The sequence below is a fragment of the Sorghum bicolor genome, chromosome 8, assembly GCF_000003195.3.
Source record: "Sorghum bicolor cultivar BTx623 chromosome 8, Sorghum_bicolor_NCBIv3, whole genome shotgun sequence".
NCBI lineage: Eukaryota > Viridiplantae > Streptophyta > Magnoliopsida > Poales > Poaceae > Sorghum > Sorghum bicolor.
Genome location: NC_012877.2, coordinates 59858934 through 59926351, shown reverse-complemented (window position 1 = coordinate 59926351; position 67418 = coordinate 59858934). Strand labels below are relative to the sequence as shown.

General features: G+C 42.3%; 2 protein-coding genes and 2 pseudogenes across 2 annotated transcripts; 3 read left to right on the top strand and 1 right to left on the bottom strand.

Annotated features, from left to right (window-relative positions):
- LOC8076686 lies at nt 26606-28660 on the top strand. The gene is made up of 2 exons (XM_002443490.2): nt 26606-27385; nt 27544-28660. The coding sequence occupies exons 1-2, from the start codon at nt 27154-27156 to the stop codon at nt 28374-28376; spliced, it is 1065 nt and encodes a 354-aa protein (XP_002443535.1). The 5' UTR covers nt 26606-27153; the 3' UTR covers nt 28377-28660.
- On the top strand, nt 30469-34164 carry LOC8070146 (annotated as a pseudogene).
- LOC8076683 (protein Rf1, mitochondrial) lies at nt 43613-55337 on the bottom strand. The gene is made up of 2 exons (XM_002442468.2): nt 55041-55337; nt 43613-43774 (listed from the first exon to the last, which is right to left on the bottom strand). The coding sequence occupies exons 1-2, from the start codon at nt 55335-55337 to the stop codon at nt 43613-43615; spliced, it is 459 nt and encodes a 152-aa protein (XP_002442513.2).
- On the top strand, nt 61704-65650 carry LOC8076681 (annotated as a pseudogene).

The following is a 67418-nucleotide window of genomic DNA, read 5'->3' as shown; positions in this document are numbered from 1 at the left end:
TATCATCAACTTCGAAAGTTGAGATTGAAGACTTTCTTTTTGATGATTTGCTGATTGCATTATGAAAACGAGTACAAGCTAAGGTTGGTGTGCCTCGCTAATGTAAGGATTTGAGCATGAAATTGCTAATTATGTGTATTACGCATCATTATCCCAACATATGGAGCATTTATTGCATTGTTACAATCTATTATGATCTCTAAAGGCTAAAAAAGAGCAAATCAAGACCCTAAATGGTGTGAGGTCATGCTAGATGAGTTAAGAGCCCTTAAAATATAAAAAACATGGGGAAAAGTTATTAGTTGCAAGTGTGTTTTCATTGTAAAGCAAAATCTAGACAAAAAGGTTCAAAGGTATAAAGCGGATTGGTTGCTAGAGGATACAATCAAACATATGGGATTCATTACGATGAGACATTTGCACCAATAGCAAAAATGAGTATAGTAAGAATATTGACTTCACATGCTACAAACTTTGGTTGGTCCTTGCACCAATTGGATGTAAAGAATGCTTGTTTACATGGTGATCTTCAAGAGGAAGTATATATGGAGATTCCATCTATTTTTCTCACTTTGAGACAATCGAAAAGGTTTGTAGATTGTAGAAATCTAAATATGGTCTCAAACAGTCTTCCACAAGCATGGTTTGATAGATTTAGACGTGCATGTGTGATTTTTTTAGATAATGGATATTAAAATCCGACTTCATCTATCGAAATGTGATATGGAGTACAGACAGTGAAATGGGGATCACATTATTTTCTATCGATACTCTAGATGACAGACACGTCCTGGCTATATATGTGGATGATATCATCCTTACAGTATGCATGTATAATAGAAGGAGAATCTTAACAACTCTCAAAATCTTAGTCATTATCTTCTGATATTATGTTTGCACCCACTCATGGATTACCCCTTTCATTTCACTAGTTGCGTGGCAAGAGAATAACCATGTTTTTAACTTTTGACTCCATAAGCAGTATTTCCCTCATTGCATCACTAGCAGTCTTCAATGCAACAAAGTTTCTGTTGGTGCAAAAGTGGATCTGCAAACACAAAGGGCTAATACCCGATTCAAACGTTAAGGCGTGCCAGCCGATTTGACCTTACTATCGGCAAAGGTGATAACTCGAATACTTTGGTCCCGACAACAGCGATGCGCCCGAATGTCACGGCCAAGAGGTATTCACGCGGAACTCGAGAATACGCCGAGCTTAAGTCGATGAATTCCTAAGAACTCGTAGTAAAAAGGAAAATATGACGAAGTCGTCGAAAAAGTAGATGCTAGAATATGAGTAAACTTGTGTTTGATTGATTGATAGATATTCATTACAAGGCCCTAGGGTCTACATTTATACCCTGCTCAAAGAGCTACAATCAGACACGACTAGGACTCGAATTCCAAATTAAACAGAATCCGTATACCAAACGAATTTAAATAACTAAGGAAAACATAAAACTACCCCCTTGTAACCGACCGGGACACCGCCACAGATCGATCGGCAATCTCCGCGCTTTCCTTTAGAGTCATCGGCAGCCTTCCTGTTATGGCCATCGGCAAACACCGATATTGATCATCGGTAAGAACACGTCACCACCCCTGGACTTAGTCATATTCAATCGTCTCTTCATCGGCAACTCTTCTGCAGACTAGTTACCGTTGCTCCACCTGCCGATCTATACTCTACTGGTCCCTGGGTACGTGTCCAAAAACGGTGTCAACACATGCCCCCCAATTTCGGAGTATAAAATCATTAATGCTCCAAAATTCTCTGCAGTAATGATGCCTTTCCGCAATTAATCCTCCCAATTTGGTAACCGACCGTTTAAATCTGAACAACCTTGGCCCGATTCTCCTGCAGATTCCTCGAATTCCTCAACCTTCCGAACCGGATCTCTCCCCTTTATGCGCCCATCGGCAATATTACCGTTAGGGAAACTGCCGATGGACCGACCAAGAAATCCCGCACAGTGAAATATCCCCAAAATCATGACCGCTTCCTGTCAAATCACCTGCGCAATCCCTTGATTACCGTGCGAACAGTTATCATATCCACCTGAGCACCCTCGGATTTCACGGATGCGGCGAAGAGATAAGTCAAATTTGCCCTTGCCCGTTTGGTCCTATAAATACTTCCTTCTCGGGTACTCCTTCTCCATCGCATCATTCTACAGCCCCAACTCTACTTTCCTGGCGGCGGCACTGTTCGAGAGCTCCAACTCCAGTAAGAACTTCCTCCAACAACTCCCAAGTTTTCGATCTTCTTCTCCGCGGGGCAATGGCCGTCAACTTCGTCGTCCCTGAGGTTAGCTTACCCTCCTTCTTTTTTCGTATTCTTGCTGTACCTTTGTCCATCCGCAATTCCTTTTACTGAATATTCTCCTTTTTTTCTTTTTACTTTTTCTTTCATCCTTACAATCTTTAGGATTTGGCCGACAAGATCATAATCCCTACTATTGATGCAAAACTGATCTGCAAACACAAAGGGCTAATACCCGATTCAAACGTTAAGGCGTGCCAGCCGATTTGACCTTACTATCGGCAAAGGTGATAACTCGAATACTTTAGTCCTGACAACAGCGATGCGCCCGGATGTCACGGCTAAGAGGTACTCACGCGGAACTTGAGAACACGCCGAGCTTAAGTCGACGAATTCCTAAGAACTCGTAATAAAAGAGAAAAAGTATGACGAAACCGTCGAAAAGTAGATGCTGGAATATGAGTAAAATATGTGTTTGATTGATTGATAGATTATTACAAGGCCCTAGGGCTCATATTTATACCCTACTCAAAAGAGCTACAACTAGACACGACTAAAATTCGAATTCCAAATTACACGGAATCCGTGTCCAAAACGACTTAAATAAGGAAATAACAAAGCTATCCCCCGTGACAAACTGAAACTCTTCCATAAGCCGGTCAGCAGCTTCCGGACTCCTCTTCCGTATCATCGGCAGACCCCCTTGCCACGGTCATCGGCAGACTTCCTCATCATAGCCCATCGGCACAGTCACACCACTGCCTGTAGACTTAGCCTCGTTCAACTTCTCCTTCATCGGCAACCACCTTCATCGGCACTTCATCCTGTAAACGAAACACTGCCGTCTTATCCTACCGGTCTGGACACGTGCCCAAAAACGGTGTCAACACATGCCCCCCAATTTCGGAGTATGAAATCATCAATGCTCCGAAATTCTCTGCAGTAATGATGGCTTTTCCCGCAATTAATGCTCCTAATCTGGTAACCGACAACCTTAATCTGAACAACTCTGATCCTATCCTCCTGCAGATCCCTTGAAATCCTCAACTTCCTAAACGGGCATTTCCTTCTCATCCGCACATCGACAATATTACCGTTACGAAGATCTACCGATGGACTAATCAGGGCTTCCTTTACTTTATTCACCCATCGGCGATATGACCGTTACAGTATGCTGCCGATGGACCGACCAGGAGATCCCGCACAGTAAAATATCTCCAGGTAATGACCGCTTCCCATCAAATCACCTGCACAGTCCCTTGATTACCGTGTGAACAGTTACCATATCTACCTGAGCACCCTCGGTTTTCTCGAATGCGGCAAAGAGATAAGTCAGATTTGCCCTTGCCCGTTTTGTCCTATAAATAGTTCCTTCTCGGGTACTCCTTCTTCATCACATCATTCCACCATCCCAACTTTACTTTTCCAGCGGCGGCGCCATTCAAAATCTCCAAAACCTCCAACAAGCACTCCTCCTCATCAACTCCGGTGCCCTCAAACGCTCTTTTCGCGGCAAGATGGCCATTAGCTTCGTCGTCCCTGAGGTCAGATCTCCATCCTATCTCCTGTATTTTTCTTCGTGTCCCTGTTCATCCGCAGTTCATTTTACTGAATATCTTCCTTTCCCCTTTTTTATTTTTTATTCCCAAAACCACTAGGAACTGTCTAACAAAATTGTCATCCCCACCGATGAACCACACCTTCAATGCCTCGGCCCTCTAGGGGACCCAGATCCAACTGACCTTATAACGCAGAAACCAACAGGATCCCCTTTAGAGCCGAAATTTTTTCTTTAGATCTGTGGAAAGACACCTTCCGCTCTTGGCCCAGCCCTACCGTAGGGTGGAAAGATTGGTTCTTGAGGGTCAGCAATTCCAATGAAGTCCAGTGGGGTGAGAGGAAGCTAGATCAATGCATTAGGTTATCCATTGCCGATATGCACAGGAATGAGTCACTGTTGATAGCTGCGTCCTACTTTTGGTCAGACACCCTCAATGCTTTTGTCTTTGGCCACAGCCCTGCTTCTCCTACCCTTGCTGATGTAGCCATGCTCACCGGTCTAGATATATCTTCTGCCGATAGCACCCACTTTTTTGATACTGCTCCTAGTGCCAAAGTGGAGACTCGCGCTATCGGCGGCTGGTCAGGGTACATTCAGAAGTATCGTGGGAAAGGGCCTGTCATCATAAAGGAACAAACCACCTTTCTGAACATGTGGCTGGACAAGTTTGTATTCTGTGGTCGATCGGCAGGACCGACTTCCGTCTATCTATCGGCAGCAGAGAGACTGGCTCACGGTGGCCGATTTCCTCTCGGCCGATACTTGCTTGGCACTGTTTACCATCTTCTCCATCAGGTGGCCCAAAAACTCCTGCTCGGTCAGTCTATCGGCAACTTAGGAGGCCCCTGGTGGTTTATCAATATATGGCTCAATCTGCATCTGCACAAGCGCCTCGACTTTAACTAATTCACACAGCGTTTCCCAAGAGACATAGCTGAAAATCATGTGTTGGGTGAAGAGGAATCGGCAACACGTGCCCCCTTGAACTTTGGCGAAGCCGTCATAGTTCTACCTGGTTCAGGGGGTAATTCAGATCAGATCGGCCGATTCTTCCAGACTCTGTACGAGGGCTTGGCCAGAGATGAACGACCATGGTTGGCCTATGATGACCCAGACAGTATGCTTCCCCTGGCCTTCAATCCATTTGATGAAGCTCTTGACAGGGATAATGAGGTGATGATGGCAATCGTGACTCCTAGAGCCATACCAGTGAACTTCTTCGGTAGCACAAAAACCTCTCCCCAAACTTATGAATTTTACAATCCATCGGCATTAGCTCGTCAGTTAGCTTTCGGCCAGTTACCGATTGCACTTTGTTATACCGATGTGATAAAACCCAGAGAGCCCATCACCAACTTTCTTGAGTGGACTCGAGTAGCCCAACTACCACCAAATGCCGATACAGATGTAGATCTATCAGAATGGGTTCCGGCTGCTTTTATTACTCAGGCATACAAGCTTTGGTGGGCAGAATGGAAAGAGCACCTGTTTCGCAAATCGGCCCTCTCGTACCGCGGCATGATCGACTCCGAATACAAAGTCCCCGATGACGCTGTAAGTATTTCAAATCGATGTTCCAATTTTTCAATCCTATTTCCATCGGTAGCTCACCTTTGTATTCCTTTTGCAGGTTGACAACACCCCCCCATCGGTTAGCAGAAGTGGCAAGCCGATTGACTTGTTTCCATCAGGCCCGATCTCTTCAATCGGCCATAATGCTCCTACTCTGGCTTCCGTCGTGCATCGGGGTGTACGCCTCAGGAAAGTCACCACCAAGAGAACTCAGACATCACCAACGGTAGCTGCTTCCACTCTGGCGCAGGCTTTCAAGGCAATTTGTCAAATCTTTTTCATTCACACTGACCATCTTTACATCGGCTATGTCTTATGCTCATAAACCCCTTTTTTGTTGCAGCAAACCGGTGCATCGGCGAAAGCCAAACGTCAAAGTGCCGATGCCCCCCAGTCTAGCCAGCCAAAGAGGAAGGGTACCAAAGGTGCTAAGGCTGGAACAAAGCGTCAGAAAGTGGCAACTCCCCCTCCTCCGGTGTCTCCAATTCCGGTGGAGTCTTCTCCTTCTTCTCCAGAAGTCCAGACGCAGCAAGCACCATCTCCCCCTCATCCGCAAGAAGTACCAGAAGCAGACAAACCCCAGCAGGAAGAACCCCAAACAGAAGGTACATCAGCTGATATGGGTGAACAAACAACTGTCCCGGCAGGTCCAATCACATCATCAGCAGTTCCCCCGATTCAGACAATCACTGTTCTTCCTCCGGGTAACATATTTTGATAATACTATTACTGCCGATGAGCTTTCCCTTTTCGATCTTATAACCCCTTCTGTTATCCTTCAGCTGACCTCGTTCCATCGGCAACCCTGGCCGATCAATCTGTAGCTCCATCGGCATCTTTGGCCGAGCAGCCTGCAGCTCCATCAGCACCTCCCAGTCAAAGGCAAGAGATCGCCTTGAAGCAAGTAAGGCATCCAATTTTCCACCAGTATCGTTTGCCGAAGCTTTGATCATAAAAATGACTCAGTTCATCCTCTCTTTCAGGAACAAGATTCTCCTGACAGCCTATTCTCCTTCGCCATTGATATCTCCGAAGAGGAAGGTGAGGAAGCAAGTTCCTCCCGAGCAGTTGGGACTGTATCGGCAGAGACCAGGGCTAAGCTGGAAGAGCTATCAGCTATACTTCATCAAGACACAGCTCAATTGGTCAATGATTCTGACCCAGCCAAGGTTCTGTTCAAAACCCTCAGAGGCCAAATTCCTACCGATGTTGAAGAAACCCTCTTCCAGGCCGCACATCTAGAAAGCCGCCAGCTGCAGTACCAGAGAGCCACTCGGCGCCTCGCCGATAGAGCTGCTCAAATCTAGCTTTCTGAGGAGATGATGAGAGAGAAACTCTTAGCCGATGAGAAGCACAAGAACATCGGCACCTTGAAGTCCTTAGGTGATGCATTGAAGCAGAAAGTCTCTGATCTATCGGCAAAAAGAGAAGCCCTGCTGGCCGAACTCAAGCAAGTAGAGGATGCCCTATCCCAGGCCCAGCAAGAAGAAAGTCAACTGCCGGAGACCATCAAGCACCTCGAGCAAGAACGAAATGCCCATGGTCGCAAAGCGCTGCAGTTAAAGAAGAAGCTGAGGCCGATAGAAGGTTCTGCCGATGATGATGCCAAAGAGATAGAAACAGCCGATCAAATCCGGTTGCGCGCCATATCAGCGATCCAGGCGCTGCTGAACGTCTGAAGCTTTCATCGGCAACACGTCTTCGCTCTTCTGCACTTCAGTTTCCTTGATGTCTTAGTCTAGCCGATAGGACTGTTATCGGCATCTTTTGAAACATTAAGTCTGGCCCCAGGTAAATTTTAATCCAGCCGATAGGAGTGTTATCGGCACTTAAACTTTTATACGTCGACCCATATGCTGGGGTAGTACTTCTTTAAATATTTGCCATTTAATGCTCTGGGAAATTCAACTCCTTCGAGAGTTTCTAGAATATAGGCGTTACCAGGGGCCGATCGACTTATTCGATAAGGACCTTCCCAATTAGGAGACCACTTTCCAAACTTCGAACTTTTAGTCCCGATTGGCAAAATTAATTTCCATACCAAATCCCCATCGGCAAACTTCTTAGCCTTTACTTTCTTATCATACCATCTAGCAACTCTCTTCTTATTTTCTTCTATACTCATTAAAGCTTTTAACCGATGCCCTGCTAGATCATCTAACTCATCGGTCATCAGAGTGGCATAATCATCGGCAGTTAACTGATCTTGAAAAGATAATCACCTAGATCCAGCCTTAATCTCCCAAGGCAACACTGCATCATGTCCATACACCAATTGATAGGGTGACGCCTTGGTTGATCCATGACAAGCCATCCGATAAGACCACAACGCTTCATTTAATAATGTATGCCACCGCTTAGGATTTTCTTCAATCTTTCGTTTAATAAGCTTGATAATTCCTTTGTTAGACGCCTCGGCCTGCCCATTGGCTTGAGCATAATAAGGAGAAGAATTCAACACTTTAATCCCCATGCCGATTGCGAATTCATCAAACTTCCCCGATGTGAACATAGTGCCTTGATCGGTAGTAATTGTCTGAGGAATCCCAAATCGGTAAATAATGTGCTCCTTCACAAAATCAATCATATTGGCCGAGGTGACCTTCTTCAAAGGAATAGCTTCAACCCATTTAGTGAAATAATCAGTGGCAACCAGAATAAACTTATGCCCTTTGCTAGATGGTGGATAAATCTGGCCGATCAGATCGATAGCCCATCCCCGGAACGGCCAAGGCTTGATAATAGGATTCATAGCCGATGCGGGTGCTCTTTGAATGTTACCAAACTTTTGACAACCTTGACATCCCTTGAAATACTTAAAGCAATCCTCAAGTATAGTTAGCCAAAAATATCCATTCCTTCTAATCATCCACTTCATCTTAAAAGCTGACTGATGTGCTCCACACACTCCTTCATGGATCTCTCCCATCAAACTCCTAGCTTCATCATTACCTAAGCATCGGAGAAGAATTCCATCAATAGTTCGATAATACAATTCATCTTCGAGGAGCACATACTTGGTTGCTTGAAATCGGACTCGTCTTTCAACTTTCTTGGATGGATCTTTCAAATAATTAATAATTTCTTTCCTCCAATCATCGGCACCGATTGCCGATATTGCATTAATTATAGGCTGATATCCCGAGGCATGCTGAGCTAACCGATTGGCCTCTTCATTATGCAATCGAGGAACATGCTCTAATCGGAAATCCTTGAATTCCTTTAACAGTTGCATGCTTTTCTCGAAATAAGTTATGAGAACTTCACTTCGGCATTCATAGTCCCCGGCCAATTGATTTATAACCAACATAGAATCCCCGAAGATTTCAACAGCATCAGCACGAACTTCTCTTAACAACTCCAATCCCTTGATCAGAGCCTGATACTCAGCCTGATTATTTGTTGATGTAGCAACAATCGGCAAGGAAAATTCATACTTCCTCCCCTTAGGGGAAACTAATACAATGCCGATTCCTGCCCCCCGGTCGCATGTAGATCCATCAAAGAAAAGCGTCCAGGGCACAATTTCCAAGGCTTCCACTACACCGCAATGCTGAGTCACAAAATCAGCCATAATCTGCCCTTTAACTGCCTTAGCCGATTCGTAACGCAGATCGAACTCCGACAGCGCTAAAATCCATTTACCGATCCTGCCACTCATAATCGGCATAGATAGCATGTACCGGACCACATCATCTTTGCAAACAACAGTGCATTCGGCCGATAGCAGGTAATGCCTTAATTTGATACATGAAAAATACAAGCATAGGCATAGTTTCTCAATGGCCGAATACCTGGTTTCAGCATCAATCAACCTCCTGCTTAAGTAATAAATTACCCTCTCTTTTCCTTCAAATTCTTGAACTAAGGCTGAGCCGATAACCGTCCCATCGGTAGACAAATACAATCTGAAGGGCTTTCCTTGTTGAGGTGGAACTAGAACTGGAGGATTCATTAGGTACTTCTTGATTTCATCCAGAGCCAACTGCTATTCTTCTCCCCAAATAAATTCTTGATCGGCTCTCAACTTAAGAAGAGGACTGAAAGCACGAATCTTACCAGACAGATTAGATATAAATCTTCTGATAAAATTTACCTTGCCGATCAAGGATTGGAGCTCAGTCTTGTTGGTAGGGGCTACTATCTTATTAATGGCATCAATAGATCTTCGACTAATTTCAATCCCCCTTTGATGCACCATGAAACCAAGAAACTGCCCTGCCGATACACCAAATGCACACTTATTGGGATTCATCTTCAATCCATGCTTCCTTGTGCACTCTAACACTTTTCGTAGGTCGGCAAGATGCTTTGAGAAATCCCCAGACTTAACCACCACATAATCTCCACCAGCTTGCCGATGAACTCATGAAATATAAAATTCATGGCCCTTTGATAAGTAGCACCAGCATTCTTCAACCCAAAGGTCATGACTATCCATTCAAATAACCCAACATGACCAGGACACCTAAATGCGGTCTTTGGAATATCTTCCTCTGCCATGAATATTTGATTGTATCCCGCATTGCCATCCATGAAGCTAATGATCTGATGACCAGCCGCAGCGTCAACCAGTAGATCGGCAACGGGCATTGGGTACCCATCCATCGGCGTAGCTTTATTGAGATTCCTGAAATCAATGCACACCCGAAGCTTCCCGTTTTTCTTGTAAACCGGAACGACATTGGAAATCCATTCGGCATACCGACACTGCCGAATAAATTTAGCTTCAATAAGTCTAGTGATTTCGGCCTTAATATCGGGTAGAATACTAGGATTACATCGGCGAGCTGGCTGCTGATGTGGCCGAAATCCAGACTTGATAGGTAACCGATGTTCAACAATTGATCGGTCTAAACCAGGCATCTCGGTATAATCCCAAGCAAAGCAATCTTTATATTCCTTTAACAAATTAGCTAATTGTTGCTTACACTCAGGGTTTAGTTTAGCACTAATAAAAGTAGGTCTAGGCTTATCACCACTACCTATATCTATTTCTACCAAATCATCGGCCGATGTGAATCCCTGGCCTAATTTTCCATCATCGGCGAACCTATCCATTAAAAACCTTCGTCAGAACCGACTGCTTGGATCGGTGGAATCTCGTAATCGGCAACCTTGAGAAAATCTTTCTCCCAGACTTCTCCTAAAATGCACCTAGTCCTCTCATAGGTATCCGCCTCTGCCGATGCAATGATGTAAGAAGAATCCCCCGGGACAATCTCAATCTTGTCACCTACCCACTGAATCAAGCATTGGTGCATCGTAGATGGGATGCAACAATTGGCATGAATCCAATCTCTTCCCAACAATAAGTTGTAAGCACCCTTTCCACTGATCACGAAGAAAGTTGTCGACAAGGTTTTGCTGCCGATGGTCAACTCCACACATATTGCCCCCTTGACTGGAGACACGTTTCCTTCAAAGTCTTTGAGCATCATATCGGTCTTGGTCAAATCCTGATCCCCTTTCCCAAGCTTCCGATATACTGCATAGGGCATAATATTAATAGCAGCGCCACCATCAACTAGGATCTTGGTCATCGGCTGCCCATCAACCCTTCCTTTGACGAATAGAGCTTTGAGATGTTGCCTTTCATCATCGGCAGGTTTCTCAAAGATAGCTGTCATAGGATCCAGAGCCAGCTGAGCTATCTGATCGGAAAATTCCAACTCATCATCACTGGATGGTGCAAGAAACTCCATCGGCAACATAAAGACCATGTTAACTCCTGCCAATGGACCTTCCCTCTTAGTGTCTGATGGCTGCTGACTTCCAGAGTCCTCGCCCTTGCTTAACTCCTCTTGCCTTTCTCGTTGCAATCTCCTCTTCTGTGTCTTGGTTAACCCTTCAGGACACCATGGAGGGAGTGGCTTTTGCCTTGCTGCTGGGCGTCGATTCTCTCTTGACTCCATCCGATGCGTGTTGGCATCCCTGCAAAATATGAACTCATCGGGAACCCGCGCATTAGCCATCTCTTCGAGCTCTTCCTGGTTCCTGGGAAAATATTGGACACGATCACCAAGCCTATCGTGCACACTGAGCCTGCCCCCTAGCCGATCATGAACCGATGCTCTTCCTCTGATCGGCCCATTAAATCGCCGATTGTCGTCATGATAACGCCGATCAGTCCTGTCGTACCGATCATAACCATTGCACTCAGGGCAGTCTCTGACAGTAGGAAGCTTAATATTTTCCTCCCAACAATGGATGAAGAACGGGCAGTTCCAATGATCTCTATGCCGATTCCACTCCTGTCGGCGTCTTTCTTCCTCCCGTCGATAATCTTCTTGCTGGCGCCGATACCGATCTTCCCGTTGCTGCCAGTTCTCTCGAGGCCTTCTATGAGTTATAACGATGCCAGACCGAGGAGGCCTACCTGAATTGGTTCCTTCTTGGACCAAGCCTTTACCTTTTGCATCGGCAGTAGTAATCTGATGCTGAGGATCCACCGATGCACTTTTCTCAGCTGCTTCTGACATTAAAACCTTGGCCTTCCCCTTTGCATCCAACATGTTTGTCGGGAAAGGATGTTGGTCTATCTTCATCGGCTTCTGAGTTTTGGAACTATCAAATTTAATTCTCCCAGACTCTATGGCCGATTGCAGCTGCTGTCTGAAAACTTTGCATTCATTGGTGCCATGAGAAGTTGCATTATGCCACTTGCAATATTTCATCCTCTTCAACTCCTCTGCCGATGGGATCACGTGATTGGGAGACAACTTGATCTGACCCTCCTGGAGTAGAAAATCAAATATTTTATCGGCTTTAGCGGTGTCAAAAGCGAACTTCTCTGGTTCCTTCTGCCCAAAAGGGCAAGACATCGGCTTCTTGTTCTTTACCCACTCTGCCAAGCCGATGACTGGTTCCTCGTCAGAATCTGAGCTTGTTGCCTCATCAACAAATGATACCTTCTTGTTCCATGCTCTTTTGGGCTCGAAAGGCTTGAGGTCTTGATCAGAAATCCTCTGCACCAAATGACTTAAGCTTTCAAACTCCTAAGAGGCATACTTATCCCTGATATGTGGCAATAAACCCTGGAAAGCCAAATCGGCTAACTGCCGATCATCCAGAACCAGACTATAACATTTATTATTGACCTCCTGTATCCTCTGCACAAAGCCTTCAACTGATTCATCATTGCGTTGTCTCAATTTGACCAAATCGGTAATCTTCTTCTCATGAACTCCAGAAAAGAAGTACTTGTGGAATTGTTTCTCCAGATCGGCCCAAGTAATCACTGAATTAGGAGGTAATGATATGAACCAGGTAAAGGCCGATCCAGACAATGACAATGAAAATAGACGAACCCTTAATTCGTCCCTGTTACCAGCTTCTCCGCATTGAATGATGAACCTGTTGACATGCTCCATGGTTGACGTGTCGTCTTGCCCGGAAAATTTGGTAAAGTCTGGTACCTTGTACCGATGTGGAAGCGGGATCAAATCATATGCGGGAGGATACGGTGTCCGATAAGAGTAAGTGTTGACTTTGGGTTTTATCCCAAATTGTTCCCTCATTACTTCAGCGATCTTATCGGCCCAATATGCATCGGCATCCTGCCGATGTGGCGGCTGCGGATCTGGCGCCTGGTGGCGAGCCTCCACGTGTCTGTTTGGGGCATGATCTGCATGGAACATTGGGTTGATCATCTGACTTCCAATCTGCGGACCACCAAACTGCTGTCCACCGACTTGCTGCCCCCCGAGTTGCTGTCCGATATTCATCGGCTGGCTGGGGATCCCCTGACTTTGGAATCCGGGATAGATCTGTCCTTGCTGGAACCCTGTAGCCTGGTAACTCTGTTGGGGCGATTGTGGAAAGACTTGCTGTCCAAGCCATCCATTATTAGTGTTCATCGGCATAGGCACTGCCGATGATTGGTAATTGGGTACCATCATTGAATTGACATACCCCGACTGGGCCATAGACCTCTGTTGCATCAGCATTGAATCTGCCGATGCATTAGGCATCTGGAACATTGAATCTTGAGGATTCCCAGTGTGAGGCCTTGCAGTAGTAGTCGTGGTATATCGAGAACTTTGGTTCCACGGCGCATTGGGAGGCGCCGATGCCATAGGAGTCTTGCCCCTCATGTCAGTTATCTGTGATGTACCCGGTGTTAATTCTGGAGGCATACCGTAACCCCACCAGTTGGGAGGAGGAGTCAACCCTGACATTGCCGATGCCAACATATCTGTAGTCAGTTTATTCTGCCCACTTGAAGTCTGTGGGTTTGTTGTCATCGGCACAGATTGTGCGCCAGTAGCTCCCAATGTGCTTGGAGGGACGGCAGATTGTGAACCCGCAGCGGTCATAGCAGCCGATGGAGCCGTAACCTCTGGTGCGGTCGGTTGATGATGAGTGGGGCCCACATAATCTGGTGGGATTTGTCCTTCCTTGAAAGTTCTTGCTACGGCATTGAAAACCGTATTAGACAGTACGCCAGCTTGGTTGATCAAAGCCCGGTTGATAGCACTGTCAACCATATCTTGAAGCTTGCCCGGATTGGCTTCGAAAGTGACCTGCTGTGGTGTCGGCAGCGCATCCTTCTGGATCACCTCGCCACTCCTGTTTATACTGAAGGCCTTCAAGCATTGCAGCCTGTATTCCTCCATAGCTTGGGCAATAGCTTGTTTCTGCTCATCTTTGAGATTGGCTTCTGTCACGGGGATGACGTTCTCCTGATCAAAGTCAGAGATCGACATGTTGATCTTGATCTTGAATCTGGTCCCACTGGGCGTGCCAAAAGATGTGTTGATGCAAAACTGATCTGCAAACACAAAGGGCTAATACCCGATTCAAACGTTAAGGCGTGCCAGCCGATTTGACCTTACTATCGGCAAAGGTGATAACTCGAATACTTTAGTCCTGACAACAGCGATGCGCCCGGATGTCACGGCTAAGAGATACTCACGCGGAACTTGAGAACACGCCGAGCTTAAGTCGACGAATTCCTAAGAACTCGTAATAAAAGAGAAAAAGTATGACGAAACCGTCGAAAAGTAGATGCTGGAATATGAGTAAAATATGTGTTTGATTGATTGATAGATTATTACAAGGCCCTAGGGCTCATATTTATACCCTACTCAAAAGAGCTACAACTAGACACGACTAGAATTCGAATTCCAAATTACACGGAATCCGTGTCCAAAACGACTTAAATAAGGAAATAACAAAGCTATCCCCCGTGACAAACTGAAACTCTTCCATAAGCCGGTCAGCAGCTTCCGGACTCCTCTTCCGTATCATCGGCAGACCCCCTTGCCACGGTCATCGGCAGACTTCCTCATCATAGCCCATCGGCACAGTCACACCACTGCCTGTAGACTTAGCCTCGTTCAACTTCTCCTTCATCGGCAACCACCTTCATCGGCACTTCATCCTGTAAACGAAACACTGCCGTCTTATCCTACCGGTCTGGACACGTATCCAAAAACGGTGTCAACACCTACCGATCAACCCCATCTCCAATGCCTTGGTCCACTAGGAAACTTAGATCCCACCGATCTTATAAACGCAGAGACAAACAAAATCCCCTTTAGAGCTGAGAATTTTTCTCTAGATCTATGGAAAAACGCCTTCTATTCCTGTTAACCTTTGTATCATAGTCTAGTTGTCATAGTTCATAGAGATAGCCGGTATTGGTTTTTCAACTACCGGTAAATCCATCAGGAGTTCATGAAGCCACTTGGCCTTAGCCCAGCAGTGTCTAATTCTGCATGTTCTGCTTCCATTGTAGACTTCATTATGATAGTCTGCTTGCAAGACTTCTAGAAAACAATGCCACCTCCAAGCAAGAACATATATCTGCTTGTGGCATATAGCTCATCAACATCAGAAATTCAGTTAGCATCACAATAGCCTTCTAGCACTCTTGGGTTTCTAGTATAATGAATACCATATGTCATAGTACCTTTTAGATAGCGCAACACTCTCTCAAGAGCATGCAAGTGATCATCCTCTGGTTTTGAAACAAACTAACTTAGCTTGCACACAGCATATGAGATATCAGGCCTTGTTGCACTCGTAAGATACATGAGTGAACCAATAGTCTGGAGTATGTCAATTGATCTCTTACAATTCTCCGATTTTTTCCTCAATAATATGCTAAAGTCATAAGGTGTAGGAGCAGGATCACGGTCACTAAAACCAAAGCGACTCAATACCTTTTCCACATAATAGGATTATAGCAAAGTTACCCCACCATCACCTTCTCTAATAAGTTTGATGTTTGGAATGACATCGGCTTCTCTCAAATCTTTCATATCGAAATTACTTGATAGAAGTTTCTTTACTTCCTCAATCACATTGAGGTTTGATCTAAGATCAATATGTCATCAACATAAAGGCACAACATAATAGCCTCGCCCCCACCATATCGATAATACATAGATGTGTCAGCTTTATTCGCAACAAAACAGCAGCAGTGAGAGTATTATCAAACTTTTTATGCCATTACTTAGGTGCTTGTTTTAGGCCGTATAATGATTTTAACAACCTGCACACCTTGTTATCTTGATCATCCGCAATGAATCCTTCTGGCTGATCCATATAGATATCCTCATCCAACTCTCCATTAAGGAAAGTTGTCTTAAACATCCATCTGATGAATGATAAGACCATAAGAGGCTGCCACAACTATTAATGTGCGAATTGTAGTCAATCAAGCCACTAGTGAATAGGTGTTAAAGAAATCTTCACCCTCCTTTTGGGTATATCCTTTGGCCACAAGCCTTGCCTTGTACCTCTCAATTGTACCATCAGGCCTAAGCTTTTTCCTGAAGATCTACTTGCAACCTATAAGCTTTTTCCTAAAGATCCACTTGCAACCTATAGGTTGACAACCATAAGGATGGTCAAAGACTTCCTAGGTTCCATTAGAAATAATAGAAACCATCTCACTCCTTACTGCTTTTTCCATAAGTCAGCGTCAGGAGAAGAATATACCTCTCTGTTGACGCAAAATTCTGCCGATTTTTTTGGTGGACTCGACGTCAGCACAAGAGGACCTGGGAGATCTGCTTAGCTCCAGTGCAGGATCCGTATCGGAGCGGTGTGCGCGGGCGTGCCAGTCAGTTTGACCATTCAACTGACAAGGTATAGATGATCTTCGTGAAGCACAGGCGATCGGCCGAAACGTCAGCCGATGCAGGCTATCGGCCCGACGGCCGATAGGAGACGGGGTGCCGATGGGCTCTCGTTCCACCATGACCAGAGCCGCAGACCGATGAGATCTAGACCAGTACCGCCACTAGTATCTCTAGGTGTGACGACAACGATGCGCCCGGAAGTCACAGTCTGGAAACACTTAGCGGGATAATGATCTCGACCGCACCAGCCGTGAATCCAGACGAAAGCGATGCGCCATAAGTCGAAGATCCACAATACTCGATAACTGTGAACAGATCTGGACGAGGCGACAGCGATGCGCCCAGAAGCCAAAGCCCAGAACATGCTCGATAGACGGGGAACTCACATCTTGCCGGAGATCGAACTGAAGCGATGCAGCCCAGCTTGCATGAAGAAACTCGTCAAGGGACTACATTAATCCTACTCCTAGTGCTGGTAAAGTACATGCGATAATGTAAAGGTATTGATAAGATAGATTGTATTGATATGTGGAGATAACTCGTTACAACAGCCGGGGCTTATATTTATACCCTGAGCTGACCCACAATCCTAACCAAACTTGGCTAAACAATACTTGTATAAAAAGAAATATCTAAACAGACCTGCCTAATTACAAAGATACACGGACTCTAGTTTCCCTTGTATAGAACTCTTGCTAATGAAGTTTCCTTCTCTGACTTGTCCGTGCATATATAACCCACACATGCGTGATTAACATGTACTCTTTTGGTTACTTGCCCTCCGTGACATACAGTTGCATGTGGAGCCGATCACCTTTCTTGCATGTGGATTTATCTCTAAGTATCGAAACTTTTCTGGCATAATTCTTTTATAGCCGATGGTCTTCTTTCTAGCTCCTGAATTTACTAGCAACAATAATACATCAGTATGTGGACACCATAAATTTGGTGCACAACCAGCAAATTTAGTTGTCAACACATGCCCCCCTAATTCAAAGTATGATGTTTTTTCATGCTTCGAATTATTTTATTATAATCCAAAGCCGAAGGAAATAATCTCTTGGATGCCAACCATATTTTAATAATCATCGGCTGATTATCACTTAAGAATGTTCTTTTGGAGTGCTTAATCATCGGCTATTGTGTATAATTATTGGCTGTCCATCGGTCTCCTCCACATAGGCCGTCTCCCTCATGGTCATCAGCCGCTGCATCGGCTGACTCTAAATCGGCCGACTGGCCGATCTCACTTCAAATCGGCCGATGCCAGAACCAGACCATCGGTTGTACTTCCTTCGTTCCAAATTATAAGTCATTCCAAGAACCTTAGAGAGTCAAAACATTTTCAAGTTTGACCAAAAATATAGAGAGAAATATAAAAATTTATGTGATAAAATAGGTACACTATGAAAATATAACTAACAAAGAATCTAATGATACTTGGTTGGTACCAAAAATATTATTATTTTGCTATAGAAATTTGGTCAAACTTGAAAAACTTTGACTCTCCAAGATTCTTGGAATGACTTATAATTTGGGACGGAGGGAGTATTAGTTTTCTATCGTCTGCACTATAAGACCATATCAGCTCCTTGTATTTCCAAAAGACCACCTGGATATTGTATCGCCGACAGCGACATGTGCAAGATAATTGCTGCTTCGGCCTCCATACTATTGGCTCCCATGATGTCGAATACCTACCATATTGTTTCCATCGGCTTGCTACTAGATTGTCTCCTTTGTTACCATCGGCTGTTATACTTCCACATGCCAATACCCTCAACCAATGCTAACCATTATCCTCCATGGACCACATAATAGCATGGGAAATAAATTAAATAACCGATGAGCGATTTCAAGAGATCTGCTCCCACTTCCCAGAGAATCATATCGGCAACAAATAAAGCTTCCGATATAATTGACCAAAAAAGCAGCCAAGGCCAATGGAACTCATTTGTCGGCCATATAAATTGATAGTACAGAACAATGATGTTGATGCTGTCCCACTGAATATTATTTCACCCAATTGACCAAGGAGTCATCACTCCATCCCTTGTTGGCTCATATAAATAATCGGTCCCACCAAGCGTGCCATTTTGTGTTGACGCAAAATTCTGCCGATTTTTTTGGTGGACTCGACGTCAGCACAAGAGGACCTGGGAGATCTGCTTAGCTCCAGTGCAGGATCCGTATCGGCGCGGTGTGCGCGGGCGTGCCAGTCAGTTTGACCATTCAACTGACAAGGTATAGATGATCTTCGTGAAGCACATGCGATCGGCCGAAACGTCAGCCGATGCAGGCTATCGGCCCGACGGCCGATAGGAGACGGGGTGCCGATGGGCTCTCGTTCCACCATGACCAGAGCCGCAGACCGATGAGATCTAGACTAGTACCGCCACCAGTATCTCTAGGTGTGACGACAACGATGCGCCCGGAAGTCACAGTCTGGAAACACTTAGCGGGATAATGATCTCGACCGCACCAGCCGCGAATCCATTCAAAAGCGATGCGCCATAAGTCGAAAATCCACAATACTCGATAACTGTGAACAGATCTGGACGAGGCGACAACGATGCGCCCAGAAGCCAAAGCCCAGAACATGCTCGATAGACGAGGAACTCACATCTTGCTGGAGATCGAACTGAAGCGATGCTGCCTAGCTTGCATGAAGAAACTCGTCAAGGGACTACATTAATCCTACTCCTAGTGCTGGTAAAGTACATGTGATAATGTAAAGGTATTGATAAGATAGATTGTATTGATATGTGGAGATAACTCGTTACAACAGCCGGGACTTATATTTATACCCTGAGCTGACCCACAATCCTAACCAAACTTGACTAAACAATACTTGTATAAAAAGAAATATCTAAACAGACCTGCCTAATTATAAAGATACACAGACTCTAGTTTCCCTTGTATAGAATTCTTGCTAATGAAGTTTTCTTCTCTGACTTATCCGTGCAAATATAACCCACACATGCGTGATTAACATGTACTCTTTTGGTTACTTGCCCTCCGTGACATACAGTTGCACGTGGAGCCGATCACCTTTCTTGCATGTGGATTTATCTCTAAGCATCGAAACTTTTCTGGCATAATCCTTTTATAGCCGATGGTCTTCTTTCTAGCTCCTGAATTTACTAGCAACAATAATACAACAGTACAACTAAATTTGCTGGTTGTGCACCAAATTTATGGTGTCCACACTCTCTAATGGTGGTTGGTGTGTCTTCCACAAGGTACACTATAAAGTCATCACCAAAGGATTTTGTAATCCTCTGTCTCTTGCTCTTTTGAGTGACTATAGTGTCATCCTTCTTAGGGATGTGCATGTGAGTCTCCTCAGTATGATCTATAGGAATAAACATTTCTTGCTCATGGGGAATTATAGTCTCATGACTTGTTTTACTAGGTGTATTTTTCATGGGAAACTCATTCTCAAAAAATGTAGTGTCTCTTGACTCCATGATAGTATCAACATACATATCAGGCACATCAAATTTTATAATTAAGAACCTATATCCAGTGTTGTGGAAAGAATAGCCTAGGAATACTCAATCAACAGTTTTAGGCCCAAGTTTACGTTTTTTATTGATTGGCACATTTACTTTAGCCAAGAAACCCCAAGTGCACAAATATGAGAGATTTAATCTTCTCTTTTCCCATTCCTCAAATGGTGTAATTTCTTTGTTCTTTGTTGGAATGCTCCTCAGGACATGACACGCTATCAAAATTGCCTCACCCTACCATTCCTTGGATAATCCCATTGTACTCAACATGGCATTCACTAAATCAGTTAGAGTGTGGTTTTTTCTTTTAGCAATCTCATTGGATTATGGTGAGAATGGAGGTGTCCTCTAATAATTACATGTTCCACGCAGAACTCATCAAAAACATTAGAGAAATATTCTTCACCTTGATCGGACCTTAAACATTTTATTTTCCTCTAAAGTTGGTTCTCAACATTAGCTTTATATGTCTTAAAGTAATTAAACACTTCATCTTTTGTTTTCAAGAGATACACATAGCTAAAACGTGTGGAGTCATCTATAAAAGTGAGAAAGTATCTTTTATCGCCTTTTGTCAAAATTTCATTCATCTCGCATAGATCAGAATAAACAAGTTCTTGAGGTTCCAGATTCCTTGCCTCAGCAGCCTTATGAGGCTTGTGGGGTTGCTTTGATTCAACACACACATAGCACTTAGACTTTTTGACCAAGTTAAATTTAGGAATTAAATTTAAATTTGCTAACTGCGTAAGAAAACCAAAACTTGCATGACAAAAACGTGAATGCCATAAATCTGACTCATGTGAAATGTTAGCAAAATTCACCATTTTATTACACTCATTATGCAATGATAAGTGGAACAAGCCTCCACAATCATATCCTTTACCAACAAAGGTAACATGTTTTGACATAATATTTTTATTTGACTTAAGGATAACTTTGTAGCCATCTCTACATAACATAGATGCACTAACAAGATTCTTCTTTATGGAGGGCACATGTTGCAAGCTCTTCAATGACATTATCTTTCTCGGAGTAAATTTTAGAATGACCATACCAACACCAAAAACATGAGCACGCGACCCAATTCCCATCAACAAGGTGCCAGATCTTTTGACCTGGTAGGAAGAAAACAAAGAAACATCAACACATACATAAATGTTTGCACCACTATCCATCCACCACTCAGGTGAATTACAAACTAAAAGAATAAATGGTAAAGAATTACCATACCCAGATGTTTCATCTCTAGTTTTAGTAGTCACAACATTAGTTGATTTCTTATCTTGTGTGAACTTGCGATCGGGGCACTTTCTAGCCGAATGTTGATCACTGCTGAAAGCCCTAGTTTGGTTTTGGATAATTGATGAAACCCTAAGTACTAACCTCTATACTAAGTGTGTGTAGACTTAATAAGGTTGGTACATGCCAAGTGATGGAGCAAGTGATGATCATGGTGATGATGGTGATGAGCACAAGATGATCAAGTGCTCAACTTGCAAAACAAGAAAGAGAAAAACAAAACCCTATGGAGTTCAAGGCAAAGGTATTGCTTAGGGTTTTGGCTTTGGTGATCAAGACACCATAGAGGGTGTGATCACATTTAGGATAGATAGCCGTACTATAAAGAGGGGAATTCTTTGGCTAAGCGGTTATTAAGTGCCACTAGGTGTCATTGTTCATGTGCATGCATTTAGAATCTAGTGAGCTAACTTAACTCCTTCAAAGAAAATGTTTGTGAAAATGCTAACACACGTGCACTTGTTGGTACACACGTTGTGGTGTTGGCACACTTTGAGAAGGAGGTGGAGTTTGAAAGGTAGAGAGAGGATGGGTTTCTCTCTCCCTCCCGCCGAGCTTGCGAGGCGGGATTCGGCGCTTTTCGAGAAAATGAAGTGCATATTTTCTATTGCGCCGGTGGGAAATTTGGAGAAGTCGTGGGAGTGTTTCTCGCTGAGAAAACACTCACCGGACGCTGGCTTCTGGAGCACCGGACGCTGCGTCTGAGCGTCCGGTGCAGGCAGTGCCTGGCCCAGCTAGGGTAAGGCACCGGACGCTGGCTTGAGCGTTCGGTGGTGCGCGTCCGGTGTGCGGGCGTTTTGCAACCCTCTCTGCGCATGGGTCCGGTGAGCACCGGACGCTTAGAGTGCGTCCGGTGGCTTGCGTCCGGTGACCCTGCAAGTTTGCGGAGCTCTCTGCGCATGGGTCCGGTGTGCACCGGACGCGTCCGGTGCTAACTTGCTTAGCGTCCGGTGCTCTACAGGTTACCGTTAGACTCTGACACGCGGCTGACGTTGGAACACCGGACGCAGGTGCTGAGCGTCCGGTGCCCCTTTAAGAGCGTCCGGTGACCCCGTATTTCGCTCAGTGAAAGAGCCAACGGCTCTATTTGTTTGAGGGGCTATAAATACGTGTTTGGCCGGCTTGGGGCTTATACTCTCTTGGCATTCTTGACTACTAGACATCCTTGTGAGCCTAAGCAAACACCTCCCACTCATCTCCTTCATAGATTATATATCTTTGTGAGATTGGGAGTGATTCCAAGTGCATTTGCTTGAGTGATTGCATCTAGTGGCACTTGGGGATCGTTCTAGCTGCGGTTTTCTTGTTACTCTTGGTGGTTGCCGCCACCTAGACGGCTTGAAGCAGCGGAGGAGGATTGGCACGAGTTGGTGATTGTTCGTGGCCATCTCCCGGTGATTGTGAGAGGTTTGTGCCTACCTCGGCAGAGTGCCAAAGGCAACATTAGTGGATTGCTCGTGTCATTGAGCTACCTCACTTGTGGGTAGGTTCTTGTGGTGTCCTAGTGAGGACGAGGTTCGTGCTACACCTCTTAGCCACCGAACCACCAAGTGTTGGTCGACACAACGGGAACGTAGCGTGCCGGCAAGCACGTGAACCTCGGGAGAAAAATTGGTGTCTCAATTGTGTTTGATTGGCATTCTCCCGGTGCTTGATTGTTTATATTGGTGATTGGTTCATCCCCTACACGGCGGTATAAATATCTTATCCTATCCTTTACTTACCGTAAACTAGTATAATTAGTTTAGTTGCTTACTTTGCCTTGTGTAGCTTAGTTCTTGTGTGCATAGTGATCATAGCAACTAGAATTGTTGGGTAGGTGGCTTGCAAACACCCCTTTAGAGTTAGAGCAAAAAGCTTCGCTTTGTTATTTACTAACTCCTTGCTCTAGTGAATTTGTAGAATTCTTAAATAGGCTATTCACCCCCCCTCTAGCCATATTAGGACCTTTCAACTGCCACAAATAAAGTATCCTCCCTTTTTCTTATTGTTGTTGCTCTTCTTTTTAAACTATGTTGTTTGAACAGGCTTAGATGTATTCTTTTGCTTTGTTCTGGTTTTTCTTCTTATTAAACTTGCAGAATTTTTTCTACACCACATTAGCAGTAGATGTCTCAACATCTTTCTCAATGTCATTTGTTCTGGCCCTCTCCTTAACATCAAGAGTACCAATGAGCTCTTCTACATTGAACTTCTATCTCTTATGTTTGAGGGAGGTGGCAAGGTCCTTCCAAGAAGGTGGTAACTTGGCAATTATACCGCCAGCCACAAACTTGTCAGGTAAAGGACAAGGAAAAAGTTTAAGTTCCTAAGCTAGTGACTAAAACTCATGAGCCTATTCCACTACATATCAGTTCTCAACCATCTTGTAGTCATATTCCACTACAGATCGGTTCTCAACCATCTTGTAGTCATACAACTGCTCTATGAGATACAACTTGCTACTAGCATTAGTAACTCTAAACTTTTCAACAAGTGCATCCCATAGCTCTTTCCCTGTAGAGAGAATGATATAGCTTTTCTGGAACTTTGTGTCAAGTGCGCTAATCACTGCACCTCGAAAGAGGTTGTCATCAGCCTTAAACTTAGCCTCATCCTCAGGAGACAAGTTCGCAGGCTTGTCCTCAGTGGCATGATAACATGACATAACAGTTAGCCACAATTCCATCTTAGCTTTCCAGATCAAGAAGTTTTTACCATCAAAAGGATCAGGTTTCAACACCACATCTCTAATAGAAAAATATCTATAATTAGATTTTTAGATTGTTAGATAAATAGGTAATTTTTATATCATTTTAATTCCATAAATTAACATTATGATGATGACATATAGAATTAATCATATAAATCATGATATCAAACATGTTCTAGTAATATGGAACATATGATTAATTAACATGTAGAACATGTGATTATTAAAAGCATAAAAGCATAATACATGAAACATAACAACAAGACAAGGCATGTGATAAATATGAAACAACATGTAAAACGATAAAACAATAAACATCAGTATACAAAACTGAACCAATGAAACAAGTAGACAGAGCATATATCTTATAGCAGAAATAGACATAGGATATAAACAGAAACAACATGATTGAACATATGAAACATCTCAAGACAGAACACGAAACAACATGGATGAACTACTGAAACATGTATGATCTGGAAGACGAAACATAGCAGAAAGATTAACAGATTATACCCTCTCATGCGCTTCGAGGATCCTAATCCTTGTCCAACTTCCATGATGTAGACGACGAAGATGATCTCTTTATCGGGAAGGAGAAATCTGCCCACGTCTGCGTGAGGAAGACAATGACGGCGCTCGAAGATGACCACGAATAGCAGCGACGGTTTGGGAAGTAGTCGCGATGACGCTCCCCAAAAATCTAATTGCCGATCTCCCATGCAAGCTCTCGAATGGCAAGGGGTTCAGAGGCACCTGCCCTCTCGCTCGTTCATGTACGCGGAGTTACGAGATAGAAATATCTTCTTTGCTGTGAAACTGTGTTATTTATCTTTGTGGCTAGAGTTGAGAGGAGGAAGGGAAGGGACTCTCTGTTAGCAGGTGAGGAGACGGGCATCACATAAACAGAGTTACGAGATAAGAATATCTTCTTTGTTGTAAAACTGTGTTTACGAGATGGAAATACCTTTTTTTCTATAAAACTGTGTTATTTATCAGAGGAGTAGGGAAAGGGACCCCCCGTTGATGGAGGATACAAGTACGAGACATGCTTGGGCTGATTTGGATACGTACTAACCAGAAAACTGCCAACTTAACTCCACGCATGATCTATCCCGCTCAGCACATCACCTGCACGGCGGCGCGCCCGATGCGAGTGGCAATTGGCGGCCGCCGGTAGCGACCGTGCCAGATCCTGGTCCCTGCTGCTGCAGCTCTGTGCCGGTATGCCGCTACTTGGAGGATGGAGCAATGAGCATCCCTGGGCGGCTCGTCGTTGAATCGGCCGGCGGCAGGGCAGTGAGTGGCTAGCGGCGACGTAGTGCGGCGGCGCCTTCTCCCTGATAGCGGCAGCCTAGCCCCTCTTCCCTAATAGCGGCAGCCTTGCGCCCCTGCTCCAAGCATTCATGGGTGGCTCCAGTGCTAAGAACTATTCGGGGGTGTTTGGAACTGCTCCACGAACTCTGCTCCATCAACTCCGCCGTGGAGCAGCTCCACAAAAAACTGGAGTTCGCGGAGTACCTCTTTAGGTGCTCTCACAACTCCACCCTTTTTTCTCGAACTCAGTGCGTGGAGCTGAAACCGTTTGGCTAAAAAACGTGGAGCAGAGCTGAAAAACGTGGAGCAGAGCAGTCCCAAACACCCCCTCAGTTGCTCGACCGTGATGTGAACACAACTACTTCATTTCAATGGCAATCATAATTTCATATCTCCTAATGGCACTGGAAGTACAGTTGTGAATATATATGCTATACGATGTCTATTGGATATGATGAGTAAGGCCTTGTTTAGTTTGCAAAAAAATTCAAGATTCTCCGTCACATCGAATCTTGCGGCACATGCATGAAACACTAAATATAGATGAAAATAAAAACTAATTACACAGTTTGTCTGTAAATCACGAGATGAATCTTTTGAGCTTAGTTAGTACATAATTAGATAATATTTGTCAAATAAAAGCGAAAGTGCTACAGTGTCCAAAAACTCAAAATTTTGTAAACTGAACCAGGCCTAACTATCATGGCCAGAGCCGCTAATTATAATCCTCCTGGATTGTCATGGTTATTTGGGTCTGCTGTTGTCTTCGTAATGGAAGCTAAATCCTGGAGTAATTATCATGCTACTGCTGGCTGTAGACCCAAATCCTGAAGTAACTATCATGCTACAATAAAATTTAATGTAGCAATGCAATTATGACTAATTATGAACTAATTAGGTTTAAAAGATTTATCTTACAATTTACAATAACATTGTGTAAGGTCACTCTCAATAGTGTTTTATCAGAGTTTTATGGACATTAAATATACCAATGTGGCACCGTATTTAATAAAGAGAGAGGTAGTAAGAGTTTTATGGGCGTAGAGAGGTTTTACGAGATTGAAACTCTTCTACACTGTTTCTAAATATATAGATGTATTGAAAACTGGGTCATGAAACCTCCTTTAAAAACGACTTAATCATTTTTTTATCTATATTATTTAATATATTATACACCTATGGGCTATGGAGATGCGGATTTTTTTTTTGGCTGGGAATGACGGTGTCACCCTTTCAGCGTATCAGGTCTACGCGGAAAAGACTTCTCTGCCCCTAACTTATCGCTAGGGCACGCGTGGGCTTAAAAGCCCCCTTTCAGCGCGGACACTCGGCGCCGCCTTCGTTCTTCTTCTTTTTCTCCAAACAAGATAATCTATGAAGGTTGGGTGGCAGGAGTACTCTGGCTCGGATCGATGAAGGCTCCGGATCCGAAGAAGACAGGAGGGTCGCAGTAGTACTCCGGATCAAATCGGATGAAAAAGGCAAGAAGGCAGGAGGATCGAACAAAGCACTCCGGATCAGATCGGGTTGAAGAAGGCAGGAAGGCAGGAGAATCGAAAAAGCAGGAGTTTTCCGGATCGAAGAAGGAAGGAGAGTTTGAATTCGGATCGAAGAAGGAAGGAGAGTTTATTCGATTAGAATCTATCCGAATCGAGTTGGGCTTCTTCGGATCCGGAGTCCGTTTACTTCCGAGCAGAGATAAGCGGAGGCGGCGGTATAGGAAGCGGCGTGGAAAAAGATCCTATTCGGATTCATACCTGGCTTCTTCGGATCATAAAACACAGTCACCCTCCTGAGCGCAAACACCAACCCATACCATTCAGATCCTACCGTTCGGATCGATGGATATCGGCGGCGGCAGCAGCACCGAGCATCCAAGGAAACGGAAAGCAGCTACGGCGGAGGACGCCGACGATGAGCAGAAGTCTGTAATCCCGGCGGAGGACGACGATGAGCAGAAGTCTGTAATCCCGGCGGAGGTGGTGGAGGGAAGCAAGCATGAGGATGGATCGATCTACAGGCCCGACGAGCACCCCCTTCACAGTCTCTATCACCTTCACGACCCTAGAGAAAGTAAGTGCTGATCAAAATTTCATTTTTATTATCCTTTCTTACTTTTTTTTTAAAAAAAATATATAGAATAGCAATGGACAGCACATTGATTTTCTTGTTTGATTGACTATGGATTCAGCAAGTAATCTAACCACTGCTACTCGATCTTGATCTACCAGCTCGCCTGGATCCTATGAGGCTGACAGACCCAACCGATATATGCCATCCCTGCTGGACCGTTTGCAGACAACATGTGGGTTGCGCCATGATGCAAATCTTCTCCCTCAAGCTCAGCAAGCTACCAAGTGGAGCAGCAGCAGCAGCAGCCGCTGGCGGCGGCCCAATTCAGCTGTATGGGTTTATGGCTGTCCGAGATCTCTTGGACCCTCTACGCAATTACGTCTTCAACTACAGCAGAGATGATCCTTTCATCATCCATGACCTCCATTCAGATCCCTTCGTGTACCTGTCTGGCCCCAGGAGAGGCATCTACTTGGATTGCCGTGTACTGGTCGAGTATGACATTAGGATAAAGAGAGGGCAGACAAGGCAAGAGGATTTGCCGGTCATCGATGGGGCTGCAACCTTCAGTGAGCTCACATATATACGTGGTGCAATTACCAATCGGATCAGTGGTGATTCTGGTGGGAGCATGGACATAGCGCGCGCGCTCTTTCGTAATTCAGTGGAGGCCACAGTAGAAGTTTGGGTATCCAACCTTGGTAGGTGTGTCAGTGGCTTAGACCTGTTTATAACTGGTTTTGTTGGTCGAATACCTGAAGAAATTAAGATCTTCCGTGGCAGTATTGGTGACCTATGTGTCGTAAAGAGATTTGTGGTGGCTGTGAGATTGAATTCTGTCTTATTTCTACTCTTCAAGGTTCCAGCTTTTGGGACAGATCCTATCTGTAGGTTTGCCTACAGGGCAGTAGCACACGGATGCATTTCTGGCTACCGAGAACTCAATTCCTGTACTGTAGACGTTAAAGTGACTTGGTCAAACCTGTACTAGCCGTCTAGCTGTATGTGAGCACTGGATCCATAGTGCAAGCTTAATTATCAGAAGAATATTGATGTAATCTTCTTATGTGTTCATGTCTTCATGTGTAGAAGTTTTCTAATCCAATATGGTCTAATGTTGTTTTTATTTTGGGACCTGATTCAGAATTTACATGTTCTAGCAATTTTTCTTCTGTACTTAGACGACGTGCCTGTTGGACTGGTGTTTGCTCTATCCATGAGCTGTTCTCAAACAACGGACTATATCTATTGCTAAATGCCATAACTTCAATTTCACTGAATTAGCCATGTAACCATATCTGCAGTGCTTACAATGCGTACTTTATCTGAATGCTCTAGTTTATTTGAATTGTGAACTTAATGAGCCAGTATAGTACTACTGTTGGTTTCTTGTTATTAAAAATATATTGGTTTCTTCAGGTATTTTTTATGACAAGCAGACTAGAATTCTTTTGTTTTCCTTTGAAACAAATGCAGGGATTATCTAAATTTGCATATGGGCCTTCTAAATATATAGCACCACTTGTATTAGCCATATATAGTTTCTTGACCTTGATCTAGGAGATGCATTTGAAGCACAAATATGTACTGAAAATGTCCCAAGAGTATTTTTGTCAGCAACATGAACCTTGAATCACTGCTGACCAGTTCCTTCTGCTCCAACAGGTAACATAATCTTGCTTAGTTAGATTTGAAACTGGAGTTGAATGAGATCCTGCCGGCATGTATTATGATCCAGTGATATCCAAACTTGTAGTATTGGGTGAAAGTCACTGGTACACTAGTCATGATAAAGAACTGTTTATCAAACTTTCAGGCATAAACAGTTCACCAGATTTGACACATTTCTTTTGATGTATTTTCTGTCTGAAGCTTTTCACACTTCCCTAATTGTCCATCTCTCCAGTGTGCCCGCACATTGATGTAATTTTAGTTGTATTAAAAATTAAACAAATGTAGGCAAATGCATATCGCAGATGATGTTAGACTCCAGTCTGTAGAGTTAGTCTATGCTAATTTAGTTCAAGTAGTGTTACTAATCTTTATTCTTCTGCTGATGACCATATACCACACAAAAGTCAGCTTACCCTCCGTTCTTTTGGTGGTTCTTAGTTTCTTACTAAAGTTCTACATGTGTCTCCCTCAAAAAAATGTTTTACATGAGTCCTAAAAGAGTAACAGTCCATTGATGATAAACAAATAGTACTTTCTTATGCATAAATATCCCATTTAGAAGTGTAGGAATAGAATCCAATGCTTTCATTTTGATAATACCTCCTTGTCATACCTTGGTTAATGAATAAACAGACTACAGACTGTAGGTTTGCCGACCAGTGTTTGGTAGCAAGCCAAGAGCTTTTGAAAAGGCCCTAGATGGCACTCACTTCATTGAGTGTTATAAAGATCTTTTGAGTACTTCTATTAAGTCCTCAGGTGAATCACATGATATAACTGAGCTTGGTGCAATTTTGGCAGCTGCATGCATTTGCAAGAATGGTCGAATTACATCTTATCTAAAGAATCTCTATGTATGTTAGACCTACCATTTTTTCCTTCTCTAGTTTTCTGAGTTGGCTCAGTTCTCTGACTAGATATGTTGGTTTCTTGATTTCTTGTAGTTTAGAGGTTATCCTGCAAATTTGTTTACTCTTCATTTCAGTGTTCAGGGTGACAATTAACATATTTCTTCCACCGACTTTGTTGGTCAAACATGAAATTCTTGAATCAGTTTTGTTTCTACTATACACTTTTAGCTCATTCTGAGGTTTGAGCTTTGTATAAATATGCAAACTATTTTTTCGTATCTCGCAGAAGGAATAAAGTTGCTAAAACTAACAATTTTGACTTCTGAGTGTCACCATGCGGTTCCTGATTGGTCTGTTCAATGTTCAACTTCAAACCCACTGACTAAGTTCTTGCTCAGATACCTACCATCATCTTCTTTCCATATCTGAAGATCTGAATTCCAAAGAAGAGAGCTTGAAACAATAGTAATGGTTTGCTTCCCTAGTTCCCTGTGTTCTGGAGGAAGAAGAATTCTAGAAGCCAGATTGTGCAACATGACCAAGGTAACCTTTTCCTTTCAATCGACACCCGTTCTTCTGAATTATCTCAGAACCTTACTGTAGTTCATTCGATTCTGTTCGCAGACATCCCAATCGCAGGCAATGTGAAAATCTACTCGTCCAAGGAGCTGAGAAAAGCCACAAGAAACTTCTGCCCGGGAAACAAGCTTGGACAGGGTTATTTCGGCCATGTCTACCTGGTAGGTTGCTCCAATATCTCTGATGTAGCCTAGTTCAGATATCAGCCCAATTACGTTCCTGACTGGAACACAGGAATCTCAGAGGAATTTGCTGCAATTTTAGGAACACTGAATTGTCAGAACACGCGCCCTTTTTATGAGCTCATGTTCTGATCTGAACTGTGCAGGGAAAGCTGAACAACGGCGAGAAGGTTGCCATCAAGGTGTTCTCCTTAGAGTCGAGGTAGGGGACAAATGAGTTCTTGAATGAGCTGAGTGTCATATCCAGCGTAACTCTCACAACCTAGTCAAACTGCATGGCTGTTGCGTCGATGGAGGCCAAAAGATGCTGGTCTAGAACTACGTGGAGAACAACAGCCTTGTACAGTCCCTTTTCGGTAATGCCTGAACCTAGATTTCCAGTGGTGATGTGATGCATGTGGTTGACCAGAATCTGGATCTCTGATGCATCATGGTGTTCTTCAGGTAATCCTGCAGTGGCATCAGATTAGATTGGAGAATGAGGGTGAAGATCTGCATTGGTGTTGCTGATGGGCTCACCTACCTTCACGAAGAAGTCCGTCCACTTATCGTCTACCGTGACATAAAAGCGAGCAACATTCTCCTTGACAGAAACCTGAGACCCAAGATAGCAGACTTTGGGCTGGCAAAGTTGTTCCCAGGCATTATGACACATCAGCACCAGGGTTGCAGGGATGCTGTAAGTAGTGGCACACTACCTGTTGATGTTCATGTCCTCCTTTGATCTTGCAGATACATCATATGATTAGGAAAACAGAGTTGACATGTATTCTTCTTTCAGAGGATATCTTGCGCCAGAGTACGCCATCCGAGGGCAGCTGTCCAAAAATGCCGATGTCTACAGCTTTGTTGTACTGCTGGAGATTGTTAGTGGCAGATGTCACACTGATCCCAGATTACCTTTTGACGAGTAGTTCCTCCTAGAAAAGGTGAAGAACAATCCCAGTATTAGTTTAGGCTTGATACAGTATTGTAAGTTATTTGGATATGGTATGAATAGCAGGTTTAGACAGCAAGCTACAGGAAAACCATTTTTCTTTGTCAAAGCAGTAAAGCACTATAGTACATAATACATGCCACTATTCACATTACCTAATTTAGACCATAAGGAATCAGGTCAATATGAGGTTCTGTTTGCATGATTGATTAATTTATATAATCACATATTAGACAAAGAACAAGCACAATCTACTTGTTACAGTTGGTAGAATTCCAAAAGGGAAGCTCAAGGAAGATACCCTTTTCATGTTGATTATATTCGATGCAGTTATAGGTACTTGTGTTGTTTGGTCTGTTGTGTTCCTAGTTTTAGGTACGATCCAATTCTTTTTAGAAACTTGCTAGCTTCGAAATACATCGAGTTCTTGTGCTATCAGACCTCAAATTTTGTTTTAAAGCTTCTGAAGTTTCTGCTATTCTGTCAGGTCAAGAGCATCATTGACAGGACCCTTAAGCACGATTTTGTCACCGAGGAAGCACATCGGTTGCTGAAAATAGGTCTTCTGTGCACCCAGGATAGCCCCAAGATCAGGCCCTCCTTGAATCGGTTTTCTTTTTACCTTACACTTTTAGCTCATTCCGAGGTGTGAGCTTTGTATGAATCTGCAAGCTTGGAAGTGATTTACCACTCTTTATTTTTATAGCTTTCACAGAAAGAGTGAAGTTTCTAAAACTAACAGGTTTGACTTCTGAGTGTCACCATGCAGTTCCTCATTGGTCTCTTCAAACCCACTAACTATTTTCTTGCTCAGGTATCTACCAGCATCTCTTTTGCATATCTGAAGAACTAAATTCCAAAGAAGAGAGCTTGAAACAATAGTAATGGGTTGCTTCCCTGTGTTCTGGAGGAAGAAGAATTCCAGAAGGCAGATTGTGCAACATGACCAAGGTAAACTTTTCCTTCCAATCGATCAATAGCTATTCTTCTGAAGCATCTCAGAACCTTACTGTAGTTCATCCGGTTCTGTTTGCAGACATCGCAATCACAGGCAATGTGAAAATCTACTCGTCCAAGGAGCTGAGAAAAGCCACAAGAAATTTCAGCCCGGTAAACAAGCTCGGACAGGGTTATGTCGGCCGTGTCTACCTGGTAGGTTGCTCCAATATCTCTGATGTAGAGATATTTGCCCAGTTATGTTCCTGAGAGGAATTTGCTGCAATTTTAGGAACACTGAATTGATAGAACATGCTCCCTTTTTATGAGCTCATGTTCTGATCTGAACTGTGCAGGGAAAGCTGAACAACGGCGAGAAGGTTGCCATCAAGGTGCTCTCCTCAGAGTCGAGGTAGGGGACAAAGGAGTTCTTGAATGAGCTGAATGTCATATCCAGATAACTTATCACAACCTAGCCAAACTGCATGGCTGCTGCGTCGATGGAGGCCAAAAGATGCTGGTCTACAGCTACGTGGAGAACTGCCTTGAACAGACCCTTTTCGGTAATGCCTGAACCTAGATTTCCAGTGTTGATGTGATGCATGTGGTCAGCCAGAATCTGGATCTCTGATGCATTATGGTGTTCTTCAGGTATTTCCCACAGTGGCATCAGATTAGACTGGAGAACGGCGGTGAAGATCGCATTGGTGTTGCTGGTAATTCCTGAACCTAGATTTCCAGTTGTGATGTGTTGCATGTGGTCGGCCAGAATCTGGATCTCTGATGCATCATGGTGTTCTTCAGGTATTTCCCACAGTGGCATCAGATTAGACTGGAGAACGGCGGTGAAGATCTGCATTGGTGTTGCTGATGGGCTCACCTTCTTTCATGAAGAAGTCCATCCACTGATTGTCCACCGCAACATCGAAGCAAGCAACATTCTCCTTGACAGAAACCTGGGACCCAAGATAGCAGACTTTGGGCTGGCAAAGTTTCTTTCCCAGTCAACATGACACATATCAGAACCTGGGTTGCAGGGACGCTGTTAGTAGTGGCACACTTCCGCCTGATGTTCTTGTCCTCCTTTGATCTTGCAGATATATCATATGATTAGGAGAATAGAGTTGACATGTATTCTTCTTTCAGAGGATATCTCGCGCCAGAGTACACCATCCGAGGACAGCTGACCAAAAAGGCCGATGTTTACTTTGGTGTACTGCTGCTGGAGGTTGTCGGTGGCAGATGGCACACTGATCCTAGATTACCTTTTGACGAGCAGTTACTCCTGGAAGTGAAGAACAATCCCAGTATTAGTTTAGGCTTGATACAGTATTGTAAGTTATTTGAATATGGTTATGAATAGAAAGTTTAGACAGCAAACTACAGAAAGGACCATTCTTTTTTGTCACAGAAGAAAAGCGCTATAGTACATAACACATGGCATTATATATTCCGATTACCTAATTTAGACCATAAGGAATCAGGTCGCATGAGGTGCTGTTTGCATGATTGATCAATTTATATAATAACATATTAGACAAGGACAGCCACAGTCTACTTGCTAGAGTTGGTAGAATTCTAAAGGAAAGTTCAATGAAGGTAATTTTTTCATGTTGCTTATATTTATGCAGAGTAAGAGCCATTGATTGGTCGTTGTGTGTTTGAGGTATTGATCCAGTTTTTACGAATACAGTTGATTCATTAAAAAATCTGATGAGTTCTGAGAGATGATTTGTAAAAGTAGAGCAAACGACCAGATTTTTACAAACTTGCTAGCTTCAAAATACCTGAAGTGCTAGTGGTATCAGATCTTAGACTTTGATTTAAATCATCTGACATTTCTGCTACTGTCAGGCCTGGACACTATGAGTCTGATGATCTTGAGAGCATCATTGACAGGACCCTGAAGCATGATTTTGACACCGAGTTAGCACATCGGTTGCTGAAAATAGGTCTTCTGTGCACCCAGGATAGCCCCAAGATCAGGCCCTCCATGTAAATGGTCGCCAAGATGCTGAAGGGTGAGTGTGCTGTAAGTGACAAGATCATGAGGCCTGGCTTGATCACAGACGTTATGGACCTGAAAGTCAGGACAGTAGATCCAGCTCAGTTCAGTTCATCCCCATCGTTCTCCTGCACTGAGCAGCTCACTGGTGTCCACACTTGCATTAGCTGGTAGCACTGCTGTAGAGAGCCGCTGATGAGCTAGTTAAAGGACCAGATTAGCATCTCCATGAGTTTGTCAAATCAACTTGGCATTCACATTTTTTTGGCAAAATAAAAAAAATTATTGGCATTAACTTGGCATTTTTCTTAACTTGTCATTTTTCCTCACCCAATAAATGCGCGCGCGTATCGTGGTTGGCAACCTGCGCGTGCGGTTTCTGTAGCCGTCTCATCCCAGGCGCGCAAAAGTTGCCATTCTCTAGGCCTTGCACAATATTTTGTAAAATATGAATAGTATCAATTTCGTTTGTATTTAATAAATATTATCCAATCATGAACTAACTAGACTCAAAAGATTCGTCTCGTCAATTCTGATCAAACTGTGTAATTAGTTTTTATTTTTATCTATATTTAATACTTTATGTATACGTCTAAAAATTCGATGTGACGGTGAATCGAATAGTATTAATTTCGTTTGTATTTGACAAATATTGTCCAATCATAAACTAGGCTTAAAAGATTCGTCTCGTCAATTTCGACCAAACTGTTTAATTAGTTTTTATTTTTGTCTATATTTAATATTTTATTTATACGTCTACAAATTTGACGTGACGAGGAATCTGAAAATTTTTATAAATTTTTTTGAAACTAAACAAGACAGTCGATCTGCACATTCACTGTCACCTGCACAACACTCACCGTCATCTCCACTGCAGCCATCTGCATATTTCCTGTAGTTACCAAAGAATTTTATAATTTTTTTTAGATTTCTCATCACATTAAATTTTATAGCACATACATAAAGCATTAAATATAAATGAAAGAAATAATTAATTGCATGTAATTTACGAGACGAATCTATTGAGTCTAGTTTGTCTATAATTGGATAATAATTATCAAATACAAACGAAAATACTACAGTAGTATTTTGCAAAAATTTTCAGAAAGTAAACAAAGCCTGAATGGCACCAAAAATTTCAGATTTCTAAAAATAAACATCGTAGACATGTGTTCAGCTTCACGTCGCGCGAGGAACACCACTGCACGAGGGGAACAAGCCCGTACATACCGGTCAACAACCTTGTGGTGGGGCTTTTTTTGGTAAGTTAAAAATAGAGAACTATTAGCAACTCAACATGAATTGTTTTCGTCTGTGTTTTAGTACATTGTAAGAATGTTAGTTAGCAGATATATATATCATCCTAGTTTGATTATCGAGAATAGTGATTTTGGGTTTACAATTGTCATTAAAAAATAACATTCAAATGACTTAGAACAATGATGTAACAAAGTTGACATCGGCATCATAAGTTGCATAAACTAAATCTGTAGTTGTCTAACGTATAGATATGCAGCATAATGAGATTAAAGAAGTACAAAAATAAATTATGAATACGATGCCATAAATATGCTAACATCAAATCAAAATTTACAATTTGATGGAAGATACAAATCCAGAAATTACAGGTCACAAGAAGCAGTACTACTGATGCTCAATTATCTCAGTTAGTCATTTCCGAGATTTAGATACACAAATGGCCTTGTTTAGTTTCCAAAAAAATTTACAATTTTTTTTTTCAAATTCCTCATCGAATTTTGCGGCACATGCATGTAGCATTAAATATAGATTTAAAAAATAACTAATTGCACAGTTCGTCTGTAATTTGCGAGACGATTCTTTAATTTGCGAGATGATTCTTTTGAGCCTAGTTAGTTCATGATTGGATAATATTTGTCAAATACCAACGAAAGTGCTATAGTGTCAATTTTACAAAATTTTTTGCAACTAAACAAGGGCCTTGTTTAGTTCCCAAAATATTTTATAAATTTTTTCAGATTCTCCGCCACATCGAATCTTGCGGCACGTGCATGAAACATTAAATATATATAAAAGAAATAACTAATTGCACAGTTTACCTATAATTTGCAAGATGAATCTTTTGAGCCTAGTGAGTCCATGATTAAATAATATTTATCAGATACAAACGAAAATGCTACAGTGCTCATTTTATAAAAAAAAATCGAAACTAAACAAGGCCAGCTTCTACCTTGGTTACTGGTTCCAATCCCAAAACGTCAAGAATTCTGGGACAGAGGGAGTAAGTGCTTTATTAGTGGGATTGCACTATACTCCCTCTCTCCTAAATTAAGTATCGTTTTTTATTTTCGTGTCATAAGTTTGATTTAATTTGTAAAAAATACGTGTAATATTTGTATTTCTAAATAAATTTATTAAAAACTAGATTCAAAAATCTTTCCATTGATATTAATTATGTAACATAAATATTAATATTTTTTAATATATAATTAATCAAAGTTATTTCTCGGAAAACGAGAACGATAATTATTTTAGAATGGAGGGAGTATGTATCTATCTAAAATGGAATTGGTCCATGGACCGTACGTCACATGCCTCCTATTTGCAAGACCGTTTTACTCAGCAAGGGTCGTTTACGCTCCATGTCACAACGGCCAACAAACACAGAGGACCCCCGCCAGCTATTGTTGATCAGGCCGGCCCATCAACGGCAATGATCCGCCTCTTTTGGAGGAGTAACTTGTTTATTGTAAATCAGTAGTGATCTAATTCACATACACTACAAAGCAGTAACAAAAATAAAATAAATAGAAGCCACTATATTTTGTTTTTGATGAAAAGCCACTATATTTTGTCAAGAGCAGGCTTCAACTGTTCAGAATTGTTATAAAACATGTTGCCAGCGGTTGGGACCTTTCCCTCTCCGTCTCTCATGATCAACATAGTAGATGAAAGTAGATGAACAAATAGACACAAGATAGGGAGACTATTCTTTATTCCTCTGAATATTGATGATTACAACATAGATCTCCCACGTATATATAGTCCTGCCAAGGTCTAAGAGTTTTGGTAAGAGACCACATACAAACGGACTAGGATTATGATTCCTCCTTCTCTTTTCCTTCTAGGATCAAGTCCGTATGTTTTACAACACTCCCCCTTGGGCGATTACCACGATATGCACATGCCTCATTAAAAACTCCATCCGAAAACCCAATGGGAAAAACGGTTCTTGGAGAAAAGAGTACATTCCATTCGTTAATTGTGTTGCACATGTTGTCTCATTAAAAACCTTGTGTGAGAAACCTTCAAGTAAAAACTCACATAGGAAAAAAGAGTACAACATTTAACCTTCGTGGTCATGTATTATTCAGGATATTCTATTCTTCATGAATAGATATTTATCTTCATGATTTATGCATAAACTTCAATGTTTTAGCAAATATGAACTACTTGATCTTTGTAATTCTAGTGGTTTACCTTCAAGGTAGATTTATGAAAAATATGCTCCCCCTCATAATGCCAAATTTTGAACTTTATTGTTCAAATCACACCGTTCACAAATGTGTGCTTAATCAATGGTATGCAGTACCACAATACTATATCTTTCAAAAAGTTGGCTCATAATTCTTCTATGAATTATATGGGTATAAATAAGAGCAATATGCTTTATGTATAAATGACCACTGATTAGTTGTGCAAAACAAATAAAAATTATCTTCAAGATAATAAATCCTTTCAGAGGATTATGGGGTAAATAACTTACAATATTCAATATCTTCTAGATAGTGCATCAAACTTATATTTCTTGTTTAGTAGATTATAAATTATATATTCTACAAATCTTTGAGATTTTGATTATACCACTAAACAATAAATCCAGTCTTGCATTTGGTATTTAGGGGATAATTCAATTACCAAAATCACCATTATTTTTATACCTTCTATGGTACGAAAATCACAATATACACTTTCTGAGTGTTTCGATGATACCTTCATGGTATTTAGAATTCCTCAATTTATTTTTTCTCGGGTCTACATTCACTTCAGGGACTAATGGTGTTTTTCAAGAATCAACTGGAAAATCCTTCATGGATTAAATCCTTTAAGGATGTTCTCATTTCTATTGAATAATATTTCTCTTCTATGAGAAATATTCTCTACTACATGAGAGTTTATTATGTGATATACATAATGAGATAGTGTTATTCACTACAAAGTCATTCAATGACTATTCCTTCTAGGACATGCTCTTCTTGAGACTTCAATCTTCATTCAGGAATATATTATTCCACCTTAGACTTTTTAATACTTAGTATGAGATTTAATTTCCATATGTTGCGATTTCTGTTCTTCAGAAACTATATGGATTTTCAGGATCCACTTTACTAACTGCATATTTCATATTTATTCATTTTATTTGCCAGAGATATAGCAGAACATTTATTTATTCTTAGTAGGAGATTCAACCTCAATTGCTTTCTTTATTGACCCGTTATAATCGCTTCAAGCGACTTTGCCATGGACTTTGTTTTCCGGATCCGGGTTCTCATAAGAGAAACATTTGCAATTATAGAGGTAGTGTTGTCGACAACTATTATTTTCTCCCAATACTCTCACAATGTGAGATTATCCTATCTCTTTGTCATTTTCTAAACAAGAGATAATTTATTGTTCTGCATACCCAACACTATGGTGCGCGCGCTTAATGTGTTGGATTTCATCTTCATGATGATCCTCTTCATGAGGTGCCTAACCTTCTTCACGAGGCATTCTCTTCGTGAGAATGGAGGAGTTTATTCTTATTTCATTTAACAAGTATACACTAAACTAGAATCCACAGGCGTCCCCGTAGATTTTAGCTTCATAGTATACACATTTAGTTTACTACTAGTAAACACAACTTCTTGTTTATAACTTCAAATTACTCCTCTCATTATCAAAAATATCTGGCATATGCTCTGCTTAATGCTTCACAAGAGCATTAGTCAAACTATTGTTTGATTTAGTGCGTGATACTATTCCCGCTTCAAGCTTCAAGGAATATTTTCCCTTAAGATCATTTTCCTTCTATGGAAATAATATTTGGCATTCAACATTCCTTCTATGGAAATAATATTTGGCATTCAACATAGGCTTTCTCTCCCCCTAATGCCAATATTAGATCTTTAATAGCATACTTCAAAAGAAATCCCCTATGATGGGCTTAAAATAATTCAAATTCATGTATCTCCAACTACAAGTGGAGGCCCATTCATATATGCTATGAAAAAAAATTATATGAAATATTCACGCACATATTTAAATATGGGGGTTATTATACATTATATGCAGTGAGCTAGAATTCATAAAGTGCTTAAGAATGTTCAGCATTCCTACGAAATCAAGGATGTTCTCCCCCTGATTTGCACATATCATAGTTTATAAAACTATTTTATTATCTAGCTTCTTTATTCTTTAGCCTAAAAAATTGATCCAAGTACTCATACATAAAAAAATGGACCATATACTTCAAATGTATAAAGTACGCAACATTCAAAATTACATGGAATTTCTTCAAGAATTTTCTAATTGCCATTAATGCAATATCCACAAATGCCTTTTCTTAATAAATCCCAAATCATTTAAGCGTGTTATCCACCATCTTAATTCCACAATAGTTCATCCCTTCAAATTGGGTTACTTCTCCATTTAACTAATTTCAGATTAACTCACTCCCTGATCTTAAGCTGCTTGGCCATAGACCAAAATATTGCTTATGTATGCAACACATGAAAAGCAAAAAATTTCTTAGTTCAACGGGAACTATATAGACATAGCGTACTAGCTAGCCAATCTAATTATGGGAAGAGTGCAAGGTAGCTACTAGCTACAAATTTAGCTTCTTTTATGATAATATCCATGCAGGAGTGGAGATACTTGCAGCTCGACGGGAGCACAACATAGTAATACACATTCAAGTGTAACGTGGAATGTTGGTATTCAATCCAACATAATAGATAACAACAAAATACAAAGCCACATGCTTATATGCAATTAGTGCAATGTAGAGAAAACTAACATAGCCGGAAAAGTCACGACTAGAACTTCAAGTCCTTATACATGCACTTAAAGATAGATTTAGGAAGGCTATGCCTACTAAATATTTATTATCCACATTTTCTTATGCCTTACTTAAAATTTCTCCCCCTTTTCATGCCATAATTACTTCAACTAGTAATATGCTTCATGCATCATCTATGATTAATCATTTCAAATGTTCCATAGAATTTAATCATACTTCTAGTATTCAATGGCTGTGGCATGAAATACACATGTCGCGTGTACTATTCAATGTAGAGCAACATATTTGGGGTATGACATAAACTTCTAGTTTTTTTAGCTGAAGTATTGAATACTTAGTTTATGGATTATACAATTTCTTGGCTAAATTAATCCTTCCGAGATCAGTTCATATGCCAGTATAGTCCAATCATTCATGTGCTTCTAGGAAATTCAATCTCCCTTCTACATACATGGTAGTATTGCACAAAAGAACGATAACCTTCATGGTTAATAAGGTTTCTTTGTGGATAAAAATAATGCAAAACTTATTTACATAGGAAAAATAAGCAATTGTTTATATGTGAAACATATAATTATAATTCATTCTATGTAAGATTGACACATATTACTGCAAGTAAGAATTGCAACTAAGAATATTAAATGCTTGATATTAGTCTTCAAGCTAATAAAATAACCATTAACTCTTCTACGAGTTTATAAAATCCACTTAATTCAACGGGAATTAAAACTTAAAACACTGCCACCACTAATACTTCAGGATAGTAAAAGACAAAACAAGTCTATAAGCACATGATTTAAGTTCTTCTTCAAGAAAACCTTAAATATTCTAATTTTTATCCATTCTTATATGTCTTAGCTTCTATGCTATTTTTATCCATTCTTATATGCCTTAGCTTCTATGCTTGACATTTAGCAGCTTCATGCATGCTTTATTTCATAATAGTGATATGTAATAATGATCCTTCTAGGAGTGCAACATATGCAAGTCATATATCCTGGTTCATAGAGCTGTCTAAAAATTCTAACTCAACTTCTATTTGAGTCATTTCTGATGATAAATTTAAATACTTCATGTATTATATTGCTCTTGAGTATTCTATATACAAGAGAAATTTCTTCAAGAATATTCACCGATAGAATTTTTATTTACCATCATGTCTTCTATGACATTTAATACAAAGCTTCGGGCCATTGTATTTGTTTGTAGAGCAGCATATATATCTCATAGGATCATGTATAGCTTGAAAATTCGATTTTCAATAATATGGGATATCTTCTAAAATTTATCATGCATCCCAAAAAGACCTTTGAGATTTATTATAGCCATATACTTATTTAGAGGAACTATAGTGCCTGAGTCTACTACACTTCAGTGGTAGTAGAATATCCTACTAGGATTAAGAATGACCATGCTATATAATTCTTTTATTCAAAGCAAGTCCAGGATATCCTTCTTCATGAAGGTATGCATATATATACATATCATTATAACTAGAATTAATCATTATGTGTGTATAAGTTTACTACGAGTAAACAAGTAGCAAGGTGCAAAAGATAGTGGATGGCTATACAAAGTATTCTTAGAAGCATTCTAGCATTTTTCAGGATTATGGTATAAATATAAATTTTCAGAATTAATATCAACCGTTTATTTATCCCAAAAATTTATTATGCTAGAAAAATTAATATGAGCCTCTTAAAGGTGATAAGTCTAAGGTCTGCAGGATTTAGAGAGCTCATACACATTATACCATGTTTCTAGTGTAATCATCCAAGAATTTTGCTCTTACAATTACATGGTATATTCATAACGTGTGATATATGAAAAATAATGCATTCAAAATAGCATTTTTGAATATCACATTGCATATATAAACACATAGATACTATAAAATGTACAAATAGAAGGGTTTTGTGCCTATATAATTTTCTGCAGGAAATTTCTTTGCGGATTAAATAAATCAAATTCATGAGCCACAGTGTAACAATATAGATGCATACAGATGGCGGAGGAGCAACTGCAGGTTGCATTAGGGCTCTTGCTATCGACAATGCATGGTGACCAATGGGACTCCAAACTAGTCGTGCGATTTATGAGCTAGTGAGCATGCAAGCTCAACATGCATGTATACTTAGTGTATGATTTCACATCCAGTAGATGTTGCATGATTTAAAACTGGTCATATTAAGGAAACTTCATGTTTCGCTAATAAAATTTGGAAAACTCGCCCACTTCAAACATCGATGTAATAATAGCCAGTAGTACATACTAGATGCTACTGTATGCACATGTGCCGAATACGATGCTACAGGCATGCGTATTTGTACATACGTATGCATGTGCCAAAATTATGTGGCACCGTAGCAAGTTTTTTAATCCGTCATGTTTAACTAACCCGACAGTCGGCGCGCGGCAGCGCATGGATGAGCCATGTGAGCACGCGACGTCTGCGGCGTATCTCTTCTGCTGAGTGCTGACGCCGTGGGGCAAGAGCGGCTGCTTCCTGCCGTGTATCTGATCGGCCGTATGTGTAAACAGAACACAACCATACGGGGCTGGAACTCGGGCAGATAATCTTGCATGTTTGTTTAGAGGATAACTCTCACAACATACTTCATGTATGTGGGCATGTATATGAGACTAAATTGAAGATTATTATTATTATTACATCCAGAAGATTATTATTATTATTACATCCATGTATGAGTATGGCGCATGCCGTACAAGACTTCGGGCCTTCTCGACTGATTATTTATTAGTGCCTAGCAGATCATATTTCATCATGCTTCTTGCAGTATATGTACTATACGTACAAAATCTATACGGCACTGCTGAAAAATATAGGCTAGTTCGAAGGCCCGCACAAACAAACAATCTGCGAGATATTTTTCATACCTTTTAAAGGATGCCAATTTAATCTACCTCATATACCGCGTAGGGCAGTGGTTAGTAGATACATACCGCGTAGGGCGTTTGGCATTGTCGTAGAACTGTCTGCTCGATGATGACTGTGCATGTCAATGCAGTAGAGATCGGTAGAGGTAGCAGATCCGTTTCGCTAACAACGTCGGTATGTCGACGTCGTCGAAGTAGTCACGCTCGGGACGGCGGCGGCATGAGCGTCGGCGTCGAAGGTCGGCGGTGGCTTCAACGGCGATGTCGACGTAGAGCTTGTCGTGCTGATAACGTGTTATAAAACATGTTGCCAGCGGTTGGGACCTTTCCCTCTCCGTCTCTCATGATCAACATAGTAGATGAAAGTAGATGAACAAATAGACACAAGATAGGGAGACTATTCTTTATTCCTCTGAATATTGGTGATTACAACATAGATCTCCCACGTATATATAGTCCTGCCAAGGCCTAAGAGTTTTGGTAAGAGCCCACGTACAAACGGACTAGGATTAGAATTCCTCCTTCTCTTTTCCTTTATAGGAACAAGAATATTACGCGCGGATTCCCTATCTTCCTCCTTGTCGTCTCTTCCACCCCTCACTCTCCCTCTGTCCCTCAGTCCCTCTGAAGTTGGGATAGTGCCACCTGTGTGTTTTTATTGCTTAATTTGACTCCTCATTGCAAAGTTTTTTCAATGAGGGCTTGGTCCCGAAGGCCCTCCTGGCTAACGCTAACCTTAAGTGTTCATGATCATCTTTGCCACAAGAATGGAGCTCGGACCAGAGTCTTCGACGAAGACTTGTATTCAAGACGGATCTCCATGCTGCCGAAGGCTCGGGACAAGCGACGGAGACCGACGGAAGGGAAAGCCTCCGGTGGCCTTAAGGCCCTCTTTGTAAGACCTCTCTAAATGCTCTGGCTCCATGCTACAGTGCCAGAGGAGCTGGAGTTGGAAGAGCTACAAAATGTGGCTTATTTGGGCTCCTAGTTCATTTTACGAGAAGAGAGAAAAATAACTCAATGCTACAATATGTGATTCACGAGGAACCATAGCCTCTAGAAGCTTGCCAAATAGATTCTAAGTGTGTTCACGATCATCTCTCCGCTAGCCGGGGGCAGTAGAGTGTAGGCCGGGACAGTGGCGGACCTAAAATTTTAACATAGGTTATGCTATACAAAAAAAAAGTTCTTATGTAATTGTTAAAACCATTTTCAATATGGTAAAACTATATTTCAATTCGGTAAAACCACATGCATTAAATAATATGATAAGTCTTAAATTCAAAGATTAAACTAGAAACCACGACAAATAGTTTAGTGATGAAAGCAAAGCTTCCATTGTTTCATAAAAGTGACTACATATATTAGCAACACATTATATCTTTATGTCGAATATGAGATGATGATAGCTCAATTCTTCACTAAATGTTACTATTTATGATATTATTAGTGGAGCCAGTTTAGTTTAGTGACCAAAACAAAACTTCAATTGTTTGATATTGCAATTGGGTTTCACATTTTTTTGGAGCTAAATTGAAAAAAGGCTGTGTAACTACCCTCTTCAGCGCAAATCATGTGCAATTGAGCAAGTACCCTAGTTAATTTTTACAGAATAAAAACAGTGATAGAAAATAAAGATAACTATAGCACAAGTGCCACAGTTAATTTGTAGAGGATTAGAAGAATTAAAAATTTGTACAGAATAAAAAAAGTGGTAGAAAGTTAAAGATACTATGCGTAAGTGCCATACTGAATTTGTGAGGATAAAAATATATAGAAAAATAAAATAAAATTGCAGGTCAGTAGTATACATGGACGACTTAGAAAACACAGAAAATAACTGTAGATCATGCACGACTGAGAATACATTAAAACAAAAATTAAAGTGCAGTGCACAAAAATCGAACTAGCATCCTCCCTGCTAGAGACCAAAGTGCACACCCACTACAATTTTAGGTTGTTACCGTTTTAAATGCAACTATTATTATATAATATAAGTACGTTATCTCTACTATAATTGATCATAACGAATTATTTTAGGTCCACCAAAAAAACGTCCCCCGCTGAGTAGTCTAACCTTTGTGCACCCAAAAAATTACACACAAAAATTCTACATCATTAAAAACAATGGCTAAAAGAAAACTAGATCTGATCTGATAACCATTGAGAAAAGTTTGATGCAAGGCTACTCACCCCACCCGCACTCCAGCTCACCACGCATGCGGCTTCAAACGCGCTTGAAGGAACACACTGTCGCAACCAGGGAACGAAGGCTGCGACCACGGAATAAAAAAAAGAGAAATTGTGACAACACAGAGAACCCCACCACCTGCCACCTCTTTCGAGACCCCTCCTCCACCAACCTCACCTCCTGGTGCCGATCAACTCTGCAGCGCGCGCAGCCCCGACCCTCCTCCTCATCGGCACCTAGAGGCAGGCCAAGGAGATGCGCGCAACCAGGTAGGTTTTCTCCATGGGATTTGCTCGAGTGCGCAGCCCCACCCTGTCTCGCTCCCCACCCCGCGCCACGCACAGCGAGATCGAGAGAAAGGAGAGGAGAGGCGGTGGAGGGAGGAAGTCATCCGCCGCGGATCGAGGTCTCCCTCGCCCAGGCTGGAACCTGCTGCGGTGCCTCCGCACGAAGAATGCCCACGCCGGCTGCTAGGTCTGGGAGTTCAATGCGGCCACCGACACCGACCCTGACTCCTTTTCTTCGCTCTCATTTGCAGGCAAGCCAGACTACCAGGTGCAGCCCTTCGATTTCATTGTGGACCCTAGACAGTGAGCTCGTGCTGTTGCCACTCCAACAGTTCCTCCCCACCCAGGCATCTCCGTGGTACTTTTTTTAAGGCCTTTTTTCGGAGGTGTTGTGCAGGATGTTGTTTTGATTTGCGTGAGAATTCATTGTGGGTGTTTTCAAGGGAGGCCTTACACCAATGATTGTTGGGTTAGTGCCATGGATGGATCCAAGCTAACGTATGGTTTACCTCTTGTTTTTCAATCTTTTCAGCTGTGAAAGTAACTATAATATAATTTGGAATTTTTATCTCTTATTTATAGCATGTGTATTGGACCTGGGTTTTAATTTTGTATTTAATCGATTAGAACTATTCTGGTAGGAGATTAGTTGATGTGCAAATTTGAATTCTGACTAAGGTATAGGCTTATGTTTTATAGCTGGTTTGGGAATCGAATCACCATATGACTGTCTGCTCCCATGCATACCCTGCAAGTACAGATGAAAGCATTGTTTCCCCCTGCATTCTATTTGACTGTGTGTATTTTTTTGTTGTTGTGCTCATTTGATGTATTTGGAGTGTCGGACTGAGATTTCTAATAGCGAAGCACATTTTCCCATCGTGGGGGTCGGAGGAAACAGATGCAATAGTATGTTTGGAAGGCGTATGACTGGCTGCTCTTGGGCGGGTGAAGTGGTGATCCTTAAGCTCAAAAAGGTTTGTTTTGATTTTCAGTCATTCACATTAGAGTTCACTGCCTTTCTAAGTGGATATACATATGCCCTTGCTTATTTAACAACTTTTGGAGCACTTGAATCCTAGGCAATGTCAACCTCAACACCTTGATGGACATGTTGGTGAGATTTCGTGCTGATGCTGGCCTCGGTGTTCCAAAATGCTCCTAATGGTTATTACATAGTCTATTTTGTTAATGGAGAAGTTAATCCTTGTGAGACTTCAGGCGCCCAAGCTTTTTCTTCTTTTTTCTCTATGATGTCCGGTTCTCAAAATAAATCTTCATATCATAGCAGTAAAGAGGTGGCTGCTGCTTTCTTGAGCATGGTGGCATAGCAAGCGGATCCCTTATCAACTTGAGAAGATTTCTGATTTTTTTTCCATGCTGCATTTGATTGTTCCATCTATTTTATCTTCCATAGTTCCTGCTTCAGATTAGTAAAGTAATATCCTGTCAATGGCTTTAGTATTTGCATGAGTTTGTTCATGCAGTATGTTATTTCACTTGAATAACAGAACCGGTTTGATGTGAGAATAGATGGGGCTCATTAGCATTTTTCAGTCTAATTCACCAGATTGCCATATCAATTTATCAAGACTTGGAATAGTCTCAATTTGACTATTTGTGCAATACAATTATACAAATTGTTTATAGTAAAATATTTTATCCGGTGATTGCTAAGTTTTGACATGGTAAATGTGTTCCTGAATTACAAAAATTGGTGCTAATTTAGTCTTCAATATTCAGGCCTTAATTTGTGGTTTTGCTCCTGGTTCAGTATTCAAGACTGAATTTTTTTTGAAACTTTGATGAACTTGGCAGATAGTCCTACCAGCGTGAGCACCAGCCAGAAATGGAGAGAATATGATGTTACACACTAGAATGCCAACTTTATATGCACCCTTAATTCGTGATGGGAGAATAAATAAATTCTATCTGTATGTTCTCCTATCTGGAGCAGTTTTGTACAATGATCTAGACCAACTGAAACTTCTGAACAGGAGTATTTTAATTTCCCCTTAGCCTTGTGTATAATTTAGTGTTTGTTTGTCTTTTTGGCATTGCGTGATAGACTGAAGATAGGTGCCTGATTTTGTCAGGCATTTTTTGTTTTATTATTTCTTTAATCGATCTCTACAATTTTGTTTTTCCCCGCGGGCATGCTCGTGTGCCCGCTCGTAGGTCAACGAGGATGGTGGCCAGCTGGAGCGAGCAACGAGGGCGACAGTCGACTGAGGCAAGCGAAGAGAAAGGTAGTCGGCCGATGCGAGCGACAAGGACAACCAGCATAGCAATAGGCTGAGCGACAAGGAAGGCGGTCACTAGTTGGCTGGTGCGGTTGACGAGGATGACGGGTGAAGCGATGAGGGTGGCTGGTGGAGCAACGAGGACGAGCAAAGAGGACAGCTTGCCATCATCCTATGGCATGCCGCCATGGCCTCCGCTCGAGGAAGCACGAGTTAGGCGCGCCCATTGCTGGTTACTTGAGCGGTGTGGAAGCAACTGAGGTGGCCATGGATGGCAACCTTCTTCAATCTCCTCCAATACTCCACGCTAGCGCGAGCCTCATAGGAGAATGGAAAGCTCTTGAGATGGAGAACGCAGTGGTGTGACATGCACCTGATTCTAGGATTTGAAGGTGGGATTTGGGAGAGAAAGAAGAGGATTTATTTCTTGTTCTTTCTGTTCTTGGCAAAGGACGTGAGGAGAGAGAGAGAGAGCAGTGAGGCAAAGAGGGTTTGTGGTGTGGTGTTACCATGTCAGGTAGGAGAGTGGCTGAGTGGCGGTCCACTTTGTCAGTTATCAAAGCGGGTCTATCGGGTTTGCAGGTGTGGATAGGTTATTTCTTTGCCCGTCATCAAATATGCATCGAATTAATAGCTGTTCCCACACCTGTGCTCGTGGGCACAGTTTGGCACCTGTATCCGTGCCTGTCGAGTTTGTTGCCTAGGGGTTTGCGGATATTCTTTACTCGTTTCCATCTTTAGTCCCACCTTCATCGCCTGTCACATGTGCTACTACAAAGAACAAGACAGACATAGAACTATGGAACACATCCATACCAGCCATCAGCTAATATCACAATTGCTTGGGAATGAATGTGTCTCATGGTTTGTTGACGATCCAATGAAAACAAGAAAACCAAAATCATAGCAGGCATGAAATCATGGGAAACATCCAACCCGAGCCATCAATCTTTCTACTTGTAAAGATGTTTCTTGGATCTGTCTCACATGATTTGATGATAGCCATGACAAACAAACATAACTTAGCATATAAGTTGTGCCACCTCAAGATTAATTGGTTCTTTTGTCATCGGCCAAAACTAGCAACCACCCATCGACAACATCATAATGAACTTAATAAACCACCAAGACCCATATAAAATCGGCCACCAATCTCAATCCATGCGGTACAGTAAACCCTAGGTCACATGTATAATGGCAATCAAGCAAAAGCATGGAAATATCATTGATTAGAAACAATAACTCACAGATCTACCTACAGACAAACCATAATTCCAAACATCACAACGCTATGAGCACTTTGACCACCGAAATCAAATCAAGTTCAAATCCATTGCAACACTACGACCACTTTGAGTACCAAAATTGAGTCAAGTGAAACCAAGATCTCAAGATTTCACCTTACTTTCAGGACAGAGAGGAAGGAGGCACCAAAGAAGCTAGCTGCTTAGGGAGGAGTTAGCAGATCTAGAGTAGAAGGAGGTAAAAGCTTGGGAAAGACAAAGCAGCGTCCACCACAGGCCTCCATCCAAACAAACAAACACCCCCCAACTAGCAGCACCGCTCGCCTCGAGGGAGAACAAGGCGATGACGAGTAGCAGCGCCCGTACGCCAGCGAGATGGAGGAGGAGCGGCCGACACAAGTGAAAGGTCCTAATATGGCTAGAGGGGGGTGAATAGCCTATTTAAAAATTCTACAAACTCACTAGAGCAAGAGGTTAGTAAATAACAAAGCAAAGCTTTTTGCTCTAGCTCTAAAGGGGTGTTTGTAAGCTAGCTATCCAACAATTCTAGTTGCTATGATCACTATGCACACAAGAACTAAGTCTCTACAAGTTACACTAGTGAGCTTAACTACACAAGGCAAGACTAGCAACTAAACTAGTTACCCTACTTTGCGGTGAGTAAAAGGAGAGGAAGAGATATTTATACCACTGTGTAGGGGATGAGCCAATCACCAATATATCAACAAACAAGCACCGAGAGAATGCCAATCAATCACAATTGAGACACCGGTTTTTCTCCCGAGGTTCACGTGCTTGCCGGCACGCTACGTCCTCGTTGTGTCGACCAACACTTGGTGGTTCAACGGCTAAGAGGTGTAGCACAAACCTCGTCCTCACTAGGACACCGCAAGAACTTACCCACAAGTGAGGTAGCTCAATGACACGCGCAATTCACTAATGTTGCCTTTGGCTCTCCGCCGGGGTAGGCACAAAACCCCTCACAATCACCGGAAGATGGCCACGAACAATCACCAACTCGTGCCAAATGCTCCTCCGCTGCCCCAAGCCATCTAGGTGGTGGCAACCACCAAGAGTAACAAGAAAACTGTAGCTAAATCGATCCCCAAGTGCCACTAGATGCAATCACTCAAGCAAATGCACTTGGAATCACTCCCAATCTCACAAAGATGGTTAATCTATGAAGGAGATGAGTGGGAGGTATTTGCTTAAGCTCACAAGGATGTGAAGTATGCTAGAATGCCCTGAGAGAGAGAGAGCCCCAAGCCGGCCAACAACAATTTATAAGCCCCTCAAACAAATAGAGCTGTTGGCTCTTTCACTGGGCAGAACACGGGATCACCGGACGCTCAAGTAGGAGCCACCGGATGCTGGAACAGAGCGTCTGGTGCTTCAGGAATAGCCATGTGTCCCCTACTTGAATCTCGCGTGTCGATCTCTAATGGTCACCAGCAGACTACCGGACGTGGTCAAGTGAGCACCGGGCGCTTCCGGTACTCACCGGACCCGTACCTAGAGAGGGTGTAAAACACGTTGGGTCACCGGACTCACACCACCGGACGCTCCCTGAGCATCCGATGCTCTCACTCAGAAGCACCTGCTGAAGTCAAGCCACACCGGACGCATGAACAGGGTCTAGCCCGCGTCCGGTGCTGAGCGTCTGGTGCAAGCAGTTAACTTGTGCTTGAAACCAAGAGCGCACCGGACACACAGGAGCGGCGTCCGGTGCCTCTGAGGCCAGCGTCCGGTGAGTGTTTTTCAGTCCCGCGACTTCTCTAAACTTTCTATTGGCGCAATAGAAAATATGCATTTCATTTTCTCAAAGGCGCTGAATCCCGTGTCGCAAGCTCGGCGGGAGGGAGAGAGGAACCCAAACCCCTCTCTACCCTTCAAACTCCACCTCCTTCTCAAAGTGTGCCAACACCATCATGTGTGTGCCAATATGTGCAAGCGTGTTAGCATTTTCATAAACATTTTCTTCGAAGGAGTTAAGTTAGCTCACTAGGTTCTAAATGCATGTACATGAACAATGACACCTAGTGGCACTCGATAACCGCTTAGCCAAAGAATTCCCCTCTTTATAGTACGGCTATCTATCCTAAATGTGATCACACCCTCTATGGTATCTTGATCACCAAACTAAAACCCTAAGCAATACCTTTGCCTTGATCTCTATAGGGTTTTGTTTTTCTCTTTCTTCTTTTCAAGTTGAGCACTTGATCATCTTGTGGTCATCATCATCATCACCATGATCATCTCATGCCCCATCACTTGACATGTACCAACCTCATTAAGTCTACACACACTTAGTATAGAGGTTAGTACTAGGGTTTCATCAATTATCCAAAACTAAACTAGGGCTTTCAGCGAGCCATACGAGGGTGACCTATTACCCCGCCGCCACCATGCACCGCCGGTCAAGGGAGGACGAGGCAAAACCCTAGCATCAAGGAGAGTGAAGAGCTGGAGCGAGTGAGTGGAGCGAAGAAGACGAGGGAGTGAGAGTGGTGCCCCTCGGATAATAAAGGCAGTGAAACCCTAACGGTGGAAGAGGAGGGGAATTTTCTGCGTCGCGCGCGAGATGGAGGGAGCCAGAACGCTGAGGGTCGAAAGGGGAGGCAAGCGGCCAAAATGAGCCAAGTCCGTGAGAAATGAGGGGAAGGGTGGGCCTGGCTCCCAATTGCTTTAGGACTTGTTTATTTACACCAAAAATCCAAAAACTTTTTAAGATTTCCCGTCACATCGAATATTACGGCACATGGAGCATTATATATATATATATATATATATATATATATAATAACTAATTGCACAATTTGCTTGTAATTTGCGAGACGAATCTTTTGAGCCTAGGCTATGATTGGACAACAATTATCAAATACAAATGAAAATATTATAATATCTAAAACTTTTTACCCAAGAAACTAGTTCCTAAAAAATTTTGCAAAATTTTCCAGATTCCCTGTCACATCGAATCTTTAGATGTATGCATGGAGTATTAAATATAGATGAAAATAAAAACTAATTATACAATTTGGTCGGAATTAACGAGACGAATCTTTTGAGCCTAGTTAGTCTATAATTGAACAATATTTGTCAAATACAAACGAAAGTGCTACTATTCCTATTTTGTAAATTTTTTTAAAGTAAACAAGGCCTTAAGCAACATGGGGACCAAGCCCTAGAGGTGTCTAGGCAAATAAATAGGACCCCTACATGGCCCTGGCCTCGCTCACCCGATAAACAAATACGCCTCCGAAAACTTTTTGGTACGTACTTTTGTTTTTATTTGACAATTATTGTTTAATTATAGACTAACTAGACTCAAAAGATTCATCTCATGATTTATAGGTAAACTGTGTAATTAGTTTTTATTTTCGTCTGTATTAAGGAGCTGTTTGGTTCTTAGCCACAATTTGCCACACTTTACCTTAGGCAAGTTTAACCAAGTTGGCAAGTGTTTGGTTGACAACCAAGCTTAGGCATGATTCTTTTGGGCTCCACATGTCATAGAGTTAAAAAGTGTGGCAAGATTCCTTTAGGCATGGCAAAGTGTGGCAACTAATTTGCTAGCCACACTTTTTATGACTTGCCACACTTGCCTAAAGTTAGTTGTGGTAGATTATGGCTAGCAACCAAATATCCCCTTAGTGCTTTATGTATGTGCTGTAAAATTTAATGTGATAGGAAATCTTGAAAAGTTTTTGGTTGTTGGGTGAACTTATTTCTGTTTGTCACCGTTCTCCTGCGTCCCGCCTCCGTCGCCTGTTGCATGTGCAGCGGCCCATGCCTGCAGCCTCGTGTTGCGATGGGCCATCGCCAGCCCAGCGCAGCCCAGCACCTCGCCAGTCCGCCGTCAACGACTTGTAAAACGGAAGAGAGGAACCCAACGGTCGTATTTCGTTAAGGAACCCGATTGCGAGCCGGATCCATCTAACGGCCGTAATTCGAGCCAGCTCGGCTTCCCACGACGGCCACCGCTCATCCCGCTCCCGGATCGCTCGGATCTCTTCCGAGATCCGGCCGCCGCACGCCTCCGGCCGCCCGGATCGCTCGGATCTCTTCCGGCCACCGCAGATCTCGCCCGGCCGCCGCGGTTCGCCAAGGCGAATCGCTCTGCTTCCCACAATTCTGGTTCGCTCCCTTCAATTCGATTTCATTCACAAGATGAATCCCTAACCAAAATAATAACGAATCACGCACACACAAACCCAAATTTACAGTCCAGCCAAATCCTAGGGTGTAAGGTTTCAGATCTGGGAATTCAAAAGCACATTCATTGACCCACCGGTCCAAGGGCGCTGGAGCGCTGCTCTGCAACGACAACTAGTGCCAGGCCCCGTCCGCCAGGCGGAGCGGCGGCGGGTGGCCTAGGGGGTGCCGGCGCTCCACGCTCGGGCAGCTTGGCCTCGTTGCTCGGGTGCCGCGGCACTCGCGCTGGTGGAGTCTGCCGGGGCGCCGTCCGCAGGCATGGTCGAGTGTCGCAGACTCGAGGGCTTTGGGGCGAGGATGCGGGCTTGTTTTAGTTCTTTCTCGGGGCAGATCTTTCATGGGCAAAAAGATCGAAAATCGCAGAGTACTGACAAGTTTTTGGGCCACATCCCAGGGTCGTCATGGGCCTAATAGCTGCTTCCGGCCTTGTTTAGTTCCAAAATTTTTGGCAAAATATGAATAGTACTAATTTCGTTTGTATTTGACAAATATTGTCCAATTATGAACTAACTAGGCTCAAAAGATTCATCTCATCAATTCCGACCAAACTGTATAATTAGTTTTTATTTTCGTCTATATTTAATACTTCATGCATACCTCTAAAGATTCGATGTGACGGGGAATCTGAAAAATTTTGCAAAATTTTTTGGAACTAAACAAGGCCTTTGTTCTTTCAGGTTCGGGACGGTATGGCACTCACAAGGAAGCAAGATCGGCTTCCATCGGTTCCCAAAAGCCCGAGACCTCGGGTGAGCTAATTGTGTTTCACTATTATTTTTCAAGACCTTGATAACAAAATATTTTAAGCTTTGACTCCATAAGAACGAAAATGTTAATTATTGCATTAAGTTTGGCAAGCTTATTTTTGTTGCAGAACACCTCTTTCGTTGCAGCAAGTTTTAAGCTTTGACTTCATAAGAACAATAGTGTTTAATTATTGCAGCAAGTTTGGCAAACTTTATTTGGTTCAATGCCAGCTGACACCAAAGCATCAAATACCTTTAATGCTCTCTCCATCTTGCGAACTAGACAGTACCCATCCATCAGCGTACTATACACCATAACATTAGGATGCAGACCAATACTTACAGAGTCAAATATATTTTGTGCGTCCAATACCCTTCCCACTTTGCAAAGGTTGTTTATTATCAAACTGAAGAAAACAATGTTACGATGCATACCTTTAGTCATCATTTTCATGCCAATTCCTTGGCTTTCAGCAAACCACCATGAATACAAAAACCTTGAATCAGGCAACAGTAAGTAGACATATGGGGTGCTACTCCTTGATCAACCATCTGATTAAATTTTTCCACAGCATCATCCATCTTACCAATTCTGCAAAGCGCAGCAATCACTGTCAAATAGGTTACCACATTAGGTTTCACTCCTTGCTCCCTCATTTCATTGAAGATAATTGTAGCCCTATCTAGCATTCCACAGTTAGCATATGCCTTGATCAGCACACTGAAAATATGGCTGTTAGGTGCAATACTGTCTCCTAGCATCAAATTGAAGAGATCTGTCATATCAACAAGGCATCCTTTAGTGGCGTACCTGTTAAGCAGAATTAGGTAGGAGACAATATTAGGTCTTAGGCCCTTCATTTCCATTGAGTCAAAAAGATCTCTAGCATCCTTGATTTTTCCATGCTTGCAAAGCGAAGCCATTGCCGAGTTCCAGTTAGCAACATCTGGTAAGATGCCCTGACTTGTCATTTCTTTAAATACCCTCACTGCCACCCTCCACTGGCCCATAGAGGAATATCCATAGATCTAGTTATTATATGTCATGCTATCTGGCTGTTCACCTTTATCAACCATTTGTCGAAGGAAGCAAGATCTGCTTCCATCGGTTCCCAAGAGCCTGAGACCTCGAGTGAGCTAATTGTGTTTCACTATTATTTTTCAAGACCTTGATAACAAAATGTTTTAAGCTTTGACTCCATAAGAACGAAAATGTTTTATTATTGCAGCAAGTTTGGCAAGCTTGTTTTGGCTGCAGAACACCTCTTTCATTGCAGCAAGTTTTAAGTTTTGACTCCATAAGAACAAAAGTATTTAATTATTGCAGCAAGTTTGGCAAACTTATTTTGGCTGCAGAATACCTCTTTCATTGCAGCAAGTTTTGAGCTTTGACTCCATAAGAAGAAATGTTTAATTATTCATTCTGAGTTTGGCAAACTTATTTTGGCTACAGAACACAGTGTCTTTGTCTTTGGATGCTACTGAAGGATTTAGGGACAGATACTTCAAGTGTCAGTGTCATCTATACTATTGGATGCTCTATAACTCTCGGTTTCGAGTTCGGTATGGGGATCATCTTATCTTCACAACTCCATTGTCTGGAACATTTTATTACGTGCTTCGGTATAGAAAACAACATGTTGCATTTGTAATCGAAGCACGGCAAGCTTGGATGATTGGGTTTTGCACCAAGAATGGATTCTTTCAAGTGCAGTCACACGATATCGAGGGTTTATACATGGATAGTATGCAAACAAAAATACTTCCATTCAGTGGAAATCATAAGTCGATATCCCCCAGTGGTGCCGGAAGCACGATTGCTAATATATATGCCGTTCGCCGCCTATTTGATGTGATGAGCAATTACAGTGGCCCAAGTCACCATCATGATTCTCCTGAATTGGCATCTTTATTCGGGTCTGCAGTTGTACTATTAATGGAAGCTAAAGCTTGGGAGATATTCATGACGCACTGTAATGTGATGGAGGGCTTGTTTGATGAAATGCTTGGGGGTTGGGCCAAACGGATTATAAACAACTGGAGCGCAGCTAGCCAACAGTTGCTATACTCTGTTGGGGACAGTGATTTCCTTCCACATGATTGTGGAATAATTCAACTCAATAATATTGAAGATCTGCTTGATGTGTTTATATATTTGCATGTGGATGGCTGCTTCACTAGAATGTTCCAGCATGAACCTATGGATCCTGAACCAAGGAAATTGAGCTGGGAGCAGATTGATGAAGGGATTGGCGATGGGGATATCATTGTGCTTAAAGAACCTGGACCTCGCTTCACTGGTCCATCAACTAGTGGAGTACTCAGGAAACGAGTAACCCCAGACACAAGAGAAACAATTGAAGAGAGAAAGAAAAAGAAGCCCAAGGGGTTAATAGGAGGTGGACTCGGAGGAGAACCAGCAGCTCCAGAAGTATTTATGCAATGGATAAAAGCACATAACGATGTAAGTAGTTACTGACAATCTTAGTTGGCTTGCTTTACTTATGTGCTTTCTGTTTTTTGCATTCACTTTTTATGTCACATATGGATAATATATTTGGATTAGTTATCTATTTTTTCAATTGATATATGTGATATGTGCATACTAATATTGGTCAGTTGCTTACTTTTTCTGCAGAAGCAAAGGTGCATTGATCTATTTGCTTTTTTGGACTCTTTGGGCCTCACTGTACTAGACTCAAAAAGGCAGCCTGCCAACTGGCCATTGTGGCGCTTGGGTGATCCAGAGGCAAAGCAGAAAGCTGATTGTTTGAAAACGGAGGAACTGAACAAAGATGGAAATGGGAAAGATGATGGTATGCAAAAAGAAGAATTAAATGCAATGGCAAATGAGATAGGTGATCCAGCAAGCACCTCAAGTACTGTAAAGCCAGATCTTTCCATCAGAACGAAAAGAGGCTTGCGCCTTAGTGAACTCGCTTCCCTTGAAGCCGGAAAACATGTATCTGATGGTGTTATCAACTTCTTAATTCAGCAATACTCAGAGGAGCTTTTGGGCAAAGGCATTCATGATACTGTTCTAATAGATTCTGATACTTCATTCTTTTTAAGCCAAGGAAATACCACTGGGGCCATGGAGATGTGTTCAAATCGCATAGTAATATTCCCCATTAATAGTAATGAAGAATCGTACAACCCTGGAGGGCCGAGTCTTTGGAGTGTTCTTGTTTTGGATAAGTGGACCAAACACGGTCCACGCTTTATCCATTATGACAGCTCGGGAGGAGCTAACGTCCCCTTTGCAAAGCAACTTGCTACGATTCTAAACCCTTTTGTGCCTCAGGGTACCAGTTTCTTTGAAGGCAGCATTCATGAGCAGCTGGATTCTTCTGATTGCGGATTATACTTTGTAGCAGTTGCAAGACTGATCTGTAGGTGGCGTGCTAGCTCTGAACTGAGCAAAGAGGATTGGGACAGTGACTTGCAGAGCAAAACCAGCACAAAGAAAATTGCAAAATTCAGAAAGGCAATCTACTGTGGCTTGAGAGAACATGAGGAAACAGTTCCTAACAATGTGCGAAGACAGATGAACCAATACTCCAATGAAATAGCTTCTCTCGAAAATGGTCAGTTTATTGATGATGGTCTCATCAATCTGATTTTCGAGCAATGCTCACAGGAGCTTGTAAACAATGGCATCAATGATGTCATTCTAGCAGATGCTAACGTCACTTTTCTCTTTAACAACGGAAACACTGCTGGGGCACTGGAACTATGTTCCAATAGTCTAGTGATATTCCCTGTCAATAACAATGAGGAGTTGAACCGTGCCGGAGGGGGCACGCACTGGAGTATTCTAGTATTGGACAAACTGACAAATGATGGGCCAAGATTTGTGCACCATGATAGTTCAGGAGGAGCTAATTCTCCCTTTGCTTTCCGCCTTGCTGATAAACTCCAGCCCTTTGTTCCTCCCGGGACATACTTCGTTGAAGGCGAGACACCTCAACAGATAAACTCTTTTGACTGCGGAATATATGCTATAGCAATTACTAAGTCTATTTGTCAGTGGCGCACCAATCGCGCTCTAGGTGATGATCAAGACTGGTCTGGTTATGTGTGGACAGCAGTCAACGCTGAGACCACTACAAATTTGAGATTGGCATTACATCAAGAACTGCAACAGTTACAAATCACAGATGAATAGATGATATCTAAGTCTCACAGTTGGTATTGATTCACTTGTGTTCTGCTCTTTAAGGGTAGGACATGACTGGTCTTACCCTACCACGCGGCAAGTGTGGTTAGCCCTCATCCAAACTTGGTAAACTTCTCTCCCTCAAAAAAAGGACTGATCTTACCCTTCAACTCCGCCAATGTTGGGGGTGCCTATGGTGTTTCAGCATAGCAGGTCCCAAGCCCTGATAAAGGAGGAGGGTTGTGGCATGCTTGGCGAGCCAATGTAAAAACTTAGTTACTCTTATGGAGATGAAACCCAAAAGAATCTTCTTGTTGTCGTTGTTGTTGGTCTTACCCTTCACAGACCACTGTTGGCATCTGTTTTCCGTTCCCCCCTTTGATGAAATCAATGAGATTCATCTGTAACATCCATGCATGATAGCAACGGGCCAAGTGACATGACTAAATACCAGATGGACGTGTTCTCTTGACTTGTACAGGTTTCTGGGTGATACACAGCTGGTACAGACTACAGAGGCAGACAGGTGATGCATTGATCTATTGCCTCTTGAATATTCCCTGCAGACCTGAGCATATGGCACCTGCTGACCTGCAGACCTGAGCTGCACAATTGTACTCGTAACATATTTGCTCAGCGATCAGTCCATCAAACCATATCAACAGGACATATCTGTTAAGCACAACCTTAAGATGTGAATAGAAACACTGCAGCTTCACAAGCCATATCAACAGTTCCAGATCATCCACACCTATCAGATTACAAAATAGCTCAAACTTGCCTATCATCTTGGTATCTTCTGATCCTTGCTATCTATGATTCCTGGCTTGTGACCTGGGCGCAACTGCGCAAGTCTTCCATGCTGTACTCTGTCAAGTTGCAAGAAAAGCTGATTGGTGATTTCAAAAATGGAGTGGTAAGACATTCTCCGTGATCCTGTTCATTGCAATCTTGTGCAGATATGTATCTTCTATTTTTGCAAAAAAAATATCTTTTATTTTGATGGGAAACCAAAACCTTCCATTTCTGAGTCCAAACCTGAACACTTTATCCTCTAATCACATGTGCTCCCAGAGTTGCAGTCCCAGTTCCCTTAAAATTAATGATGTAGAAAAGGATTCTCCTGAAATTAATGATGTAGGAAAGATGGCCACGCTATCAACCTGGTTATTGTAAAATTATAGGTGTGATTATGAATATGCTTATTCTATATGCTCTAGTCATTGGATCTGTTTTGACTGGCTGTATGCACTTATTTGTATATGATTATCAGTGTTCACCACTTGTGATGTAAAACACCTAATTGGCTAACTCATGCGGACCATACCGAAGAAGTTTGTGGCCAACATCAGAGAGCAAATGTCTGAACAAGTCACACTCGAGGTGCTGAATGGCAAGACATACACCGTTGAGGTTGCTAAGGAACAACATAGATATAATGATGTGCAGCTCTCATTCGGTCTGGATGGGCAGAATTTGTCAGTGCTTATGAACTTGAACAAGATGATTTTTTAGTGTTCCAAAAAAGTGAAAACTCACACTTGAATGTCTGAATCTTCGATCCAAGTGGTTGCGAGAGAGCTCTCCTGCGTCACCAACAGGAGGTTGGCAGTTGGTAGCCCAAGCGGCAGTAGAAAGACTCCGAAGATCCAGCCTCTCCATCACAAAAGAAAAGTAAGAATTTGATGTCTGTAATGTACAAAAGTTTCGGCATTTTCTTGCAGTCTTTGTGTACTACTAATAATGTTTCTGAATCTGATGACCTTGCATGTTTGTGACTGGGCTTCTCTGCAGGACATCTGTCTCCAATTAAGAGGCATGGAGGTGCTAAGCCTCCATACATGCTCCCATGGCACACATCTCTAACTGATGAACAGAGGAGTAAAGTAGAAGAGAAAGTTGGAGCTATCCAGTCGGAGATTCCCAAGATGAACCCAACAGACTCTCCATCACAGAAGAAAACTAAGAGTTTGATGTGTGTAATGTACATACAGTTTCAGAATTTTCTTGCATTCTTTGTGTACTACTAGTAGTTTATTTCCTGGTTGGCAACTTGACATTACGCAGCTGAACAAGTCTCATCTTCTGAAGGCATTCATCAAGAGCCCATCAATTCAGGTGTCTCCCCAGAAGCTCATCAAGTCTTGGACTGTATTACCAACAGGATGCAGTATGACAAGTGAGCAAAAAGCTAAAGTTATTGCCCTTGAGCAGAAAAGTTTGGCTTCTGGAATTCTGGTCAGTAGGTGTTCATGCATTTAAGATATGATTCACTTGTGCTTCATGTTTGAGTATTGAGCCTCCACCGACACTGATCAAATCGAAGTTTGTAAAATAGTATAGCTGATCTCCAAGAAATGTCATTAAACACCTCGCAAACAAAAATGGGACCATCCAACTCTGTCAACTTGATGGTAGCAAGTTATGGGCCCTCAATTTGGACATAATCGCCGATGACCGCTGTGCTGTTTCTACGGGCTGGACGGGCTTTCACCACAGTAAGTCGCAAGGTGATATCTGCATTTTCCAACCATCAAAGAGCAAGAAGGGAGTGAAACTGATATCTCTGCCTGCAGCCACCATGTTATATAAGTATTGCATTTGGTGTTTCCTACAGATTTAGTTCTTCTATATATATATGGATCATGCTCGACCATGCATGTTTGTGATTGAGCTTCTCTGAAGGATATGTCCCTTCAGCCAAGAGTCCTAGGCATGGAGCTGCTAAGCCTCCATACATACTCCCGCGACACACATCTCTAACTGATGATCAGAAGAGTAAAGTAGAAGAGAAAGTTTGAGTTATCCGGTCGGAGATCCCCGTATATGTGGCTGTCATGACGAACAGCAATGTTAACAGCAGTCTGCATTCTGGTGAGTCATCATTTCCTTTCTTTATTGTGCAGTGCTATATACAAGTAAAAAAGAAAACTGGCTTTTCATTTGTCGAAGGTTTGTTCTTGTCGATTTAGTAGTGAAGTCACACACAGCATGTCAATTTTGTTTTTGTGAGTAAAGTGGAAAGGTCTATATATTTGAACTGATCAGTTCACTGCAACCACAGCCTATTTCTGTGCCTGTATTTTTGTCACTGAATTCTTTTACATCTTCCACATGGTACCAGGGAATCAGTTCAGAGTACGGAAGAGAGTATCTGCCCCAGCCTGCCACCTCGCGCGCGCGCCGTGCCTCCCATGCTGCCGCCGTAGGTTAAGCAAACCCAACCAAACACCTGCACACGCAGGCCCAGTGCATCCCCTGTGTCATAGGCTCATAGTAGCAGCCTCACGGCCGCCCCGTGGAGAAACAACACCCACACCAACCTCCGGTGTGGTCACCACCGGCGCCTCCTCCACCATCATGGCGAGCACCTGCCTCGGTCCCGAGCTCCAAGTCACAAGAAGTCACCCCGCTGCCGCCTTCCTAGCAGTTGTGCAGCCCTCCGGCGGCGGAGGTTGGGGAAGAGGGTGGAGCCGTGGGCGTCAGTGTCTGCCCGAGTCGCCCCTAGAGGATTACGTGGGGTTGGAAGGGAAAAGTCACTTTCCGCTTTATAGCTCCAATTGTAGCCATATAGCTTCTTGACCTTGATCTAGGACATGCATTTGAAGCACTTTTAGCTCATTCCGAGGTGTGAGCTTTGTATGAAATCTGCAAACTTGGGTGCAATTTACTACTATTTATTTTCATTGCTCTCACAGAAAGTGTAAAGTTGCTAAAACTAACAGTTTTGACTTCTGATTGGTCTCTTCAAGCCCACTGATTAGTTTCTTTGTCAGGTAGATACCAGCATCTCTTTTCCATATATGTAGATCTGAATTCCAAAGAAGAGAACTTGAAACAAGAGAAGAATTCCAGAAGCCAGATTGTGCAACATGGCCAAGGTAAACTTTTCCTTTCAATGGATCAATAGCTGTTCTGCCGAAGCATTTCAGTACCTTACTGCAGTTCGTTCAATTCTGTTTGCAGACATATCCCAATCATGGGCGTTGTGAAAATCTACGTGTCCAAGGAGCTTGGAAAAGCCACAAGAAATTTCTGCCCAGGAAACAAGCTTGCACAGGATTCTTTCGGCCGTGTCTACCTGGTGGGTTGAGGTGTCGAGATACTAGTTCCTCTAATATCTCTGATGAGGTAGCCTAGTTCAGACATCAGGGACTCTGGATCTCTGGATCATGTAAGATGTCATTACGTGCCCAACTATGTTCCTGACTGGAACACAGGAATCTCAGAGGAATTTGATGCAATTTTAGGAATCGCAGAAAAAAAATAACTCTTGTTTTCTCTCAAACACACATAGAGCTGCATATCATTTCATTAAAGATAAAATGGTCCGAATACATGCTGAATTACATGGCTTGGTTAGATTTTACAAATACACTATTTACTGAATCGAGAAAAAAAAATTCTTGTTCCAAGTGAGGCCTCTGTTGCTGAATTGCTAGAACGTGGCAGTTGTTCTTCATACTGGAGTAGCTTCAACCACAGCAATATTTCACCAGCACGCCCTTTTTATGTCGTGTTCTTATCTGAAATGTGCAGGGAAAGCTGAACTGTGGCGAGAAAGTTGCCATCAAGGTGCTCAGGGAAAGCTGAACAGCGGCGACAAAGTTGCCATCAAGGTGCTCTCAGAATCAAGGAAAGGAACAAAGGAGTTCTTGAATGAGCCCAATATAACTCATCACAACCTACTGCATGGCTGCTGTCTCGACGGAGGCAAAAGATACCAGCATCTCTTTTCCATATCTGAAGATCTGAATTCTAAAGAAGAGAGCTCGAAACAATAGTAATGGGTTGCTTCCCTGTATTCTGGAGGAAGAAGAATTCCAGAAGCCAGATTGTGCAACATGACAAAGGTAAACTTTTCCTTTCAATCGATCAATAGCTGTTCTTCTGAAGTATCTCAGAACCTTGCTGTTGTTCATTTGATTCTGTTTGCAGATATCCCAATTGCGGGCAATGTGAAAATCTACTTGAAGGACCTCAGAAAAGCCACGAGAAATTTCTGCCCAGGAAACAAGCTTGGACAGGGTTCTTTTGGCCCTGTCTACCTGGTAGGTTGCTCCATTATCTCTGATGTAGCCTTATTCAGATATCAGCCCAATTATGTTCCTGACTGGAACACAGGAATCTCAGAGGAATTTGCTGGAATTTTAGGAACACTGATTTGTTGGAACATGCGCCCTTTTTATGAGCTCATGTTCTGATCTGAACTGTGCAGTGAAAGCTGAACAACGGCAAGAAGGTTGCCATCAAGGTGCATGGTTGCTGAATGAGCCTTAGTGTCATATCCAACATAACTCATCACAACCTAGTCAAACTGCATGGCTGCTGCGTCGATGGAGGCCAAAAGATGCTGGTCTACAACTACATGGAGAACAACAGCCTTGCACAAACCCTTTTTGGTAATGCCTGAACCTTCTTTCAGTGGTGATGTGCATGTGGTCAGCCAGAATCTAGATCTCTGATGCATCATGGTGTTCTTCAGGAAATTCCCACAGTCGCATCAGATTAGATTGGAGAATGAGGGTGAAGATCTGCATTGGTGTTGCTGATGGGTTCACCTACCTTCATGAAGAAGTCCGTCCACCGATCGTCCACTGCGACATCAAAACGAGCAACATTGTCCTTGAGAGAAACCTGAGACCCAAGACAGCAGACTTTGGGCTGGCAAAGTTCTTCCCAAGCAACATGACACATCAGCACCATGGTTTGCAGGGACGCTGTATGTAGTGGCACACTTCCAGCTGATGTTCATGTCCTTTGATCTTGCAGATATATCATACAATTAGGAGAACAGAATTGACATGTATTCTTCTTTCAGAAGATATCTTGCACCAGAGTATGCCATCCGAGGGCAGCTGACCAAAATGGCCGACGTCTACAGCTTTGGTGTGCTGCTGCTGGAGATTGTCAGTGGCAGATGCGGAGATGCCACACTGATCCCAGATTACCTTGTGATGAGCAATTCCTACTAGAAAAGGTGAAGAGCAATCCCGGCTAATAATGGTTCTCATACAGCACTGCAAATTATTTGAATATAGCTATGTCTAGTAAGTTTAGACAGCAAACTACAGGAAGAACCATTCTTTTATGTCAAAGCAGAAAAGCACTATTGTATATACGTGCCATTATTCAGATTACCTAACGTAGACCATAAGGAATCATGTCATATGAGATGCTGTTTGCATTTTGGATCAATTTATATGATCACATATTAGACAAGGACAAGCACAATCTACTTGTTAGGGTTGGTAGAATTCCAAAGGGAACTTCAACGAAGGTACCCTTTTTTGTGTTGCTTATATATATATATAAAAAAGTAGTCCTCTTTTAATATACGCCTGGCACAATCATGCCAGTGATCGAAAAAAATATTATTAAAACAGTAAGAGCTACTTGCATTGATTGGTCTGCTGTGTTCCTAGTTATTAGTTATTGATCCAATTCTTATGAATACAGTTCATTCATAAAAAAATTGATGAGTTCTGAGAGATTAATTTATTTGTAAAAGAAGAGCAAACAATCAGACATTTACGAAATTGCCAGCTTCAAAAATACCTGAAGTGCTAGTTCTATCAGATCTTAGACTTTGATTTAAATCATCTGAAATTTCTGCTTTTCTGTCAGGTCTGGACACTCTACGAGTCCCATGATGTTGAGAGCATCATTGACAGGACCCTGAAGCATGATTTCGACACCGAAGAAGCACGTCAGTTGCTGAAAATAGCTCTTCTGTGCACCCAGGATAGCCCCAAGATCAGGCCCTCCATGTCAATGGTCGACAAGATTCTGTAGAGTGAGTGTGCAAGTGACAAGATCATAGTAGAGCCGGTTCAGTTCAGTTTATCCCCATGGATGTCTCCTTCTCTGAGCAGCTCACTGGTGTCCACACTTGCATTAGCTGGTAGCACTGTTGTAGAGAGCCGCTGATGGAACTAGTTAGAGGACCAGATTCCTACAAAAAAAAATTGCTGTATGATTTTTTTTTTGTGTTTTAGTACATTGTAATCATCCTAGTTTGATTATTGAGAATAGAGATTTTGCCCATATAACTGTCAGTTAAATTTTCTTATTTAACTCAAACTGTCAGTTAAAAGTAACATAGTGATTCAAATGGCTCGGATCAATGAGGTACACAAGGTTGACATCGGCATCATAAGTTACATAAACTAAATCTGTAGTTGTCTAACCTATAGATTGCATCATAATGAGATTAAAGAGTACAAAAAAAATCATGAATAGCTGACCATACTGTAAACATGCTAAAATCTTCTACAACTAAAGAAAAATAAGACTACATTTTCGTGCGACAATTGTCTCGCTTCGTCAGTCCGCCTACGACGTGCAATTCCACGACACTTCCTATGATGAAAGGGTGCGAAATAAACTAAATAACAAGAAAGAATTCATGATGTAAATGTACAAGAGAGAAAGAATGTATAAACATAGAGGTGGAAGAGTGCTAAAAGAAATAAAAAATAAGAAAGGATTCCTGATGCAAATGTGAGAGAAATCTCCTTTGTGGGTCGCTCTCTCTCTCTCTGTGCGTTAGTTTTAAAAGGAAGGAAAAAAATGTCATACGTTTTAAGAGGAAGGAAAAAAAATTTGGATCGTCCGTGCTCAAGAATCAAGATCCACAATGAACCCCCTCACAGCCACCCGTCGTCGAGATCTACTTCCACGTGTGCAGGACGGATCGCGCTGTGCACCTCAACCAAGAAAGATTGCCGCGGCCGGCGTGCGCTAGGCCATGCATGGCACGACGGTGTTCAGGGTGTCTCCAATAGCATATGCATTTGGGAACCCAAACCCAAAATAGGTTTCCAACACAATACCTATAGCCTCCAACAGAGTACCCATACAGAAAACCCATTTTGTGTATCAGGGGAGGCATAACCCAAATTTGGGTATCCTCTCTCCTCGAGACTCATTTGCAGAGAGTGTTATCTTAGTCTTGTTGTTGGAGAAGACTAAAAATAGATATAGAACCTTTTACCTGTAGCGCTACCCAAAGAACAAATGGGTCTTGTATTTTGGGTGACGATTGTTGGAGATAGTCTCACGCTGGGCGAGCCGGCCGGGCCCGTGGCCAGTGACAACGAGCGGCAAGGCGCCGGTGAAGCTGCCGACGAATGTGGAGGAAGCTGCGCATATATGCCTACGGCTACGGGGCTGCCTGTCGGCCCCGAGGAGCAGGTGTGGTTGGTGCTGCTACAGGCCAGCACCATCCCGCCGCCGAGGCCTTCTTTTTTTGAGATCGCGACTTCACGCCGAGGCCATGTTCGCCTCAATCCTCCGCAGATGCTGGGACGAGTGCTCTGCCTCGGACCAGCTCAAGCAGGTCGGACTCTCACCCCAAATCTGTTATGCTATCCATGTTATCTAGGCTATTTCTATATTTTTAAAGCATAAACTGAAGTTCAACAGATGTGCTATTTGGTTTGCTAAAATAGCAAGTTTGCTATCCCTAAACTCTCGCTTGTTATATATAGCATGCCGTCCTCACTAGCTATCATATACAAAGGCTGTTGTATAACTCTATGTTTTGAGTGAGTTTTTTATTTTACACAACAACTAAATCTTGTAGTTTAGAATATAATTTTACCTAGTCTCTTGGAGATGCTCTAACGATTTTGCATTGTCAACATGCTTTTCATTTTCAGAGTTCCTCGTTACTTTGGACGGGTTCTCTTTTGATGACTTCACTTTCAATTGTAGTTAGATGTTACTGTTATCTTTTTTTTTCCACACCGGTAAAACCGAATTTCATTACCAAGGCAACGAAATTACAAAGTTCATGTTTTGATCCAAAAATCATGCTAAAAAGAACAGACATATGTTCACCG

Bases quoted from the DNA above. Each gene is read 5' to 3' on its own strand.
- LOC8076686 (XM_002443490.2), top strand. From the start codon at position 27,154: ATGGATATCGGCGGCGGCAGCAGCACCGAGCATCCAAGGAAACGGAAA. The intron at 27,386-27,543 runs GTAAGTGCTGAT...TTGATCTACCAG, and splicing joins CCTTCACGACCCTAGAGAAA to CTCGCCTGGATCCTATGAGG.
- LOC8076683 (XM_002442468.2), bottom strand. From the start codon at position 55,337: ATGGCTTCGCTTTGCAAGCATGGAAAAATCAAGGATGCTAGAGATCTT. The intron at 43,775-55,040 runs GTAACCTATTTG...ACACGTTATCAG, and splicing joins AAGGAGTGAAACCTAATGTG to CACGACAAGCTCTACGTCGA.